The 71,172-nt window shown below is 50.8% G+C and overlaps 2 protein-coding genes across 2 annotated transcripts; one reads left to right on the top strand and one right to left on the bottom strand.

The window, feature by feature from the left end:
* Window positions 1-18,463: 18,463 nt before the first annotated feature.
* On the bottom strand, window positions 18,464-29,983 carry LOC147119258 (uncharacterized). The gene is given in 4 exon segments (XM_085984058.1): window positions 18,464-18,929; window positions 18,932-19,214; window positions 24,715-25,884; window positions 29,825-29,983. Coding segments are annotated over 4 exon segments (2,025 nt in total). The 3' UTR covers window positions 18,464-18,516.
* A 1,244-nt stretch (window positions 29,984-31,227) lies between these two features.
* Window positions 31,228-55,547, top strand: LOC147119257 (uncharacterized). Its single transcript, XM_085984925.1, has 5 exons — window positions 31,228-32,312; window positions 32,397-32,672; window positions 33,767-33,772; window positions 54,616-55,089; window positions 55,424-55,547. The coding sequence occupies exons 1-5, from the start codon at window positions 31,315-31,317 to the stop codon at window positions 55,545-55,547; spliced, it is 1,878 nt and encodes a 625-aa protein (XP_085841051.1). The 5' UTR covers window positions 31,228-31,314.
* Window positions 55,548-71,172: the final 15,625 nt, after the last annotated feature.

Here is a 71,172-nt window from a genome sequence, read left to right as displayed (position 1 = left end):
TTCGGTCATCAGTGCGTACAACCCAACACTGACACCCTAGCCCGGAACCAGTGTGCTTCGGTCATCAGTGCGTACACCCCAACACTGACACCCTAGCCCAGAACCAGTGTGCTTCGGTCATCAGTGCGTACACCCCAACACTGACACCCTAGCCCGGAACCAGTGTGCTTCGGTCATCAGTGCGTACACCCCAACACTGACACCCTAGCCCAGAACCAGTGTGCTACGGTCATCAGTGTGTACACCCCAACACTGACACCCCAGCCCAGGACCAGTGTGCTTCGGTCATCAGTGTGTACACCCCAACACTGACACCCTAGCCCGGAACCAGTGTGCTTCGGTCATCAGTGTGTACACCCCAACACTGACACCCCAGCCCAGAACCAGTGTGCTTCGGTCATCAGTGCGTACAACCCAACACTGACACCCTAGCCCGGAACCAGTGTGCTTCGGTCATCAGTGCGTACACCCCAACACTGACACCCTAGCCCGGAACCAGTGTGCTACGGTCATCAGTGTGTACACCCCAACACTGACACCCTAGCCCGGAACCAGTGTGCTTCGGTCATCAGTGCGTACAACCCAACACTGACACCCTAGCCCGGAACCAGTGTGCTTCGGTCATCAGTGCGTACACCCCAACACTGACACCCTAGCCCAGGACCAGTGTGCTTCGGTCATCAGTGTGTACACCCCAACACTGACACCCTAGCCCGGAACCAGTGTGCTTCGGTCATCAGTGTGTACACCCCAACACTGACACCCCAGCCCAGAACCAGTGTGCTTCGGTCATCAGTGCGTACACCCCAACACTGACACCCTAGCCCAGAACCAGTGTGCTTCGGTCATCAGTGCGTACACCCCAACATTGACACCCTAGCCCGGAACCAGTGTGCTACGGTCATCAGTGCGTACACCCCAACACTGACACCCTAGCCCGGAACCAGTGTGCTTCGGTCATCAGTGCGTACGCCCCAACACTGACACCCTAGCCCGGAACCAGTGTGCTTCGGTCATCGGTGCGTACACACCAACACTGACACCCTAGCCCAGAACCAGTGTGCTACGGTCATCAGTGCGTACGCCCCAACACTGACACCCTAGCCCGGAACCAGTGTGCTTCGGTCATCGGTGCGTACACCCCAACACTGACACCCTAGCCCGGAACCAGTGTGCTACGGTCATCAGTGCGTACGCCCCAACACTGACACCCTAGCCCGGAACCAGTGTGCTACGGTCATCAGTGCGTACACCCCAACACTGACACCCTAGCCCAGAACCAGTGTGCTACGGTCATCAGTGCGTACGCCCCAACACTGACACCCTAGCCCGGAACCAGTGTGCTTCGGTCATCGGTGCGTACGCCCCAACACTGACACCCTAGCCCAGAACCAGTGTGCTACGGTCATCAGTGCGTACACCCCAACACTGACACCCTAGCCCGGAACCAGTGTGCTTCAGTCATCAGTGTGTACACCCCAACACTGACACCCTAGCCCGGAACCAGTGTGCTACGGTCATCAGTGCGTACACCTCAACACTGGCACCCTAGCCCGGAACCAGTGTGCTATGGTCATCAGTGCGTACACCCCAACACTGACACCCTAGCCCGGAACCAGTGTGCTATGGTCATCAGTGCGTACACCCCAACACTGACACCCTAGCCCAGAACCAGTGTGCTATGGTCATCAGTGCGTACGCCCCAACACTGGCACCCTAGCCCGGAACCAGTGTGCTTCGGTCATCAGTGCGTACACCCCAACACTGACACCCTAGCCCGGAACCAGTGTGCTTCGGTCATCAGTGCGTACACCCCAACACTGACACCCTAGCCCGGAACCAGTGTGCTACGGTCATCAGTGCGTACACCCCAACACTGACACCCTAGCCCAGAACCAGTGTGCTACGGTCATCAGTGCGTACACCCCAACACTGACACCCTAGCCCAGAACCAGTGTGCTTCGGTCATCAGTGCGTACACCCCAACACTGACACCCTAGCCCAGAACCAGTGTGCTTCGGTCATCAGTGCGTACACCCCAACACTGACACCCTAGCCCGGAACCAGTGTGCTTCGGTCATCAGTGTGTACACCCCAACACTGACACCCTAGCCCGGAACCAGTGTGCTACGGTCATCAGTGCGTACACCCCAACACTGACACCCTAGCCCAGAACCAGTGTGCTACGGTCATCAGTGCGTACGCCCCAACACTGACACCCTAGCCCAGAACCAGTGTGCTACGGTCATCAGTGCGTACACCCCAACACTGACACCCTAGCCCGGAACCAGTGTGTGCTTCGGTCATCAGTGCGTATGCCCCAACACTGACACCCTAGCCCAGAACCAGTGTGCTACGGTCATCAGTGCGTACACCCCAACACTGACACCCTAGCCCGGAACCAGTGTGCTACGATCATCAGTGCGTACACCCCAACACTGACACCCTAGCCCAGAACCAGTGTGTGCTTCGGTCATCAGTGCGTACGCCCCAACACTGACACCCTAGCCCGGAACCAGTGTGTGCTTCGGTCATCAGTGCGTACACCTCAACACTGACACCCTAGCCCGGAACCAGTGTGCTTCGGTCATCAGTGCGTACACCCCAACACTGACACCCTAGCCCAGAACCAGTGTGCTTCGGTCATCAGTGCGTACACCCCAACACTGACACCCTAGCCCGGAACCAGTGTGCTTCGGTCATCAGTGCGTACACCTCAACACTGACACCCTAGCCCGGAACCAGTGTGCTACGGTCATCAGTGCGTACACCCCAACACTGACACCCTAGCCCGGAACCAGTGTGCTTCGGTCATCAGTGCGTACACCCCAACACTGACACCCTAGCCCGGAACCAGTGTGCTACGGTCATCAGTGCGTACACCCCAACACTGACACCCTAGCCCGGAACCAGTGTGCTACGGTCATCAGTGCGTACGCCCCAACACTGACACCCTAGCCCAGGACCAGTGTGCTACGGTCATCAGTGCGTACACCCCAACACTGACACCCTAGCCCAGAACCAGTGTGCTACGGTCATCAGTGCGTACACCCCAACACTGACACCCTAGCCCAGAACCAGTGTGCTCCGGTCATCAGTGCGTACACCCCAACACTGACACCCTAGCCCGGAACCAGTGTACTACGGTCATCAGTGCGTACACCCCAACACTGACACCCTAGCCCGGAACCAGTGTGCTACGGTCATCAGTGCGTACGCCCCAACACTGACACCCTAGCCCGGAACCAGTGTGCTTCGGTCATCAGTGCGTACACCCCAACACTGGCACCCTAGCCCGGAACCAGTGTGCTACGGTCATCAGTGCGTACACCCCAACACTGACACCCTAGCCCGGAACCAGTGTGCTACGGTCATCAGTGCGTACACCCCAACACTGACACCCTAGCCCGGAACCAGTGTGCTACGGTCATCAGTGCGTACACCCCAACACTGACACCCTAGCCCGGAACCAGTGTACTACGGTCATCAGTGCGTACACCCCAACACTGACACCCTAGCCCGGAACCAGTGTACTACGGTCATCAGTGCGTACACCCCAACACTGACACCCTATACTGGAACCAGTGTGCTTCGGTCATCAGTGCGTACGCCCCAACACTGACACCCTAGCCCGGAACCAGTGTGCTTCGGTCATCGGTGCGTACACCCCAACACTGACACCCTAGCCCGGAACCAGTGTGCTTCGGTCATCAGTGCGTACGCCCCAACACTGACACCCTAGCCCAGAACCAGTGTGCTTCGGTCATCAGTGCGTACACCCCAACACTGACACCCTAGCCCAGAACCAGTGTGCTTCGGTCATCAGTGCGTACGCCCCAACACTGACACCCTAGCCCAGAACCAGTGTGCTTCAGTCATCAGTGCGTACACCCCAACACTGACACCCTAGCCCGGAACCAGTGTGCTTCGGTCATCAGTGCGTACACCCCAACACTGACACCCTAGCCCGGAACCAGTGTGCTATGGTCATCAGTGCGTACACCCCAACACTGACACCCTTGCCCAGAACCAGTGTGCTTCGGTCATCAGTGCGTACGCCCCAACACTGACACCCTAGCCCGGAACCAGTGTACTACGGTCATCAGTGCGTACACCCCAACACTGACACCCTAGCCCGGAACCAGTGTGCTACGGTCATCAGTGCGTACACCCCAACACTGACACCCTAGCCCAGAACCAGTGTGCTACGGTCATCAGTGCGTACGCCCCAACACTGACACCCTAGCCCGGAACCAGTGTGCTACGGTCATCAGTGCGTACACCCCAACACTGACACCCTAGCCCGGAACCAGTGTGCTTCAGTCATCAGTGCGTACACCCCAACACTGACACCCTAGCCCGGAACCAGTGTGCTTCGGTCATCAGTGCGTACGCCCCAACACTGGCACCCTAGCCCGGAACCAGTGTGCTATGGTCATCAGTGTGTACACCCCAACACTGACACCCTAGCCCAGAACCAGTGTGCTATGGTCATCAGTGTGTACACCCCAACACTGACACCCTAGCCCGGAACCAGTGTGCTTCGGTCATCAGTGCGTACACCCCAACACTGACACCCTAGCCCGGAACCAGTGTACTACGGTCATCAGTGTGTACACCCCAACACTGACACCCTAGCCCAGAACCAGTGTGCTACGGTCATCAGTGCGTACACCCCAACACTGACACCCTAGCCCGGAACCAGTGTACTACGGTCATCAGTGCGTACACCACAACACTGACACCCTAGCCCGGAACCAGTGTACTACGGTCATCAGTGCGTACACCCCAACACTGACACCCTAGCCCGGAACCAGTGTACTACGGTCATCAGTGTGTACACCCCAACACTGACAGCCTAGCCCAGAACCAGTGTGCTACGGTCATCAGTGCGTACACCCCAACACTGACACCCTAGCCCAGAACCAGTGTGCTACAGTCATCAGTGTGTACACCCCAACACTGACACCCTAGCCCAGAACCAGTGTGCTTCGGTCATCAGTGTGTACACCCCAACACTGACACCCTAGCCCAGAACCAGTGTGTGCTACGGTCATCAGTGCGTACGCCCCAACACTGACACCCTAGCCCAGAACCAGTGTGCTACGGTCATCAGTGCGTACACCCCAACACTGACACCCTAGCCCGGAACCAGTGTGCTTCGGTCATCAGTGCGTACAACCCAACACTGACACCCTAGCCCGGAACCAGTGTGCTACGGTCATCAGTGCGTACGCCCCAACACTGACACCCTAGCCCGGAACCAGTGTGCTACGGTCATCAGTGCGTACGCCCCAACACTGACACCGTAGCCCAGAACCAGTGTGCTACGGTCATCAGTGCGTACACCCCAACACTGACACCCTAGCCCGGAACCAGTGTGCTACAGTCATCAGTGCGTACTCCCCAACACTGACACCCTAGCCCGGAACCAGTGTGCTTCGGTCATCAGTGTGTACACCCCAACACTGACACCCTAGCCCGGAACCAGTGTGCTACAGTCATCAGTGCGTACTCCCCAACACTGACACCCTAGCCCGGAACCAGTGTGCTTCGGTCATCAGTGTGTACACCCCAACACTGACACCCTAGCCCAGAACCAGTGTGCTACGGTCATCAGTGCGTACACCCCAACACTGACACCCTAGCCCAGAACCAGTGTGCTACGGTCATCAGTGCGTACACCCCAACACTGACACCCTAGCCCGGAACCAGTGTGCTACGGTCATCAGTGCGTACGCCCCAACACTGACACCCTAGCCCAAAACCAGTGTGCTACGGTCATCAGTGCGTACACCCCAACACTGACACCCTAGCCCGGAACCAGTGTGCTACGGTCATCAGTGCGTACTCCCCAACACTGACACCCTAGCCCGGAACCAGTGTGCTTCGGTCATCAGTGCGTACACCCCAACACTGACACCCTAGCCCGGAACCAGTGTGCTACGGTCATCAGTGCGTACACCCCAACACTGACACCCTAGCCCGGAACCAGTGTGCTACGGTCATCAGTGCGTACACCCCAACACTGACACCCTAGCCCGGAACCAGTGTGCTACGGTCATCAGTGCGTACACCCCAACACTGACACCCTAGCCCGGAACCAGTGTGCTTCGGTCATCAGTGCGTACACCCCAACACTGACACCCTAGCCCGGAACCAGTGTGCTACGGTCATCAGTGCGTACACCCCAACACTGACACCCTAGCCCGGAACCAGTGTGCTACGGTCATCAGTGCGTACACCCCAACACTGGAAGCCACAGATGAGACCAAAGAGGAATTCTACTCCAGCCTTGAACAATCCCTGTCCCGAGTCCCAGCGGGCGACAAGGTGATCCTCCTTGGCGACTTTAACATCAGAGTTGGAAAGTACACAGACCTCTTGCGGGGGGGCGGGGGGTGATCGGCAGAGAGGGGGTAGGGAAAGCCAACTCCAACGGTACCTCCTCCTGACGAAATGCTTAGAACATGCCCTTGTCATAACCAGAACCTTGTTCCGGCGGAGAGACAAGTACAAGGTTTCATGGCAGCACCCTTGCTCCAAGCACTGGCATCTGCTGGACTACGTCATCGTCCGAGCGAGGGACCGAGAGGGCATCCGCATCACCCGCGCCATGACAGGAGCTGACGACTGCTGGACAGACCACCGCCTAATCCGCTCTGTCATCTCCATCAATGTTGCCCCAAAACAGCAACGGCAACAGAAACAATGCCGCAGGAAAATCAACGCTGGAGCACTCAAAGACCCGGCTAAGAAAGCCCTATTCAGCCTGTGCCTCACACCCAACCTGACGACTCCCAGTGATGCAGAGACACAGAGTGTCCACAGCTCCTGGTCTGCGCTCAAGGCCTGCATAATGAGCACCTGTGAAGAGATGCTCGGTCACTCGACCAGGAAACACCAAGACTGGTTTGACAAGAACGACCAGGAGATCCAGGAGCTAATAAGTCGCAAGCGCAAGGCATTACTGATCTGGAAACGGCAACAGAACTCGGGAGCAAGAATGCAGCTCTACAGATGCCTGAAGGCCGAGGTCCAACAAAAAACTCGCGACCTAAAGAACAGGTGATGGGTGGAGAAAGCGCAGGAGATCCAGCAGCTAGCCGACAACCATGACATGCGTGGATTCTTTAGCGCAGTCAAGACCGCCTACGGCCCAAGCACACAATGTCCTACCCCACTGCGGGCCAAGAACGGAGAGGTACTCATCAAGGACAGAGAGGCAGTCAATGCCCGCAGGAAGGAGCACTTCGAAGATCTCCTTAACCGAGACTCTGTCTTCGACGCGAGTGTCCTCAACTCCATCCCGCTACCCGGCACCATCTCAGCCCAACCCCAGCCCGGCATGAAGTTGAAAAGGCCATCCGACAACTGAAGAACAACAAGACCTCAGGAGCAAATGTAATCCCTGCCGAGGCACTAAATCATGGTGGAGAAGCACTACTGGTGCGAATTCATGAACTAATTTCTCTTATCTGGAAGGAAGAGAGCATGACGGGATCTCAGAGACGCCGTAATTGTGACCATCTTCAAGAAAGGTGACAAGTCCGATTGCAGTAATTACAGAGGAGTTTCCCTGCTGTCTGCCACAGGGAAAGTCATCCCAAGAATCCTCAATCACCTCCCAGTGGTTGAAGAGCTCCTCCCAGAGTCGCAATGTTGATTCCGCCCACTAGGGGGCACAATGGACATGATCTTCACCGCGCGTCAATTACAAGAGAAATACAGGGAACAGCACCAACCGCTGTACATGGCCTTCTTTGACCTCACAAAGGCCTTTGACACTGTCAACCGTGAGGGATTATGGAGTGTCCTCTTCAAATTCGGCTGCCCTCAAAAGTTTGTCACCATCCTCCGCCTGCTTCACGATGACATGCAAGCCATGATCCTGACCAACGGTTCAGCCACAGACCCAATTCATGTACGGACCGGGATCAAGCAAGGCTGTGCCATCGCACCAACGCTCTTCTCAATCTTCCTTGCTGCAATGCTCCATCTCACACTCAGTAAGCTCCCCGCTGGAGTGGAGCTAATTTACAAAACAAACGGGAAACTGTTCAACCTCCGTCGCCTCCAGTCCCGATCGAAGGTCATTCGTTCCTCTCTCGTTGAATTACAATATGCAGACAATGCTTGCGTCTGTGCACACTCGGAGGTCGAACTCCAAACCATCGTCAACACCTTCACGGAAGCGTATGAAAGTATGGGCCTTACACTAAACATCCGTAAGACAAAGGTCCTCTACCAACCTGCCCCTGCCACACACAGTACTTCCCCCCAATTATCAAAATCCACGACAAGACCTTGGACAATGTGGACCACTTTCCATACCTCGGGAGCCTACTGTCAAAAAGGGCAGACATCGATGACTGTAGTGTCCGTGTGCAGATAAAGACACTGAAGACAGGAGTTGGTTCATAGGTATTTACTAAGCAAGTCTGGGGGGGGGTTCTAAAGGATATACACAATACACAGGCTTATATAGCCCAAGTGGCAATTACCGGCATTACGCACACCTGGGGCTCTTAAAGGCACATACACCACAATTGCTCTTAAAGGCACATACACCACAATTCCTCCCCTTCTAGCTAACTAGTACATCATATTTTAAGTAATTATGAATTACATGTTATATGCAAAATAATATACATTGCTGTATTAATTAATTATAAGTTAGTCTCTCAGGAGGCTTCCTGACTCGGTCCGGATAACGCCTCGGGGGTGTAGTAGTTTCTGGTGGTGTAGTAGGTTCTTCTGGCAAGGCTGATTCGGCTTGAAGGCCAGTGTCGGGTTCATCGGGTTCCAGTATCACCGGATCGGAGGTAGATATGGGTATCTCTACTTCATCGTTAGATGTATAGCGTGGTGGTGTCGGTTGTCCCTTTTCGGATGACTTGATGATTTGGTCAGCATGGCGCCTTATTATGCTTTCTCCGATGTCCACGGTATACATCAGTGGTCCTAGTCGTGTGCACATAGTTCCAGGCTGCCATTTCTCGGTACGGTAGTCCCGGGCCAAAACTGGTTGGCCTATCTGGAAGGCCCTAGTTGGCCTTTCATTCATGCCCTGAAACTGCCGGTTCTCCACGTCCCTTCGGATGTTGGGCTTGACCAAATCCAGCCGGCATCTTAGGTTTCTATTGTAGAACACCATGGCGGGAGTTTGGTTTGTAACCATATGTGTTGCATTCCTATATGCAAATAAGAAGTTATCCACCTTGTGCTGAAGTTTTATGTCTTCATTACCCATGGCCTTTATGGCCTTCTTAAAGGTCTGGACAAACCTTTCAGCCAATCCATTGGTGGCGGGATGGTATGGGGCGGACGTGTAGTGCTTTACCCCATTGTTCTTTAAGAACTTTCTGAATTCTTCGGACACAAATTGCAGTCCATTATCAGAACATATCTGTTCCGGCAGCCCATTCCTGGCAAATATGGTCCTTAATACTGTGATGGTTTTTTCCGTGGTGGTGGAGGACATCTTTATTACCTCCGGCCACTTGGAGTGTGCATCAACTGCGATTAAGAACATTGAGTCCATAAATGGACCAGCAAAGTCGATGTGCACCCTTTGCCAGGGAGATGAGGGCCACTCCCATGGATGTAGAGGGGCCTGTGGCGGAGCATTTTTGACCTTCTGGCATCCTAGGCAGCTCTTGGTCATGTCTTCGATGTCTCCATCGATACCTGGCCACCATACAAACGCCCTAGCTAGGTTCTTCATTTTCACTCCACCCAGATGCCCCTCGTGAAGCTCCTTTAGCACTTTATCCTGGAGTTTGGGTGGAATCACCACTCTGGATCCACACATCAAGGTTCCTCGGCACACTGACAGCTGTTCTCTTCTTTGCGAGAATGCTGGCAACAGTGGTTCGCCATGTGCTGGCCATCCCTTCATTGTTAAATCGTAGACCCGTGAGAGAGTAGGGTCATTTCTGGTCTCCCTTTCAATGGCAGAATTTGTCACCGGTAGACATTCCACTATGGTCGAGTGGAATATCTCTACTGGGTCTACTGTAGGTGCCTCTTCTATCGTTGGCAACGGCAGGCGCGATAACCCGTCAGCATTCCCATGCTGTTTTGACCCTTTGTATTCAATGTTGTATTGGTGTGCCCCTAGAAAAAGGGACCACCTCTGTAGTCTTTGTGCCGTCATAATGGGGACACCTTTCTTAGGGTTGAATATGGAGATGAGGGGTTGATGGTCAGTCAGCAAGTTAAATTTTTGTCTGTGTAGGTAATGGTTGAATTTCTTCACTCCCCATACCAGGCTGAGTGCTTCCCTGTCTATCTGGGAATAGTTACGCTCAGCTGAGTTCAATGAGCGTGACGCAAAAGCTATTGGCCGTTCCGAGCCATCAGGGAATCTATGGGACAATACCGCTCCTATGCCGTAAGGGGATGCATCGCACGCCAGTCTGATTGGCAGTGATGGGTTGTAATGAGCCAAAACTTTCTCGGATGTGATTAAGTCTTTACATTTATGGAAGGCACGTTTACAGTCTTCGTTCCATTTCCAAATCACTCCTGTGTGTAGAAGATCATTAAGAGGGTGTAGAATAGTTGATAAGTTCGGTAAAAATTTATGATAGTAATTTATTAATCCCAGGAATGACCTCAATTGTGAAACATTTTCAGGTGCTGGGGCTTTTATAACTGCTTCAATTTTTTCAGGTGACTTATGCAACCCTTCCTTATTAATTATGTGGCCACAATATGATATCTGATTTTGGAAAAATTCGCACTTGGGGCGATTTGCTCATAGGCCCCGTTCTTTCAACCTAGTGAGCACCTGCTCCAAATTGGCAAGGTGCTCATTGTCGTTTTCTCCTGTTATAAGGATGTCGTCTAGGTAACACTGAGTCCCCGGAATCCCTTGCAGGACTTGCTCCATAGCTCTTTGCCAGATAGCTGGAGCTGATGCTACTCCAAAAACCAGTCGATTGTACTGGTACAGGCCTTTGTGTGTGTTTATTGTGAGATACTTTTTAGAGGTCTCCTCAACCTCCATCTGTAGATATGCCTGTGCCAAGTCAATTTTTGTGAAACGTTTTCCTCCGGATAGTGAGGCGAAAATATCTTCTATCCTTGGAAGAGGATACTGTACCGTGTGAAGGACCGGGTTTACAGTCACCTTAAAGTCCCCACAGATGCGAATTTTTCTCTGTTCCTCAGAGTTATTTTTCAATGCTTTTTTCATGACTGGAACGATGGGTGTTGCCCATTCGCTCCAATCTATTTTGGATAATACGCCTGCCTTTTCCAAATTCTCCAGCTCTGCCTCGACTGCCGGACGTATTGCGTATGGCACCGGTCTTGCCTTAAAAAATTTTGGAATTGCTGCATCTTCCACTTTTATTGAGGCGGTGATGCCTTTCAAGGTTCCTAGTTTCTCTTGAAACACTTCTTTGGCGTTGGCCAAGATGTCTTTTAATCGTTCAGGTATGATGTCATCATTGTTTTTTTCCTTACTGGTCACCGTCAGTGCCTGAATGGAGTGCCAGTCTAAACGTATCTTCCTTATCCATTCACGTCCCAACAACGGTGGACCACCATCTTGTAGAATGTATAAATACAACTTTTGTATTTCGTTGCCGTTGTATACCACAGGCACCTTTATTTTTCCTTTGGGGTATACTTTCTGCCCCGTATATGTTTTTAAGATAATGGATGTGTCTTTTAGAGGTATATGCGAAAATAGCCTCTCGTAATCTCGTCGATTTATTACGGTTAGAGCTGATCCTGTATCTAGCTCCATTTTAACTGGGGACCCTGCTATTATGAGGGTAACCCAAATGGTCTGGTTATCTTCATTGGCAATTACATTATGTAATTTGAGAGAGCTTAGTCTCTTGTTCCTGGAGTCGCTATCGCTCTTCTGGTCTTTGGAGCTACTGTCCGTCATCATTTGTACCTTTCTGTGCTTTTCCTTATTGATTCTTTTCCCGTTAGTGGATTTTTTATTTTCAGATCGGCATACACGTGGAATGTGTCCCATCTTTCCGCATCGCCTGCATGCTTTTTCTTTGAACCAGCAATCTCTCTGGTCATGGTTGGATCTGCCGCAGCGATAACATCTCTTGAAACCCTGTGTCATTTCATGGGTGCCGAAGTCCTGTGGCCTCTGCTGTATCTTTGCCGCTCCTATTGCACTGAAAACCTTGTCCAGTGTTAAATCTTTTCCAGAAGATACCTTTTTTTGTGTTTCTACACTTAGGGGATCGCAGATGAATTTGTCTTGCAGAGAATCTGCCAGTCCTGCCTTGAATTGGCAGTGTAGGGTATCAACAATCTCCTCAAAATTCTTGTCCATCGGTTCGGCTGGAGTGATTAAGTTGCGTAATAGCTTGTATGTTTCTGCGCCCATTAGATCCAGAAGCACTGAAGCTTTTTTTTCATCTTCTATTCCATTTGCGGTGCAAAACACCTCCACTCTTTCTACATATGTGGTCCAATCCTCTATCTTGTTATCAAAAACATCAATATTGCCAAAGTTAGGCTCTGTTTCGTTATCAAAAGCATCAATATTGCCAGACTTAGGCATTTCAAAAAAGATATGGCGCTTCCCGCGCTTTTTTTTCCTCTGTAGCAACGATATGGCGCTTCCTGCGCTTTCCCGCCGCTGCTACCGATAACAATGCTGTTTTACTGTGGTTTCCGTTTATTCACTGTTGGAGACTCGTTCCCGACGGAGGTCTAAATGCTGACCTGCTTGCCGCGCCGGCCGTCTCCCGAGTGCACCCTCCCAGTCCGTTATTGCTTGCCTCCGATTTCGCTGCCTGTCTCAGCTGTAGAGCCCGACGCTGGAGCCCCAGCCTGACGCCCAGGAAGGATTAGCGCAGTACCTGCCACCAGCTTGGCCAGCTGGTGAAACCACAGTTTCTATTACTTCCTTGAGTCTTCTGGACGCTGGAGGAATCGATGTCCTTGAGGTGCTGCCGAATTGCAGGTGAGTCCGTTTCCACCTCGTCGCCACTGTAGTGTCCGTGTGTAGATAAAGACACTGAAGACAGGAGTTGGTTCATAGGTATTTACTAAGCAAGTCTGGGGGGGTGGTTCTAAAGGATATACACAATACACAGGCTTATATAGCCCAAGTGGCAATTACCGGCATTACGCACAGCTGGGGCTCTTAAAGGCACATACACCACAATTGCTCTTAAAGGCACATACACCACAATGACGAAGTCCAACACCGCCTTCAATGTGCCAGTGCAGCCGTCGGTTACCTGAGGAAGAGAGTGTTTGAAGACCAGGACCTCAAACCTGGCACTAAGCTCATGGTCTACAGAGCAGCAGTGATACCCACCCTCCTGTATGCCTCAGAGACATGGACCATGTACAGCAGGCACCTCAAAGCACTGGAGAGGTACCACCAACGCTGCCTGTGCAAGATTCTGCAAATCCATTGGCAGGATAGGCGCACCAACGTCAGTGTTCTCGCTCAGGCCAACATCCCCAGCATCGAAGCTTTGACCACGCTCAATCAGCTCCGATAGACGGGTCACATCGTCCGCATACCCGATACGAGACTTCCAAAACAAGCGCTCTACTCGGAGCTCCGACACGGCAAGAGAGCCCCAGGTGGGCAGAGGAAACGCTTCAAGGACACCCTCAAAGCCTCCTTGAAAAAGTGCAACATCCTCACCGACACCTGGGAATCCCTGGCCCAAGGCCGCACAAAGTGGAGGAGAAGCATCCGGGAAGGTGCCGAATACCTCGAGTCTCTTCGCCGGGAGCAAGTGGAAGCCAAGCGCAAGGAGTGCACGTCACCACAAGCACCCCACCCACCCGCCCCTTCAACCACCATCTGCCCCACCTGTGACAGAGACTGTAGGTCCCGCATTGGACTCATCAGTCACCTAAGAACTCATTTTTAATGTGGAAGCAAGTCATCCACGGTTCCAAGGGACTGCCTAAGAAGAAGAGGTGTAAAACTGCGACCTGTTCCTGACTGAAAGTGAAACAGGTTTAAGTTTCCAGTGTAAAAATGACTGGCAATTATTCTATGAAGATTAAAGTGTTTGTGTGACAGTCCTGAGTCTACCATTGTAAGGCAGGTGAAAATATAAATTGTTTAAAGTCTGCATTAAAATAGCAGACGGAGGAGTTCACAGGAGCCAGTTAACTGCTGGTACAATTATACAACAGACATTTGATCTCCAGATAAAGAAGGACCTGCAGCGTGTTTCCAGGAATTCCCTGTTTTATTGATGTGTGTGTGTTAGTCACCAGGATAACTAAAAATACATGACCTGGAACATCCACGGGGTGCGATCCCCACAGTTACTCTGGGATCACTCCTGCTGTGGAACTCCACCACTGACCCTGCTGAAGGTTGTAGGCTCAGGGAGTGGGGCCGCCAGGAGTGGGGCCTCCAGGAGTGGACGGTAAGGAAGCTGGGCTTCAGTATCCTGACAAATATAGGGCGAGGAACCAGAGGAATCCTTACTGAGGAACCGTCTGGGGTTTTACCGGCCAGCGTAGGTCTAGGGGTGAATGATGCCTGACTCCCCGAACTGTCTTACATTGAACCCAGTTCAGATCAAGGTGAGTTCTGTTTACAGGAGAATGGAGACAAATATCACCCACAATTGAGGGAGTCAAAAGCAGCCATTAGAGAGGCTCAGAGATCTTTTGGAAGATGGTGCACAATTGTGGTAATAATAGTAAAAGCTTTTCCAGCTATGTCAGGAGTCAGAAGACATAGTTACACAGAGTTACATAGAATTACAGAGTCTACAGCACAGGAACAGGCCATTCGGCCCAACTGGTCAATGCCGGTGTTTCTGCTCCACACGAGCCTCCTCCCACCACTCTTCATCTAACCCTATTAGCATATCCTTCTATTCCTTTCTCCCTCATGTGCTTATCTACCTTCCCCATGAATGTATCTGTGCTATTCACCTCAACTACTCCTTGTGGTAGCACGTTCCACATTCTGACCTCTTTGGGTAAAGAAGTTTCCCCTGAATTCCCCATTGGATTTATTAGAGACTGTGTTATATTTATGACCTGTAGTTTTGGACTCCCCCACAAGTGGAAACATTTTCTCCAGGTCCACCCGATATAACCTTTTCATAATCTTAAAGACCTCGATCAGGTCACCCATCGGCCTTCTCTTTATTCTAGAGAAAAGAGCCCCAGCCTGTTCAGCCTTTCCTGATAAGTATATCCTCTCAGTTCTAGGATCATCCTTGCAAAGCCTTTTTCCATTTTCTCCAGTGTCTCTATATCCTTTTTATAATATGGAGACCAGAACTGTTCACTGTACGCCAAGTGTGGTCTAACCAATGTCCTATACAAGTTTAACATAACTTTTCTGCTTTTTAATTCTATCCCTCTAGAAATGAGCCCCAGTCCATTGTTTGCTCCTGTTATGGCCTCATTAACCTGCGTCGCTACTTTTAGTGATTTGTGTATCTGGACCCCGAGATCCCTTTGCTCCTCTACCCCATTTAGACTCTTATTTTCTAAGTAGTGTGTGGCCTCCTTATTCTTCCTACCAAAATGCACCACCTTTCTTAAAATTAATTTGCTAATTGCCCTCCCATTCTGGAAGTCTTGCATTTTTTAAATATTCGTTCATGGGATGTGGGCGTCGCTGGCAAGGCCAGCATTTATTGCCCATCCCTAGTTGCCCTTGTGAAGGTGGTGGTGAGGAGCTGCCGCCTTGAACCGCTGCAGTCCGTGTGGTGAAGTTGCTCCCACAGTGCTGTTAGAGAGAGAGTTTAACCCATGATTTTGTCACAGTCTTCCTCAGTATTAACTCTACCTCCCAATTTGGTGTCATTGACAAATTTTGAAATTGGACTTCCAATTCCCGAGTCCAAACCGTTTATGTAAATGGTGAACAACAGTGGTCCCAGCATCGATCCCTGTGGAACACCACTTCCCACCTTTTGCCACTCTTAACCCCTGCTCTCTGTTTTCTGTTCTGTAACCAGCTTGCTATCCATAAACAGTATGTAAGATCTAGAAGATGACCAAGGTCGGGCCGTGTGGAGTGAAGGACCAGGCAGCAGAATGGATGGAAAGATGGCTACAAAACAGAAATCAGAGGGTTGGAGTTAAGGGAAGTTTGTTGCGATCTTTCCATCCATTCTGCTGCCTGACCTTTGACTTCACAGGGCCTGACCATGGTCATCTTGTAGACCGTACATACTGCAGACACAGTGCACCAGTGGTGGAGGGGGTGGATATTGAGTCCTGTGGCAGGGGCGCTGATGAAGTGGATTTCTCTGTCCGTGAGTTTTGAGGCATCGCTAGTGGCGTTTTTCACCTCTTTCCTGCTTTTAAAATAAAAATCTTATTGCCAGTTTATTAAAGCCTCTCGGGTGGGACACACCAATAACTGAGGCCTTGTTTCCCTCACAATGACAGGCCTGAACCTGAGTTAGAAAACATTTAGTAATTAAACCAGACTGGGCGGGGCCTGAGGTGCGAGTTAGTAACGGAAAATTGGTGGCCAGCGTACTTCACACCAGGGCTGAGGACCCGGGGACTCGGGTTTCTGTATCATTTATTGATTCATTTGTTTATTGCCCAATCTCAATCAGACGGGCGGGTCATCTTGCTGTCCGGCGGAGGCGAGGTTCCCCAATGGAGGGCTCTCTATGCGGGGGTCCTTCCCTGCACCATTGGGGATCTGGGGTGGAGACTGTTGCAGGGAGCTGTCGTGTGCAACAGTTTTTAAACTCCTTTCCGGACTCCAAATCCAGATGTGTTTTTTGCAGCCTAGAGGAGTCCATGGGCCGTGTATATATTCAGTGTGAGAGGTTGCAGCCCCTGTATAGTTACCTGAAGGGGCTGCTCCTCAACTCTTGGTTACACTTTAGCCCCATGCCCCTAATCTTTGGCCGCCCGGTGTGGAGGGGGGTGGGTAAGTCGGAGGATCTTCTCCTGGACCTGCTCTTGGGCCTGGCGAAAACAGCAATTTGTAGGCCCAGGATGGCCGGGGCCCATTGGGGGGGTCACTCTGGCTGCCTGCCTCTCTCCCGTGGTCTTGTCCCTGCCCGGGTGGCCCTGGAGAGGGAGCAGGCGGTGTCCACCGGTTCACTTGATACCTTCCTCGACCGGTGGATACCTTCCTCGACCGGTGGACACCTCAGGTTAAAGAGACGATAATCAAGCCTCACAATCACATTGTGATGTAATTATTAATGGTGTGTGTGTCACAAATACATTTCTTCTATTTTGATACAAAAGCTCTACTAGACATGTTAAACTACTAGTTATTTAATCAGGGCTGCAGCTGGTGAAAGGTTGACTGTACTGAGGTTTGTGGCCAGAGCTGGCACACGTGTTGTTCTGAAGTCTGATGTCTCACACCTGAAGAGTCTGTTTATGTCGTGTTGTAATGACCTTTTTCTGTTGCCTGGTGTCAGAAATAGAAATCAAAGGGAGATGATGCCCCACTCTGTTAATCAACACTTTGACACATTTCCATGCATTTCCTTTCTTAATTTACAAAGATCACAACTCCATTAGTGAACAATGGATTGCCAGTCTGCCACTTTTCAGTGAGGCTTGAAAGGATTCGCTGTGAAGCTACACCTGCCCATCTGTCTGTGTGTCACTGTGTTTGGATTGTGTTAGACAACAGTCCTAATATCTCGCCTACATCCATTACAATTTTTGAAATGTTAGATTGTACTTGGAAGAAGTTGAGTTTGAATCGGACAATTCTGAAATTGGGTGCTGTTAATGATTTCTGTTTTTCACCTAACTATATAGTGATGTGATCAGTCAAAGCAAATTAAAAGATGCTGCTATTTACTGAACACAACTGAATAATTCTACAAGGATGCTATCGCAGTCTTCCTCAGTATTAATTACACCCCCCAATTTAGTGCCATCTGCAAATTTTGAAATTGTACTTCTGATTCCCGAGTCCAAATCATTCATGTAAATGGTGAACAACAGTGGTCCCAGCACCGATCCCCGTGGAACACCACTTCCCACCTTACGCCCGTCTGAGTAAATACCTTTAACTCATCCCGTCACTGTAACTGGACTTGTCTCCATTCCCGTGCCGAGGGGATTGCTGTACCAGACAGGAGGGGCAACATTTGGAGACTCTCGATTCTCCACCAATTCCCATTCCCCTTCTTTCTGGTGGATAATGGAGGTGCCACAGTGTGTAATGTGCAAGTCAGTAAGAATTGTCAGTGAGAATTAATCAGCACTTTCTAATTGGAGATGTTAATCAGTGGAACCTTTCAGGCACTGAATTGTAGATTTTGTACCAAAGATCAATTTAGGATTGAAGTAAAAGTTCATAATTTTATTGTAAAATAATTCAGGGACTCTCATCAGAAGTTAAGGGGAAAGATGAGACAGCGGTTCTTAAATAAACACTGCAGCCCCGACAACTCAATCAGCTATATATCCAGAATATTAAACTCCAGCCCAGCTATAGGGTTATTAACATCAGCAGAAACAAACCCCAACTGTCAGAATGAATATGGTTCAGTCCTGGATGTGATTAAGAGCAGAATCCAAACACTGCAGTCACATGTGAACTTGCTGGTGTGTCAGCAGGTTGGATGATTGATTAAATCCCTTCTCACACACGGAGCAGGTGAACGGCCTCTCCCCAGTGTGAATTTGTTGGTGTGTCAGCAGGTTGGATGATTGATTAAATCCCTTCCCACACACGGAGCAGGTGAACGGCCTCTCCCCAGTGTGAACTCGCTGGTGTGTCAGCAGGTTAGATGATCGATTAAATCCCTTCCCACACATGGAGCAGGTGAACAGCCTCTCCCCAGTGTGAACTCGCTGGTGTGTCAGCAGTTTGGATGACTGATTAAATCCCTTCCCACACATTGAGCAGGTGAATGGCCTCTCCACGGTGTGAACTTGCTGGTGTGTTAGCAGGTGGGATGACCAAGTGAACCCCTTCCCACACATGGAGCAGGTGAACAGCTCTCCCCAGTGTGAACTCGCTGGTGCAGAATGAGGTTGGATGACTGCTTGAACCTCTTCCCACAGTGAGTGCAGCTGAATGGTCTCTCGTCAGTGTGAACTCGCTGATGTGTCTGCAGAATGCACAAGCGAGTGAATCCCTTCTCACACACGGAGCAAGTGAATGGTCTCTCCCCAGTGTGACTGCGTTGATGAGTTTTCAGCTTGGACGGGTAATGGAATCCCTTCCCACAGTCCCCACATTTCCATGGTTTCTCCATGGTGCGGGTGTCCTTGTGTCTGTCCAGGTTGGATGATCAGTTGAAGCCTCATCCACACACAGAACACACATACGGTTTCTCCCTGCTGTGAACGGTGTGATGTTTTTTCAGGCTGTATAACTGGTTAGAGCTCTTTCCACAGTCAGTGCACTGGAACACTCTCACTCGGGTGTGTGTGTCTCGGTGCTTTTCCAGTCACACTGATGTTTGAAATCTTTTCCCACAGACAGAACAGACAAACATTTCTCCTTCCACATTCAAAGGCCGATGATAATCGGGTCCTGATGAATGGAGTGACTGTCAGATCTCGATGTGATGTTTGGTCTGAGTTTGCGGTGTGTAAATGCTGCCCTTCTCACAGCCTGTAAAAGGGGTTTACAAAAGGCATCACTGTGAGTCCAGGATAGAAATTGACAAGATTCTCTCCTCCTGGTTCCTGGCCAAGGGGGCCGCGCATGCGCCCTGCTGCCCCCTGAGCCTCTCAAGATGGCGGGTGTTACCCCGGGCCTGTCACCGGGAAAAAGCCCCGCAGCTGCCGCCCTGCTCGGGGCAAACGCCCGGCCCGGAGGCTCTTGTTCGGGGCCTCAGGTCCACCCCGGGTTTGTGTGAAGCGGATAATGTTGAGTGTTTTAATAATGGGGCTGGACTCGGGGTGTGTGCAGACCACGTCCCCCTGGGGTTTATTTTTTTTATGTATAACAAACTTTATTTACAGCCAAGTTAAAACATACTGATCTTTTAATCATTTTTCCTTTCTGTAATATAGTGCATCTAAAGCAACATGAATCCAACAATCAGCCAAGAAGCTTCTTGGGCTGAAATATAAATTATTCAAAAGCCCAGAAAGAGTCCAAAAGAACACAAAACATAAGCATTCTATTTTTGTAAAAGTATCAATACTTTGTAGTACAGCACTTTCAAAAAGACTGACATGTCACAGTAACATAGAAGATAGGAGCAGGAGTAGGCCATTCGGCCCCTCGAGCCTGCTCCGCCCAATGAGATCATGGCTGATCATCCAAATTCAGTACCCTGTCCCTGCCTTCTCTCCATATCCCTTGATCCCTTTAGCCTTCAGAAATATATCCAACTCTTTCTTGAATATATTTAATGAATTGGCCTCAACTGCCTTCTTTGACAGAGAATTCCACAGGTTCACCACTCTCTGGGTGAAGAAATTCCTCCTCATCTCTGTCCTAAATGGCTTACCCCCTATCCTTAGATTGTGACCCCTGATTCTGGACTCCCCCACCATCGGCAACATCCTTCCAGCATCTAGTCTGTCTAGTCCAGTTAGAATTTTATAAGCTTCAATGAGATCCCCCCTCATTCTTCTAAACTCCAGCGAGTACAAGCCCAATCGACCCAATCTCTCCTCATACTTCATTCCTGCCATCCCAGGTATCAGCCTGGTGAATCTTCGCTGCACTCCTTCCATGGCAAGAACATCCTTCCTCAGATAAGGCGACCAAAACTGCACACAATACTCAAGGTGTGGCCTCACCAAGGCCCTGTACAACTGCAGCAAGACATCCTGTACTCAAACCCTCTCGCTACGAAGGCCAACATACCATTTGCCTTCTTAACCGCCTGCTGCACCTGCATGCTTACTTTCAGCGACTGGTGCACAAGGACGCCCAGGTCTCGTTGCACTTCCCCTTCTCCCAATCTATTGCCATTTAGATAATAACCTGCCTTCCTGTTTTTGACACCAAAGTGGATAACCTCGTATTTATCCACGTTATATTGCATCTGCCATGCTTCTGCCCAATCACCCAACCTGTCCAAATCATACTGGAGTTTCTCGGCATCCTCCTCACAGCACACACGCCCACCCAGCTTTGTGTCGTCTGTAAATTTGGAGATATTACATCTAGTTCCCTCGTCCAGATCATTAATATATATTGTGAATAGCTGGGGTCCAAGGACCAATCCCTGCGGTACCCCACTAGTCACTGCCTGCCACTCGGAAAAAGAGCCATTTATTCCAACTCTTTGCTTTCTGTCTGCCAACCAGTTCTCTATCCAAGTCAATACCTTGCCCCCAATCCCATGTGCCTTAATTTTACACGCTAATCTCTTATGCGGAACCTTATCGAAAGCCTTTTGAAAATCCAAATACACCACATCCACTGGTTCTCCCTTATCTATTTTACCAGTTACATGCTCAAAAAATTTCAGTAGATTAGTCAAGCACAATTTACCTTTTGAAAAGCCATGTTGACTTTGTCCGATCCGGTCACTTTTTTCCAAGTGCTCTGCTATTACATCCTTTATAATGGACTCTTGCATTTTCCCCACTACCGATGTCAGGCTTACCGGTCTATAATTCCCCATTTTCTCTCTACCACCTTTTTTGAATAATGGGGTAACATTAGCTACCCTCCAATCCATGGGTACTGTTCCATATTCCATCAAATGTTAGAAGATGACCAGCAATGCATCTACTGTTTCTAGGGCCACTTCCTTAAGTACCCTAGGATGTAGACTATCAGGCCCTGGGGATTTATCGGCCCTCAATCCCATCAATTTCCCCAACACCATTTCCCTACAAATACTGATTTCTATCAGTTCCCCCCTTTCATCAGACCCGATGTTCCCCTAAAGCACCTTTAATGTAGTAAAACATCCCAAGGCTCTTCACAGGAGTGTTAGAAAAGGTCAAAGAGGTCGGTTTGAAGGAGGGTCTTAAAGGAGAGAGAGGTAGAGAGATGGGGAGGTTTAGGGAGGGAATTCCAGAGCTTAGGGCCCAGGCAGCTGAAGGCACGGCCGCCAATGGTGGAGCGATTAAAATCGGGGATGCTCAAGAGGCCAGAATTCGAGGAGCGCAAACATCTCGGGTGGGGGGGTTGTGGGACTGAAGGAGATTACAGAGATAGGGAGGGGCGAGGCCATGGTGGGATTTGAAAAGAAGGCTGAGAATTTTAAGGATGAGACACTTGAGGAAAAGCAGGGAGTGGGGAGGGTCAAGCCCCTATGGGACAGGGTCACTAATTCTGTTCTGCGACAGTTACTGGGACCGACTGTATCTCCCCTCTCCTCCACACAGGGATTTGTGGTAGTTAAAGGGACAGTGATTCTCCTTGTTCTGTGAGATTGTAATTAAAGGGACACTACTCTGAGATGGCTGTGAACTTTTAGTGCCGCCAGCCTTTCTAAAACATCTTCCTTTGAGGATCTGTGTGAACTTGCTGGTGACTCAGCAGGTTGGATGACCTCTGAAACCTCTTTACACAGTCAGAACATTTAAAGGGTCTCTCATCGGTTCTGGGGCAGGAGGGATCTGGTTAACAGTGATCACAGTATCATTAGGTTTAAAGTAGTTATGGAAAGGAAAACAGTGAATGACCAATGGCAGGCCTTCAAGGCTGAGATAGTTCGGGTACAAACCAAACATATTCCCAGAAGGAGGAAAGATGGGCATCCAAAGCTGGAGCTCCCTGGATGAGAAAGGATCCAGGGAGGTTAAAATAAAACAGAAAAAGGTTTACGACAAATGTCAGGTACAGAATACCATCAAAAACCAGGAGAATACAGAGAGTGCGGGGGAAATTGAAACAGGATATAAGAAGGGCAAAGAGACAATATGAGAAAAGATTAGCAGGTAACATAAAAGAGAACCCAAAAATCTTCTATAAACATATGAAAAGTAAAAGGATAGTTAAAGGAATGGTGGGGCCGATTAGGGACCAAATAGGAGCTCATCATACGGAGGCAGAGGGCGTGGCTGAGGTACTGAATGAGTACTTAGCATCTGTCTTCACAAAAGAAAAGGATGAAGTTAATGTCGCAGTAGAGGAGGGGGGAGTAGAGAAATTGGATAAAAATAGATAGAAAGGAGGTGCTAAATAGGTTGTCATCACTCAAAGTTAACAAGTCACCCGGTCCAGATGCAATGCATCCTAGATTGCTGAGGGAAGCTAGGGTGGAGATAGCAGAAGCTCCGACCACAATCTTTCAATCTCCCTCAGATATATGGGAGTGGTGCCAGAAGACTGGGGGATTGCAAATGTTACACCCTGTTTAAAACAGGGGAGAGGGATAAACCTGGTAACTACAGGCCAATCAGTCTAATGTCAGTGGTGGGTGAACGACTAGAGACCATTGTCAAGGACAAAATTAATTCTCACTTGGAGAAACATGGGTTAATAAGGGGCAGCCAGTATGGATTTGTTAAAAGTAAATCGTGTCTGACTAACCTGATTGAGTTCTTTGATGAAGTAACAGAAGGTTGATGAAGGTAGTGCAGCAGATGTTGTATATATGGACTTTCTAAAGGCATTTGATAAAATACCACACAAGAGACTTACTCGGAGAATAGAAGCACAGGGAATTAATGGGCTGATGGTAATTTGGGTATAATTGGCTAAGGGAGAGGAGGCAGTGAGCAGTGCTGAGGGATGTTTTTCTGACTGGAGGGAAGTATGGAGTGGGTTCCCCCAGGGGTCGGGATTAGGACCATTGTTTTTCTTGTTATATATAACTGACCTGGACTTGGGTATAGGTGTACAATTTCAAAGTTTACGGATGATACAAAACTTGGCAACGTAGTAAATAGTGAGCAGAGTAGTAGCAGACTTCAGAAGGACAGAGACAGACTGTGAAATGAGCAGACACAAGGCAGATGAAATTAAATGAGGATAAGTGTGAAGTGATGCACTTTGGGAGAAACAACAGGGAGAGGCCGTATAATCTAAATGGAACTATTTTGAGGGGGTGCAAGAGCAGAGGGACCTGGGGGTCCATAATCACAAATCTTTGAAAGTGCCACGGCAAGTTGGTGAGGTGGTTCAGAAAGCGTATGGGATACTTGGCTTTGTAAATAGGGCCATTGAATACAAAAACAAGGAAGTTACACTAAACCTTTACAAATCACTAGTTAGGATCATAGGACAGGAGGAGGCCATTCAGCCCCTCGAGCCTGTTCCGCCATTCAATGAGATCATGGCTGATCTGCGATCTAACTCCATACACCCGCCTTTGGCCCATATCCCTTAATACCTTTGGGTAACAAAAACCTATCAATCTCAGATTTAAAATTAACAATTGATCTCACATCAATTACCATTTGCGGAAGAGAGTTCCAAACTTCTACCACCCTTTGTGTGTAGAAGTGTTTCCTAATTTCACTCCTGAAAGGTCTGGCTCTAATTTTTAGACTATGCCCCCTAGTCCTAGAATCCCCAACCAGCGGAAATAGTTTCTCTCTATCTACCCTATCTGTTCCCCTTAATATCCTGAAAACTTCGATCAGATCACACCTTAACCTTCTAAATTCCAGGGAATACAACCCTAATTTGTGTAATCTCTCCTCGTAACTTAACCCTTGAAGTCCGGGTATCATTCTGGTAAACCTACGCTGCACTCCCTCCAAGGCCAATATATCCTTCCTAAGGTGTGGTGCCCAGAACTGCTCACAGTACTCCAGGTGTGGTCTAACCAGGGTTTTGTACAGCTGCAGGGTTTTGGCCTCAGCTGGAGTCTTGTGTACAGTTCTGGGCACCACACTTTAGGAAGGATGTCAAGTGTGTGGGTGTTGGTGTCTCTTCAGATTCCCGGAGCTTTTAAAACTCTTCCCACAGTCAGAACAGTTAAAGGGTCTCTCGTTAGTGTGAACAAGCTGGTGTTGCTTCAGCTCCCGGGGGATTTTAAAACTCTTCCCACAGTTAGGACACTGAAATGGTCTCTCATCAGTGTGAAGACGCTGGTGTCGCTTCAGATCCTTGGCGCTTTTAAAGCTCTTCCCACAGTGAGAACAGTTAAACGGCCTCTCATCAGTGTGAACTCGCTGGTGGCCCTTCAGTTCCCCGGGGCTTTTAAAGCTCTTCCCACAGTCAGAACATTTAAAGGGTCTCTCGTCAGTGTGAACTCGCTGGTGTGTCTGCAGGGTGGATGACACAGTGAATCCCTTCCCACACACGGAGCAGGTGAATGGCCTCTCCCCAGTGTGAACTCGCTGGTGTCTCAGCAGGTCGGAGGGCTGAGTGTATCCCTTCCCACACATGGAGCACGTGAACGGTCTCTCCCCAGTGTGAACTCGCTGGTGTGACAGGAGGTGGGAGGACCGAGCGAATCCCTTCCCACATTCGGAGCAGGTGAATGGCCTCTCTCCAGTGTGTGGGTGTTGGTGTCTCTTCAGATTCCCGGAGCTTTTAAAACTCTTCCCACAGTCAGAACAGTTAAAGGGTCTCTCGTTAGTGTGAACTCGCTGGTGTTGCTTGAGCTCCCGGGGGATTTTAAAACTCTTCCCACAGTTAGGACACTGAAACGGTCTCTCATCAGTGTGAACAAGCTGGTGTGCCTTCAGATCCTGGGCGCTTTTAAAGCTCTTCCCACAGTCAGAACAGTTAAATGGTCTCTCATCAGTATGAACTCGCTGGTGTCCCTTCAGTTCCCCGGGGCTTTTAAAGCTCTTCCCACAGTCAGAACATTGAAATGCTCTCTCATCAGTGTGAACAAGCTGGTGTTTCTTCAGATCCTGAGGGCTTTTAAAGCTCTTCCCACAGTCAGAACACTGAAATGGTCTCTCGTCAGTGTGAACTCGCTGGTGTGTTTGCAGGTGGGATGAATAAACAAATCCCTTCCCACACACGGAGCAGGTGAATGGACTGTCCCTGGTGCGACTGCGCCGTTGAACTTCCAATGCAGACGGGGAACTGAATCCCTTTCCGCCGTCCCCACCTTTACCCGGTTTCTCCCCGGTGTGACGGTGCACGTGTCTCGCCAGGTCAGGTGATCGGCTGAATCCGCGTCCACACACCGAACACGTGTGCGGTTTGTCATCGCTGCGATCGCTGCTTTCTCCTTCCATGTGCAAAGGCCGATGATATTCAGGTCCTGATGAATCCAGTGACTCTGTCAGATCTTGACGTGATGTTTGGTCTGAGCTTCCCGCCTGTAACTGCTTCACTTCTATAACCCTGTAAATTGAGTTCAGAAAAGGATCAGAGGCAAACTTGTTTAATTTTCCCCTTTCCGAACCTAGGGGCAGTGAAGCTGATTTTCAGGCTCCAGCTGCTGCACAGGTTGGTTGAAAGGATCAGCAGTAATGGCGGCTGTAATACCCACAAGACCCAGTGCTCCAGAAAGCGCTCTGTTGACTCTGAGTCCCGCGCATGTGCTCATGGCCCCAGCGTTCTCCCTCCTGCTCCACAATCGCCCGTCCCGATCGGTCCACAACGCGCATGCTCAGCGCACAAAACCCCGCGGTTGGAATACCGGGCGCGCATGCGGAGCCGCAACATCTGGTACTGGTGCGTGGCTCAGGTGGGGGCGAGTCGGTGTTTCGCCTCAGCCGCCAGGGAGGTGCGCATGCGCAGGACGACCCAACATTCTTCCTGTCAGCAATCACTCCCTCGTTTCTTTAATAAAAACAGAAAATGTTGGAAATACTCGCAGGTCAGGCAGCATCAGTGGAGAGAGAAACAGAGATAATGTTTCAGGTCAATGACCTTTTGTCAGAACTGCTTGTTCTTTAGTGTCAACCAGTGGCTCAGTTGGTCGCACTCTCGCCTCTGAGTCAGAAAATTGTGGTTTCAAATCCCACTCCAGAGACTTGAACACAAAAATCTAGGCTGACACTCCAGGGGAGTGCGGCACTGTCAGAGGTGCTGTCTTTTGGAGGAGACGTTAAATCGAGGCCCCGTCTGCTCTCTCAGGTGGACGTCAACGATCCTATGGCACTATTTTGAATAAGACCAGGGGAGTTCTCCCCAGTCTCTGAGCCAATGTGTTTATCCCTCAATCAACATAACAAAAAACATTGATTATCTGGTCATTATCAGATTGCTGTTTGTGGGAGCTTGCTGTGCGCTAATTGGCTGCTGCATTTCCCACATTACAACAGTGACTACACTTTATAAAGCATTTTGGGACATCCGGTGGTGGTGAAAGGCGCTCTATAAATGCAAGTCTTTCTTTCTTCACTGGTCTCACCAGCGACCTCTTCTGGCTGATGGTTGATTGACAGCCGAGAGTCCGCGCATGGCGGCGTGCAACTCGGGCCTATCACTGAGAAAAAGCCTCACCGCTGCCGTCCGGCGGAACACAGACCGGGCCGCGGAATCTCATCCGGGCCTGAGGCCGTTCTCCAACTTTATAAACCCTGCGGCGCGGCCTACCCGCAGTTTATTAATCTCCCGACCCCGCTGACCTGCAGCTCCGCCCGGCGACCGCACGAAGCTTTCTTTGTAAAGTCGTCGAGGGACACGTGACCCGGGCCCACGGCCTGATTGACGGGAGCTTCCGGCCAATAGGGAGCAAGCAGGGCGGGGCTGGAGGAGCGCGCCGGTGGCGGGTCCTCCAACCAATCGGGGAGCCCGAGGGGCGGGACTAGCGCTGGCTGATTGTCTGATCCGCAGGGCAGCGAGCTTCTCCAGTCCCTTGTTCAGGGCCCGGGGCCAGGGGAGGCTGTGGGCCTTTATTCCCCTTATTAGACACAAGGCTCTTTGTCTCACAACACACTGGCTCAGGTTTTAATAGAGGCTTTTTTAATTCATCAATAAAAGCAGATAAACCTCGTGCTTCTGTGGCACAAACTTTCTAATATTTTATAGAATCATAGAATGGTTACAGCACAGAAGGAGGCCATTCAGCCCGTGCCGGCTCTCTGCAAGACCACTTCAGCGAGTCCCACTCCCCGCCCTTTCCCCGTAACCCTACACATTTCTTTACTTCAGGTACTTATCCAATTCCCTTTTTGAAAGCTGTGATTGAATCTGCCTCCACCACCCTTTCAGGCAGTGCATTCCAGATCCTAACCACTCGCTGCATAAAAAAGTTTTCCCTCACGTCACTAATCTAGTCTCATACTCTCTCTTTGCCCCGCTTATTCCCTTTTAAATCCCCTCTGTACTTTCTATATTCAACTTGGTTCTCTACTGTATTCTGTCATAAGCTTCATTTTCGGTCTCATTTTAACCTCTCTATATCTTTTGTCATCGAGGGAGCTCTAGCTTTGGATGCCCCTCCTTTCCCCCTTGTGGGAATGTGTCTACTCTGTACTCGAACTACGTCCTTGTTGAAGGCCTCCCATTGTTCAATTATTGTTTTACCTACCAATTTTTGATTCCAATCCACCTGGGCCAAATCCCTTTTTAACTCATTTAAGTTAGCCCTCCTCTGGTTAAGTATTTTTATGCTTGATTGTTCCTTGTTCTTTTCTGTAACTCTTCTAAACCTGATGACATTATGATCGTTCCTCAAATGCTCACCCACTGAAACATGCTCCACTTGCCCCATTGCATTCCCCAGAACTAGATCCAGCACGAGCTTCTTTCCTCATTGGGCTGGAAACAGTGTTTGAGAAAGTTCTCTTGTACACATTTCAGGAATTTCTCTCCCTCTGTGCCCTTTACACTGTTACTATCCCAGTCTATATTAGGATAACTGAAGTCCTCCATTATTACTGCACCATTGTTCCTGTATCTTTCTGTAATTTGCCTGCAAACTTGCTTCACTATCTCCTTCCCACTGTTTGGTGGCCTATAGTATACACCCAGTAGCATAATAACTCCTCTATTGTTCCTTAAATCTAACCAAATAGATTCCGTTTTTGACCTCTCACATAGAATCATAGAATGGTTACAGCACAGAAGGAGACCATTTGGCCCATCGAGCCCATGCCGGCTCTCTGCAAGAGCACTTCAGTTAATCACACTCCCCCGCCCTTTCCCCGTAGCCCTGGAAAAAAAATTCCTTCAGGTACTTATCCAATTCCCTTTTGAAAGCCGTGATTGAATCTGCCTCCACCACCCTTTCAGGCAGTGCATTCCAGATCCTAACCACTCGCTGTGTAAAAAAGTTTTCCCTCATGTCGCCTTGGGTTCTTCTGCCAATCACCTTAAATCTGTGTCCTCTGGTTCTCCACCTTTCCACCAATGGGAACAGTTTCTCTCTATCTACTCTGTCTAGACTCCTCATGATTTTGAACACCTCGATCAAATCTCCTCTCAACCTTCTCTACTCTAAGGAGAACAACCCCAGCTTCTCCAGTCTATCCACGTAACTGAAGTCCCTCATCCCTGGAACCATTCTTGTAAATCTTTTCTGCACCATCTCTAAGTCCTTCACATCCTTCCTAAAGTGCGGTGCCCAGAATTGGACACAATACTCCAGTTGAGGCCGAACCGATGTTTTATAAAGGTTCATCATAACTTCCTTGCTTTTGGACTCTATGCCTCTATTTATGAAGCCCAGGATCCTGTTTGCTTTTTAACTGCTTTCCCAACCTGCCCTGCCACCTTTAATGATTTGTGCACACATACCCCCAGGTCTCTCTGTTCATGCACCCACTTTAGAATTGTACCCTTCAGTTTATATTGCCTCTCCTCATTCTTTCTACCAAAATGTATCAATTCGCATCTTTCTGCATTAAATTTCATCTCCCACGTGTCTGCCTATTCCACCAGCCTGTCTATGTCCTCTTGAAGTCTATCACTATCCTCCTCACTGTTCACTATACCTCCAAGTTTTGTGTCATCTGCAAGTTTTGAAATTGTGCCCTGTACAGCCAAGTCCAAGTCATTAATATACATCAAGTAAAGCAGTGGTCCTCGCCCCTCTCCACTGCTATAATAGTTTATTTGATCAATACTGCACCCCTCCTTTTTTCCTTTCCTATCTTTCCTGAATACCTTGTAGCCCGGAATATCGAGTTCCCAATCCTTCCCTTGTTTGAGCCAGCTCTCTGCTATTGCCACGATATCATAGTCCCATGTGGCTACTTGGGCCTGCAGTTCACCAATGTTATTTACCACGCTCTGTGCATTTACACATATGCACTCCAACTCCATCTTAGACTGCTTCAAATCTGGCCCCTGTCTGATCCCCCTATGCTGGAATTTCAATAATTCTTTATATATTAATTTTGTTCATTGCTCCTCCGGCCCCAATTTCAATGGGATGACAATAAATGTGTCCACCAATTGGGGCTTTAAATGGTGGCAAATTAACCCAGAATTCCCCGCGCGGTGGAAAGTGCCCTATCAATGACGACAGGAGCCCAGTGCGCCGGCGCAGTAACTGGTGTGCTCTGAGCATGCGCAGTGTGGTGGTGATGGATTGAGCGGAATAGGCGGGTCAGCGGCCGGGAAGCGGGAGTAGATTGTGAGCGCAGCGGATGGATTGGACCCGCGGGTGAGTTTGAAAGCTTTATAAACACCTGTTGTAGGCCTGAGGCCCCGAATAATAGCCACAGGCCCCGTGTTTCCCCGGTTACAGGCCCGGTCAGTGACCGCCCGGGTGATCCGGGTCACCGGCCGCCATCTTGGACTAGGCGGGTCTCACGGCGCATGCGCGGCCATCTTGTGCAGGAACAGAGAATGGGCGGGGCTTCAGGGTCCCAGTGACCAGGAGAGACAATCATTGACTCATTGATTTTATTCTCACTCTGCACACAGCGGGTGGAGAACTGAACCCAACCAGAGTAGAGGGAGGGAGAAAACTGGGAGTGGAGGAAAGAAATGTTGGAGATGGTGCGATGGGTTTGGATTTCAGCACAGGGAGGAGGGAGAGTGTGTGGGACGGGGATTTACAGTTTTGGGGGAACAAGAGAGGAAAGAATGTTCCATAGAAACTAGAATTGTCTGTTCTGAATTTCTATCCTGTACTTACAGTGATGACTTTTGTAAACTCCTTTTACAGGGTATTAGGAGGGGAGGATTTACAGACGGGAAACTCAAACCAAACATCATGTGAAGATCTGACAGAGTCACTCGATTCACCAGGACCTGAATATCATCGTGCTTTGAACGTGGAAGGAGAAATGTTTGCTCTGTCTGTGGGAAAAGATTTCAAACATCAGTGTGACTGGAAAAGCACCGAGACACACACACCCGAGTGAGAGTGTTCCAGTGCACTGACTGTGGAAAGAGCTTTAACCAGTTACACAGCCTGAAAAAACATCGCACCGTTCACAGCGGGGAGAAACCGTACACGTGTTCTGTGTGTGGACGAGGCTTCAACTGATCATCCAACCTGGAGAGACACAAGGACACCCTCACCATGGAGAAACTATGGAAATGTGGGGACTGTGGGAAGGGATTCAATTAACTGGCCCTGCTGGAGATTGGGGATAGGCTGTTCACCTGCTCTCTCTCGGAAGGGATTTACTCAATTGTCTAGCATGCTGACACGCCAGCGAGCTCGCAATAGGGAGAGGCCATTCACCTGCTCCGTGTGTGGGAAGGGATTCACTTGTTCATCCCACCTCACTGCACACCAACTTGATCACACTGATGAGAGACCTTTTAAATGCTCTGACTGTGGGAACAGCTTTAAAACCTCTGAGGAGCTGATTGAACACCAGCGAGTTCACACTGACGAGAGACCGTTCTGTTGCTCTCACTGCGGGAAGAGGTTCCAGCCGTCATTCCGTCTGGCTGAACATCAGCTCCTTCACACTCATGAGAGTCCATTCAGTTGCTCTCACTGTGGGCAGAGGTTCAGCCAGTCATTGCAACTCGCTGAACACCAGCAAGTTCACACCAAGGAGAGACCGTTCAACTGCTCCGTGTGTGGGAAGGGATTCACTCGTTTAGCCCACCTTTTGACACACGAGGACATTCACACTAGGGAATGGCCATTCTACTGCTCCGTGTGTGGGAAGGGATTCACTCGCTCAGTCCAACTTTTGACACACAAGCGAGTTCACACAGGGGAGAGGCCATTCCCATGTTTAGTGTGTGGGAAGGGATTCACTAGGTCAAGCCACCTTTTGGCACACAAGCGAGTTCACACTGGGGATAGACCGTTCACCTGCTCCGTGTGTGGGAAGGGATTCACTTGTTCATCAAACCTCACTACGCACCAGCGAGTTCACACTGGGGAGAGGCCGTTCACCTGCTCTGTGTGTGGGAAGAGTTTCCCTCGTTCATCCCACCTGTTGATACACCAGCGAGTTCACACCGGTGAGAGGCCGTTTACCTGCTCCGTGTGTGGGAAGAGATTCACTTGTTTACCCCACCTTTTGAAACACCGGCCTGTTCACACCTGGAAGAGGCCATTCACCTGTTCCGTGTGTGGGAAGAGATTCACTCAGATATCCAGCCTCCAGAGACACCAACTCACCCACACCGGGGAGAGGCCGTTCACCTGCTCCGTGTGTGGGAAGAGATTCACTCAGTCATCCACCCTGCTGACACACCAGCGAGTTCACACTGACGAGAGACCTTTTAAATGTTCTGACTGTGAGAAGACCTTTAAAAGAAGTAACGATCTGCTGACACACCAACGCACTCACACTGGGGAGAAACCGTTCACCTGCTCCGTGTGTGAGAAAGGATTTGTTACATCATCCCAGCTGCTGAGACACCAGCGAGTTCACACTGGGGAGAGGCCGTTCTCCTGCTCTGTGTGTGGGAAGAGATTCACTGATTCATCACACCGACTGAGCCACCAGCGAGTTCACACTGGGGAGAGACCGTTCACCTGCTCCGTGTGTGGGAAGGGATACACTCAGTCATCCCACCTGCTGAAACACCAGTGAGTTCACACGTTACTGCCGAAGTAGGATTCTGCTGTTAATCACATCCAGGACTGAACCATGTTCACTCTGACAGTTGGGGTTTGTTTCTGCTGATGTCAATAACCCCTATAACTGGGCTGGAATTTAATATTCTGGATCAATGCAAAATAAATCAGCTTTGTTTTAAACACATGGGGGGGAGAAATTCCCCTCCTTTGCGCCTCCCGTGGCCAAATTCCCCGGGAGGTTAGCGGCGGTGCTACCGGGTTGTGCACCGATCTCGTGACATCATCTCTGGACGCATCGCCCCGGCACAAAAATTGCCCTTCGCCTCCTGCAGCAGCGCCGGGCGATGGCAGCGACTGCTGCAGGGGACGCAAGCAGGGCAGCCGGCCGCTTGGGGGGGGCGGGGGGAGCGAGTTAAAGGTGAGGTGGCCGGCCGCTACGGGGGGCGCGAGTTAAAGGTGAGGTTGCCAGCCGCTAGGGGGCGCGAGTTAAAGGTGAGGTGGCTGGCTGGTAGGGGGCGTGAGTTAAAGGTGAGGTGGCCGGCCGCTGCAGGGGCGTGAGTTAAAGGTGAGGTGGCCGGCCGCTGCAGGGGCGTGAGTTAAAGGTGAGGTGGCCGGCCGCTGCAGGGGCGCGAGTTAAAGGTGAGGTGGCCGGCCGCTGCAGGGGCGCGAGTTAAAGGTGAGGTGGCCGGCCGCTAGAGGGGGCGCGAGTTAAAGGTGAGGTGGCCGGCCGCTAGAGGGGGCGGGGGCGCAAGTTAAAGGTGAGGTGGCCAGCCGCTAGGGGGGGGCGCGAGTTAAAGGTGAGGTGGCCGACCGCCCTGAAAAAAAGTCGCATTTTTAAAAACTTTTTTTTTGCGCCTCCGGATGCGGGGTCCGTGCCATGATCGGTCAGCCCGGCTCTCTGCTCGAGTGCCAGGCTGATCGCTCGGCACCCCTCCTCGGTGGTCCAGGTAAGTTTAAGAAAATCTGCAGAGTTCGCAGCATGGGGCCCTTCCCTTTAATTCAGGGAAGAGCCCCTGCAAGGCGGCAGCGCCACGCTTGGCCACTGGTGGGGCTGCTGAGCACATCGCCCCGGGTCATGAACTTCCCTCCTCCTGCGCCCCAAGGAGGATGTGCAGAGCTTGGTTTACCGCTCCACTTCCCTCTTGGAGCAAAAAATGGGAATTTCAGAGAGGCTGGAAGAGGTTAGCGCCTGGCACTAACTTTTCCAGCTTTTCTGATTTAGCGCCCCAAACAGGGCTCGAGGGGAATTTCTCCCCCGCAGTGTAAGAACATAAGATAGCATAATAATTAGAGCAGGAGTGGGCCATTTGGCCCCTCGAGCCTGCTCCGCCATTCAATAACATCATAGAGTCATAGAGTCATAGAGTTTTACAGCACAGAAAGAGGCCCTTCGGCCCATCATGTCTGCGCCGTCCATCCATCCCTGTCCAGTCTAATCCCATTTTCCAGCATTTGGTCCATAGCCTTGTATGCAATGGCATTTCAAGTGCTCATCCAAATGCTTCTTGAATGTTGTGAGGGTTCCTGCCTCCACCACCCTTTCAGGCATTGAGTTCCACATTCCAACCATCCTCTGGGTGAAAAAGTTCCTCCTCAAATCCCCTCTAAATCTCCTGCCCCTTACCCTGAATCTATGCCCCCTTGTTATTGACCCCCCCACTAAGGAGAAAAGTTCCTCTTTATCTACCCTATCTATGCCCCTCATTATTTTGTACACCTCAATCAGGTCCCCCCTCAGCCTTCTCTGCTCCAAGGAAAACAACTCCAGCCTGTCCAGCCTCTCTTCATAGCTGAGGCGCTCCATCCCAGGTAACATCCTGGTGAATCTTCTCTGCACCCTCTCCAAAGCAATCACATCCTTCCTATAGTGAGGCGACCAGAACTGCACACAGTACTCCAGCTGTGGCCTCACCAGCGTTTTGTACAGCTCCATCATAACCTCCCTGCTCTTATATTCTATGCCTCGGCTAATGAAGGCAAGTATCCCATATGCCTTTTTAACCACCTTATCTACCTGCTCCGCTGCCTTCAGGGATCTATGTACATGTACACCAAGGTCCCTCTGACCCTCTGTACTTCCTAGGGTCCTACCACTCATTGTGTATTCCCTTGCCTTATTTGTCCGTCCAAAATGCATCACCTCGCACTTTTCAGGGTTAAATTCCATTTGCCACTTTTCCGCCCATCTGACCAACCCGTTTATATCGTCCTGTAGCCGGAGGCTTTCCTCCTCGCAATTTACCACCCCACCAATTTTCGTGTCATCTGCGAACTTACTGATCATACCTTTTACATTTTCATCCAAATCATTTATGTAGATCACAAACAGTAAGGGACCCAGCACCGATCCCTGAGGTACCCCACTGGACACAGGCTTCCAGTCACAAAAGCAACCTTCGACCATCACCCTCTGCCTCCTGCCACTCAGCCAGTTTAGGATCCAACGCGCCAAGGCACCCTGGATCCCATGGGCTCTTACCTTCTTGACCAGTCTCCTATGCGGGACTTTGTCAAAAGCTTTACTGAAGTCCATGTACACCACATCCACAGCATTTCCCTCATCCACCCCACTAGTCACCCCCTCGAAAAATTCGATCAGATTTGTTAGACATGATTTACCCTTGACAAAGCCATGCTGACTATCCCCGATTAATCCTTGCCTCTCCAAGTGGAGATTAATTTTGTCCCTCAGAATTTTTTCCAATAATTTCCCCACCACAGATGTTAGACTCACTGGCCTGTAATTCCCTGGTTTATCCCTGCTACCTTTCTTGAATAATGGTACTACGTTAGCTGTTCTCCAGTCCTCTGGTACATCCCCTGTGGCCAGAGAGGTTCTGAAAATTAGTGTCAGAGCCCCTGCAATCTCCTCCCTTGCCTCCCACAGCAGCCTGGGATACATCTCGTCCGGGCCTGGGGATTTATCCACTTTTTGGCCCGCTAAAACCGCTAGCACCTCCTCCCTCTCGATGCTAATATGTTCAAGTATGTCACAGTCCCCTTGCCCGATTTCTATGTCTGCATCGTCTTTCTCCATAGTGAACACAGATGCAAAAAATTCATTTAAAACCCCGCCTACATCCTCTGGCTCTACACACAGATTGCCACTTTGGTCCCTAATGGGCCCTACCCTTTCCCTGGTTATCCTCTTGCCCTTAATATACTTATAAAACATCTTAGGATTTTCCTTTATTTTGCTCGCCAGTGTTATTTCATGGCCCCTCCTCGCCCTCCTAATTTCTTTTTTAAGTATGCCCCTGCACTTTTTATACTCCTCTAGGGCTTCTTCTGTCTTTAGTCTTTTGTAACTGCCAAAAGCCCCCCTCTTATTTCTAATGCATTTCTGTATATCCCTTGTCATCCAAGGTTCCCTTTGCTTGTTGGTCCCACCCTTGACCTTTACAGGAACATGTTGGCGTTGTACTCTCTCTATTTCCCTTCTGAAAGTCTCCCACTGTTTTGATGTGGATTTTCCTATAAGCAGCTGCTCCCAGTCCACTTTGGCCAGATCCTGCCTTATCATATTAAAATCGGCCTTCCCCCAATTTAGAACCCTTATTTCCGGGCCGTCTTTGTCTTTTTCCATGACCACCTTAAATCTCACCGAATTATGGTCACTGTCGCCAAAATGCTCTCCTACTGACACTTCCACCACTTGCCCGGCTACATTCCCCAGAATTAGGTCCAGTACCGCCCCCTCTCTTGTAGGACTTTCTACATGTTGGCTCAAAAAGCTCTCCTGGATGCACTTTAAGAATTCTGCACCCTCTAAGCCTTTCACACTCTGACTGTCCCAATTTATATTGGGGAAGTTGAAATCCCCCACTATTATTACCCTATTATTTTCGCACTTCTCGGAGATTTGCCTACATATCTGTTCCTCTATCTCCCCCTGACTGTTTGGGGGCCTATAGTACACTCCCAGCAAAGTGCTTGCCCCCTTTTTGTTTTTAAGTTCTACCCATATGGCCTCATTAGAGGAACCCGCTAATATATCATCCCTCCTTACAGCAGTAATTGACTCCTTAATTAATATTGCAACACCCCCTCCCCTTTTACACCCCCCTCTGTCTCGCCTGAAGATTCTATACCCCGGAATATTGAGCTGCCAGTCCTGACCCTCCCTCAACCATGTCTCCGTGATAGCAACAATATCGTACTCCCATGTGTTCAACAACAACTTCAGTTCATCCACCTTACTTGCAAGACTCCTTGCATTAAAATAAATGCCTTCCAGCCCTGCCATATTCTCTTTTGCCTTCACATATTTGCTCTGCCTTCCCAGCTGACTTGTCTTTCCCTCTGTATTTGGCCGTAAATCACCCCCTACTATAGCTCCACTCTGTACCCCAACCCCCTGCCAAGTTAGTTTAAACCCTCCCCAGCAGTGCTAGCAAACCTCCCCACAAGGATATTGGTTCCCCCCTGGTTCAGGTGTAAACCGTCCGACTTGTACAAGTCCCACCTTTCCCAGAAGCAGACCCAGTGATCCAGGAAACTAAAGCCCTCCCCCTTGCACCATCCCTTTAGCCACGCATTCATCTGTTCTATCTTCCTATTCCTATACTTACTAGCACGTGGCACCGGGAGTAATCCAGAGATTACAACCTTTGAGGTCCTGCTCCTTAATCCTTCACCTAGCTCCCTAAATTCTTGCTGCAGGACCTCATCCCTCTTTTTACCTATGTCGTTGGTACCAATGTGGACCACGACCACTGGCTGTTCTCCCTCCCCCTCCAGAATGCCCTGCAGCCGCTCAGTGACATCCTTGACCCTGGCACCAGGGAGGCAGCAAACCATCCTGGATTCACGTCTACGGCCACAGAAACGCCTATCTGTTCCCCTTACTATAGAATCCCCTACCACTATTGCTCTCCCACTCTTTTTCCCCCCTTCCTGGGCAGCAGGAGCACCCCCAGTGCCAGGAAGTTGGCCGCTGCTGCCTTCCCCTGGTGAGTCATCCCCCTCAACAGTATCCAAAGCGGTATACTTGTTTGAAAGGGGGATGTCCGCAGGGGTTCCCTGTACTACCTGCCTGCCTTTGTTGCTCCGCCTGATGGTCACCCCCTGTGCTGCCCTACCCTGAGGCGTGCACAACTCGCTAAACGTGTTATCCACGAGCCTTTCAGCATCGCGCATGCTCCAAAATTCATCCACCCGCAGCTCGAGCGCCGCAATGCGGTCTACAAGTAGCTGCAGCTGGATGCATTTCCTGCACACATGGTCATCAGGGACACTGGCAGCATCCCTGACTTCCCACATAGAGCAGGAGGAGCAGAGCACGGGTCTGAGCTCTCCTGCCATGACTTACCCCTTTAATTTCTTTAAAAATTTATTCAATACCCCAGTTACAGGTATGCTCTAGGGCGCTTTATTTACCAACTATCCCCACTACACCACAGAAATTTAACACCACAGAATTCAAGCTTGTATTGAAAAAAGAGAAATACTCACCAACCAATCACCTACCTGCTCCCTGGTGACGTCACACACTGATTACTTTTTACCTCTCTCCCCGCTGCTGAGTTGGTGTGCCTCGCCTCTCTCCGGTTTTTATACCGGTCTCACCACACTGCTCCCGACTGGTCTCGGGCCTCGCCTCTCTCCGGTTTTTATACCGGTCTCACCACACTGCTCCCGACTGGTCTCGGGCCTCGCCTCTCTCCGGTTTTTATACCGGTCTCACCACACTGCTCCCGACTGGTCTCGGGCCTCGCCTCTCTCCGGTTTTTATACCGGTCTCACCACACTGCTCCCGACTGGTCTCGGGCCTCGCCTCTCTCCGGTTTTTATACCGGTCTCACCACACTGCTCCCGACTGGTCTCGGGCCTCGCTGGTCGCCGGGTTTTCTCCCGAGCTCCTCCTCGCTGCTCCCGCTGGTCCCGACTGGCTGATCATCAACCTCAACTCCACTTTCCTGCCCAATCTCCATATCCCTCGATTCCCCTGGAGTCCAAAAATCTATCGATCTCAGCCTTGAATATACTCAACGACTCAGCTTCCACAGCCCTCTGGGGCAGAGAATTCCAAAGATTCACAATCCTTTGAGTGAAGAAATTCCTCCTCATCTCAGTCTTAAATGGCCGACCCCTTATCCTGAGACTATGCCCCCGTGTTCTGGACACTCCAGCCAGGGGAAACAATCTCTCAGCATCTACCCTGTCAATCCCCCTCAGAATCTTGTATGTTTCAATGAGATCACCTCTCATTCTTCTAAACTCCAGAGAGTATCGGCCCATTCTACACAATCTCTCATCATAGGACAGCCCTGTCATCCCAGGAATCAATCTAGTGAACCTTCGTTGCACCACCTCCAAGGCAAGTATATCCTTCCTTAGATAAGGAGACCAGAACTGTGCACAGTACTCCAGGTGTGGTCTCACCAAGGCCCTGTACAATTGGAGCAAGACTTCCTTACTCTTATACACCAACCCCCTTGCAATAAAGGCCAACATGCCATTTGCCTTCCTTATTGCTTGCTGTACCTGCATGCTAGCTTTCTGTGTTTCTTGCACGAGGACACCCAAATCTCTCTGAATACCAACATTTGAAAGTTTCTCACCAGTTAAAAAATATTCTGTTTTTCTATTCTTCCTACCAAAGTGAATAACCTCACATTTCCCCACATTATACTCCATCTGCCACCTTACTGCCCACTCACTCAGTCTATCTAAATCCCTTTGCAGACTCTGTGTTCTCCTCACAGCTTACTGTCCCACCTAGCTTTGTATCAGCAGCAAAATGGGATACATTACACCCGGTCCCTTCATTTAAGTCATTAATATAGGTTGTAAATAGCTGAGGCCCAAGCAGTGATCCTTGCGGCACCCCACTAATTACAGCCTGCCAACCTGAAAATGACCCATTTATCCCTACTCTCTGTTTTCTGTCTGTTAACCAATTCTCTATGCATGCCAATACATTACCCCAACCACATGAGCCCTTACTTTGCATAACAACCTATTATGTGGCACCTTATCGAATGCCTTTTGAAAATCCAAATATACTACATCCACTGGTTCCCCTTTATTGACCCTGCCAGATACTCCTCAAAAAACCCTAATAAATTTATTAAACACAATTTTCCATGTTGACTCTGCCTAATCATGTTATGATTTTCTAAGTGCCCTGATACCACTTCCTTAATAATGCATTTCAGCATTTTCCCAACAACTGATGTCAGGGTAACTGGTCTGTAGTTCCCGGTTTTGCTCTCCCTCCTTTCTGGAATAGCGGGTTACATTTGCTACCTTCCAATCCGCTGTGACTGTTCTAGAACCTCGGGAATTTTGGAAGATCACAACCAATGCATCCACTATCTCTGCAGCCACCTCTTTTAGAATCCTAGGATGTAGGCCGTCAGGTCCAGGAGATTTATCGCCTTTTAGTCCCATTAGTTGTTCAAGTACTTTTTCCTCTACTGATTACTCTTCGGTTACTCTCATGGACAAGTCCCAGCTCCCCATACATTCCAGAGTGCCTCTCCTAGCCTTGGCATCCAGGGAAGGTATCGGTAAAACGCCCGGGATCACTAAACACAAAACCCAGTCTGTTAATCACTTTCAGCTACTGGACTTAGCGTGTGACCCACAGCATCTCTCTCACCTTCGATGTGTGAATAGAGCATCACGCCTCAGAACCTGGTTTAAATTTAAAGTCACTCAGCAAATGTATTTAACAGAAGCCTGTAGGCTAATGAGACTCTGTTAAGGTGCCATGTGCTGCAGGACCGCTCTGCATTTTGCCTGTAATGGAAAATAACTGAAGATTTGTCCCAGTGTAACCTTTGCTGTCATGAAATGAGTGTGTCTTTTAATGAGCCTCACGTCCTTGCTCATGTCGGCTGCAATTGTGTAGAAAGGGGATGTGTAAAGAGATGGTCTGTGTATGGAGATGTGAAAGAAGGAAACGGTGTGTGTGTGTGATAGTGACACAGCCTTGTGGTCACAGTCAGAACAATGACAGATATCCTTGTGGTTATGGTTTGGGCAGGGCCAGGTCAATAATGTAGTAAACAAGTTAAATATAAATATCGCCAGTGTAGTCACAGCTTGTTAGAACAGACCTGGGGAGAAGAGAGCTCTGAATCCACTGTATTATCTCTGTTCTCCGGATCAGGTAACTATACTCTGTCTGTATCTTTGCAGTGCTGTTAATAAAGTCAGTGAAAGACAATCTGTTGTTGTGAGCTTGATTATCTGGTGTCTGAAACCACAAGACTCAATATTTAGAGTCAACAAGATGAACAAGTAAACACATCATGGCCCAATACTCCAGCTCTATATTCACAGGGGAAAGTCTGTTATCACACTCCCCGAGCGGACAGAAAAAAGAAAGTTACCAACTGGAAGAACCTCCAGAATCATTTATAAATCTCTTTCAAAACCTGACAGGATCCAAATATCAGTTTGTTTTCCATTGAAGTCAGTAAAAGTAGCACTGAAAGAGGAGTTGGGGTGAGGGGGGTTGGAGAGTAGGGTGAAAGAGGAGTTGGGGTGAGGGGGTTGGAGAGTAGGGGTGAAAGAGGAGTTGGGGTGAGGGGGGTTGGAGAGTAGGGGTGAAAGAGGAGTTGGGGTGAGGGGGGGTTGGAGAGTAGGGGTGAAAGAGGAGTTGGGGTGAGGGGGGTTGGAGAGTAGGGGTGAAAGAGGAGTTGGGGTGAGGGGGTTTGGAGAGTAGGGGTGAAAGAGGAGTTGGGGTGAGGGGGGTTGGAGAGTAGGGGTGAAAGAGGAGTTGGGGTGAGGGGGGTTGGAGAGTAGGGGTGAAAGAGGAGTTGGGGTGAGGGGGGTTGGAGAGTAGGGGTGAAAGAGGAGTTGGGGTGAGGGGGGTTGGAGAGTAGGGGTGAAAGAGGAGTTGGGGTGAGGGGGGTTGGAGAGTAGGGGTGAAAGAGGAGTTGGGGTGAGGGGGGTTGGAGAGTAGGGGTGAAAGAGGAGTTGGGGTGAGGGGGGTTGGAGATTAGGGGTGAAAGGAGTTGGGGTGACGGGGGTTGGAGAGTAGGGGTGAAAGAGGAGTTGGGGTGAAGTGGTTGGAGAGTAGGGGTGAAAGGGGAGTTGGGGTGAGGGGGTTTGGAGGGTGGGGTGTAAGAGGAGTTGGGGTGAGGGGGGTTGGAGAGTAGGGGTGAAAGAGGAGTTGGGGTGAAGTGGTTGGAGAGTAGGGGTGAAAGGGGAGTTGGGGTGAGGGGGTTTGGAGGGTGGGGTGTAAGAGGAGTTGGGGTGAGGGGGGTTGGAGAGTAGGGGTGAAAGAGGAGTTGGGGTGAGGGGGTTGGAGAGTAGGGGTGAAAGAGGAGTTGGGGTGAGGGGGTTGGAGAGTAGGGGTGAATGAGGAGTTGGGGTGAGAGGGGTTGGAGGGTAGGGGTGTAAGAGGAGTTGGGGTGCGGGGGGTTGGAGAGTAGGGGTGAAAGAGGAGTTGGGGTGAGGTGGGTTGGAGGGTAGGGGTGAAAGAGGAGTTGGGGTGAGGGGGGTTGGAGAGTAGGGGTGAAAGGAGTTGGGGTGAGGGGGGTTGGAGAGTTGGGGTGAAAGAGGAGTTGGGGTGAGGGGGGTTGGAGAGTAGGGGTGAAAGTGGAGTTGGGGTGAGGGTGATTGGAGAGTAGGGGTGAAAGAGGAGTTGGGGTGAGGTGGGTTGGAGGGTAGGGGTGAAAGAGGAGTTGGGGTGAGGGGGTTGGAGAGTAGGTGTGAAAGAGGAGTTGGGGTGAGGGGGGTTGGAGAGTAGGGGTGAAAGAGGAGTTGGGGTGAGGGGGTTGGAGAGTAGGGGTGAAAGAGGAGTTGGGGTGAGGGGGTTTGGAGATTAGGGGTGAAAGAGGAGTTGGGGTGAGAGGGTCGGAGAGTAGGGTTGAAAGAGGAGTTGGGGTGAGGGGGGTTGGAGAGTGGGGGTGAAAGAGGAGTTGGGGTGAGAAGTGTTGGAGAGTAGGGGTGAAAGAGGAGTTGGGGTGAGAGGGTCGGAGAGTAGGGGTGAAAGAGGAGTTGCGGTGAGGGGGTTTGGAGAGTAGGGGTGAAAGAGGAGTTGGGGTGAGGTGGTTGGAGAGTAGGGGTGAAAGAGGAGTTGGGGTGAGAGGGTCGGAGAGTAGGGGTGAAAGAGGAGTTGGGGTGAGGGGGTTTGGAGAGTAGGGGTGAAAGAGGAGTTGGGGTGAGAAGTGTTGGAGAGTTGGGGTGAAAGAGGAGTTGGAGTGAGGGGGATTGGAGTGTAGGGGTGAAAGAGGAGTTGGGGTGAGGGGGGTTGGAGAGTAGGGGTGAAGGAGGAGTTGGGGTGAGGGGGTTGGAGAGTAGGGGTGAAAGAGGAGTTGGGGTGAGGGGGGTTGGAGAGTAGGGGTGAAAGAGGAGTTGGGGTGAGGGGGGTTGGAGAGTAGGGGTGAAGGAGGAGTTGGTGTGAGGGGGGTTGGAGAGTAGGGGTGAAAGAGGAGTTGGGGTGAGGGGGGGTCGGAGAGTAGGGGTGAAAGAGGAGTTGGGGTGAGGGGGCTTGGAGAGTAGGGGTGAAAGAGGAGTTGGGGTGAGGGGGTTGGAGAGTAGGGGTGAAAGAGGAGTTGGGGTGAGGGGTTTGGAGAGTAGGGGTGAAAGAGGAGTTGGGGTGAGGGAGGTTGGAGAGTAGGGGTGAAAGAGGAGTTGGGGTGAGGGGGGCTGGAGAGTAGGAGTGAAAGAGGAGTTGGGTTGAGGGGTGTTGGAGAGTAGGGGTGAAAGAGGAGTTGGGGTGAGAGGGTCGGAGAGTAGGGGTGAAAGAGGAGTTGGGGTGAGGGAGGTTGGAGAGTAGGGGTTAAAGAGGAGTTGGGGTGAGGTGGGTTGGAGGGTAGGGGTGAAAGAGGAGTTGGGGTGAAAGAGGTGTTGGGGTGAGGGGGTTGGAGAGTAGGGGTGAAAGAGGAGTTGGGGTGAGGTGGGTTGGAGGGTAGGGGTGAAAGAGGAGTTGGGGTGAGTGGTGTTGGAGAGTAGGGGTGAAAGAGGAGTTGGGGTGAGGGGGGTTGGAGGGTAGGGGTGAAAGAGGAGTTGGGGTGAGGGGGTTGGAGAGTAGGTGTGAAAGAGGAGTTGGGGTGAGGGGGGTTGGAGAGTAGGGGTGAAAGAGGAGTTGGGGTGAGGCGGTTGGAGAGTAGGGGTGAAAGAGGAGTTGGGGTGAGGGGGTTTGGAGATTAGGGGTGAAAGAGGAGTTGGGGTGAGAGGGTCAGAGAGTAGGGTTGAAAGAGGAGTTGGGGTGAGGGGGGTTGGAGAGTGGGGGTGAAAGAGGAGTTGGGGTGAGAAGTGTTGGAGAGTTGGGGTGAAAGAGGAGTTGGGGTGAAGTGGTTGGAGAGTAGGGGTGAAAGAGGAGTTGGGGTGAGAGGGTCGGAGAGTAGGGGTGAAAGAGGAGTTGGGGTGAGGGGGTTTGGAGAGTAGGGGTGAAAGAGGAGTTGGGGTGAGAAGTGTTGGAGAGTTGGGGTGAAAGAGGAGTTGGAGTGAGGGGGATTGGAGTGTAGGGGTGAAAGAGGAGTTGGGGTGAGGGGGGTTGGAGAGTAGGGGTGAAGGAGGAGTTGGGGTGAGGGGGTTGGAGAGTAGGGGTGAAAGAGGAGTTGGGGTGAGGGGGGTTGGAGAGTAGGGGTGAAAGAGGAGCTGCGGTGAGGGGGGTTGGAGAGTAGGGGTGAAGGAGGAGTTGGTGTGAGGGGGGTTGGAGAGTAGGGGTGAAAGAGGAGTTGGGGTGAGAGGGTTGGAGAGTAGGGGTGAAAGAGGAGTTGGGGTGAGGGGGGGTTGGAGAGTAGGGGTGAAAGAGGAGTTGGGGTGAGGGGGCTTGGAGAGTAGGGGTGAAAGAGGAGTTGGGGTGAGGGGGTTGGAGAGTAGGGGTGAAAGAGGAGTTGGGGTGAGGGGTTTGGAGAGTAGGGGTGAAAGAGGAGTTGGGGTGAGGGAGGTTGGAGAGCAGGGGTGAAAGAGGAGTTGGGGTGAGGGGGCTGGAGAGTAGGAGTGAAAGAGGAGTTGGGTTGAGGGGTGTTGGAGAGTAGGGGTGAAAGAGGAGTTGGGGTGAGAGGGTCGGAGAGTAGGGGTGAAAGAGGAATTGGGGTGAGGGAGGTTGGAGAGTAGGGGTTAAAGAGGAGTTGGGGTGAGGTGGGTTGGAGGGTAGGGGTGAAAGAGGAGTTGGGGTGAAAGAGGTGTTGGGGTGAGGGGGTTGGAGAGTAGGGGTGAAAGAGGAGTTGGGGTGAGGTGGGTTGGAGGGTAGGGGTGAAAGAGGAGTTGGGGTGAGTGGTGTTGGAGAGTAGGGGTGAAAGAGGAGTTGGGGTGAGGGGGGTTGGAGAGTAGGGGAGAAAGAGGAGTTGGGGTGAGGGGGGGTTGGAGAGTGGGGGTGAAAGAGGTGTTGGGGTGAGGGGGTTGGAGAGTAGGGGTGAAAGAGGTGTTGGGGTGAAGGGGGTTGGAGAGTAGGGGTGAAAGAGGAGTTGGGGTGAGGGGGGTTGGAGAGTAGGGGTGAAAGAGGAGTTGGAGTGAGGGGGGTTGGAGAGTAGGGGTGAAAGAGGAGTTGGGGTGAGGGGATTTGGAGAGTAGGGGTGAAAGAGGAGTTGGGGTGAGGGGGTTGGAGAGTAGGGGTGAAAGAGGAGTTGGGGTGAGGGGGGTTGGAGAGTAGGGGTGAAAGAGGAGTTGGGGTGAGGGGGTTGGAGAGTAGGGGTGAAAGAGGAGTTGGGGTGAGGGGATTGGAGAGTAGGGGTGAAAGAGGAGTTGGGGTGAGGGGGGTTGGAGAGTAGGGGTGAAGAGGAGTTGGGGTGAGGGGGTTGGAGAGTAGGGGTGAAAGAGGAGTTGGGGTGAGGGGGGGTTGGAGAGTAGCGGTGAAAGAGGAGTTGGGGTGAGGGGGGTTGGAGAGTAGGGGTGAAAGAGGAGTTGGGGTGAGGGGGGTTGGAGAGTAGGGGTGAAAGAGGAGTTGGGGTGAGGGGGATTGGAGAGTAGGGGTGAAAGAGGTGTTGGGGTGAGGGGGTTGGAGAGTAGGGGTGAAAGAGGAGTTGGAGTGAGGGGGGTTGGAGAGTAGGGGTGAAAGAGGAGTTGGGGTGAGGGGGGTTGCAGAGTAGGGGTGAAAGAGGAGTTGGGGTGAGGGGGGTTGCAGAGTAGGGGTGAAAGAGGAGTTGGGGTGAGGGGGTTGGAGAGTAGGGGTGAAAGAGGATTTGGGGTGAGGGGGGTTGGAGAGTAGGGGTGAAAGAGGAGTTGGGGTGAGGGGGGTTGGAGGGTAGGGGTGAAAGAGGAGTTGGGGTGAGGGGGGTTGGAGAGTAGGGGTGAAAGAGGAGTTGGGGTGAGGGGGGTTGGAGAGTAGGGGTGAATGAGGATTTGGGGTGAGGTGGGTTGGAGGGTAGGGGTGAAAGAGGAGTTGGGGTGAGGTGGGTTGGAAAGTAGGGGTGAAAGAGGAGTTGGGGTGAGGGGGGTTGGAGAGTAGGGGTGAAAGAGGAGTTGGGGTGAGGGGGGTTGGAGAGTCGGGGTGAAAGAGGAGTTGGGGTGAGGGGGTTGGAGAGTAGGGGTGAAAGAGGAGTTGGAGTGAGGGGGATTGGAGAGTAGGGGTGAAAGAGGTGTTGGGGTGAGGGGGTTGGAGAGTAGGGGTGAAAGAGGAGTTGGAGTGAGGGGGATTGGAGAGTAGGGGTGAAAGAGGAGTTGGGGTGAGGGGGGTTGGAGAGTAGGGGTGAAAAGGAGTTGGGGTGAGGGGGGTTGGAGAGTAGGGGTGAAAGAGGAGTTGGGGTGAGGTGGGTTGGAGGGTAGGGGTGAAAGAGGAGTTGGAGTGAGGGAGATTGGAGAGTAGGGGTGAGGGGGTTGGAGAGTTGGGGTGAGGGGGGTTGGGGAGTAGGGGTGAAAGGGGAGTTGGGGTGAGGGGGGTTGGAGAGTTGGGGTGAAGAGGAGTTGGGGTGAGGGGGGTTGGAGAGTAGGGGTGAAAGGGGAGTTGGGGTGAGGGGGTTGGAGAGTAGGGGTGAAAGAGAAGTTGGGGTGAGGGGTTGGAGAGTAGGGGTGAAAGAGGAGTTGGGGTGAGGGGGGTTGGAGAGTAGGGGCGAAAGAGGAGTTGGGGTGAGGGGGTTGGAGAGTAGGGGTGAAAGAGGAGTTGGGGTGAGGGGGTTGGAGAGTTGGGGTGAAAGAGGTGTTGGGGTGAGGGGGGTTGGAGAGTAGGGGTGAAAGAGGAGTTGGGGTGAGGGGGGTTGGGGAGTAGGGGTGAAAGAGGAGTTGGGGTGAGCACTAAGCCCTGATAGCCTTTCTATGTCCTGTTGCAGTCGATTGATGTCATCATCAATGTTTGCCACACCCCCATGTTTGGTGTCATCGGCAAATTTAGAAATTCTACTCTGTATTCCAATATCCAGGTCACTTACACATATCAAAAACAGCAGCGGCCCCAGCACTGACCATTGGGGAACACCACTGTCTACCATCCTCCAGTCTGAAAAACAGCCATTTACCACAACTCACTGTTTTCTGTCCTTAAGCCAATTCCTTATCCAAGCTGTCACTGACCCACCTATTCCTTGAGCCTCAATTTTGTTAACCAGCCTTCTATGTGGTACTTTGTCAAATGCCTTCCGAAAATCCATGTCGACAACATGCATTGCATTCCCTTCATCAATCCTCCGTTACTTCATCAAAAAATTCAATTAGATTAGTCAAACACGATCTGCCTTTTACAAATTTGTGTTGACTCTCCTTAATTAGCTTAAATCTCTCCAAGTGCCCGTTAATTTTTTCCTTGATTATTGTTTCTAAAACTTTACCCACCACTGATGTTAAACTGACCAGCCTATAGTTACTGGGATTGTCCTTACACCCTTTCTGGAGTCCGTGTTCCACGTTTACATGGAGTGTGAGAGGTTGCAGCCCCTGTTCCATTATTTGAAGGGGCTGCTCCTTGATTTTTGGCTGCACTTCAGTCCCACGCTCCTGATCTTTGGTCACCCGGTGCGGAGGGGAGCAGGTAGGTCAGAGGACCTCCCCATAGGACTGCTCCTGGGCCTGGCCAAAGTGGCTATTAACAGGTCCAGGCAGCGGGCAATCGAGGGGGTCATTCGGCCCGATTGCCTGCCTCTGTTCCGCTGCCACGTTCACGCCCGGGTGGCCCTGGAGATGGAGCACGCGGTGTCCGCCGGCACACTTGAGGCCTTCCGTGACCGGTGGGCGCGCGGGGGCTGGAGTGCATCATCACCCCAGCCAACAAAATTTTAATTTAAGTTGTTAAGTTTCATTTGATGTTTAATTAGTTAAAGGTTATAAGGTTTAGGATGCATCCAAAAGAGTACACCCTTTCTTGAACAATGGTGTCACATTTGCCACTGTTCAATCCTCAGGCACCTCCCCCACATCTAGGGAAGATTGGAAAATTATGGCAAGCCCTTCTGCTGTCTCCTTCCCCAATTCCCTTAGCAACCTGGGAAGCAAGCCATCTGGACCAGGCGACCTATCCAATCTAAGCATACCCAGCCTTTCTAGTACATTCTGTCTATTAATTTTCACCCTTCCATTGCTTCTACCTTTTCTGCTTCTAACTTTTCCACTTCTACCGATATTTTGTCAGTATCCACCTCCTTAGTAAACATCGATATAAAGTACTCATTGAGTATTCTCGCCTTGCCCTGCGCCTCTAAGCATATATCACCTTCGTTGTCCCTAATAGGCCCCAACCATTAACCCCAATCCTAACCAATAACCACTAGCCCCAACCACTAATCCCTAAACCTTACCCCAGTCCCTAACCAAGGATTATTGACAGAGATCAATGGAGGAGCTAAAGACCTGATAAAGGAAGTATTTGAAACAATTATCTCAATTAAATAAATAGTGCAAGGTATGTTAGTAATAAGAGATTAAATCAACGAGACCATCAAAATCAGTAATGACAATTACAAAGATCAGAACAATTCAAAGGCTGTCATATGCAATACGTGTGCAGGATTTTTGCTAAATCGGTTCCAAAAAAGTGATAAATGATACAGTTCCATAAAGGGGCGGTTCAAAGGAACTTCAAATGAGTGTACAGTGAGACATTACAGTTCAGTCTATGATGCCCACAAGCCATGTACACAAATGGAGCAAGCTTGGGGTTTGATCTGGAAGAAGGCGAACGAGGTGAGAACTGAAATAATCCACAGTAAGAAAAGGCCGAAAAATGGAAAAGTCGGTAACAGAACATCAATTAGTCTCATTTTATCATGGAAAAAATCAAATATTCGACACACTGCGTTTAAAACAAGTATTTATTTTAAATATTTATAAAGAATATTAATCTCCAGCCAATTATAGGGGTTAATAAGATCATCAGAAACAAACCATAACTGCGAGAATGAACATGGTTCAGTCCTCAATGCAATCACAGTAAATCATGTTCTATTCACTAATATGGTCTTTCAATGGGGCTTTTACCCAGCATTCCGGGCGGTGGGGAATGTGCCGCACCCAGACTACAGGAGCCCAGTACGCAGGCGCAATACCGGGCTGTGTTTGGAGCATGCACAGTGTGGTGTACGGGAGACGGGCAGAGGCTGCAGGCGGGCTGATGTCGGGAGCGCGATTTTGCAGCAGGTACGAAGCGGCGAGGCGCGGGGCAGTAATATAGCTGGCGGGTGGAGGGGAAAGGCTTCATCAATAGCTGACGTAGGTCGCAAACCCCGAATAATAACCTACAGATCCCGCGTTTGCAGCTACCGGGCTTTTTCCTGAAAACAGGCCCAGGTTAACGGCCGCCATCTTTGTAAGGGAAAGCGGGTGGGTTTGAGCGCCGCCATAATGAATCAGCAAGTAACACCGCGCATGTGCGGCCATCGTGGGCAAAAACAGAGAGTGGGCGGGACTTCAGGGTCCCAGTGACCAGGACAATCATTGACTCATTGATTTTATTCTCACTCTGCACACAGCGGGTTTCTCACTGTCTCTCCTGAAGGCGCTGGTAAGTGCCGGGGTTACGGTTTACATCCCACAGAATTGTAACAGAAGTGCCCCAGATTTAGGCCCCATGTACTCAGAACTCTTCAAGTCCCACTCCAGAGACTTGAACACAAAAATCCAGGCTGACACTCCAGTGCAGTGCTGAGGGGGTGCTGCACTGTTGGAGGTGCCATCTTTTGGATGAGACGTTAAACCGAGGCCCCGTCTATCCTTTCAGGTGGATGTAAAAGATCCCACGGCACTATTTTGAAGAAGAGCAGGGGTGTTATCCCCGGTGTCCTGGCCAATATATATCCCCCAATCAACATCACTAAAATAGATTATCTGGTCATTATCACATTGCTGTTTGTGGGAGCTTGCTGTGCGCTAACTGGCTGCCGCATTTCCCACAATACAACAGGAGAGGCAACACCTGCCCTTTCACCTCCTCCCTTCTCACTGTCCAGGGCCCCAAACATTCCTTCCAGGTGAAACAGCGATTTACTTGTACTCCTTTCAATTCAGTATCCTGTATTCACTGCTCACAAAAGGGTTTCCTCTACATTGGGAAGACCAAATGCAGATTGGGTGATCGCTTTGCGGAACACCTCAGTTCAGTTGTCAGAGTGACCCTGAGTTTCCAGTCTCGTCATTTTAATTCTCCGCTCCACTCCCGCTCTGTCCTCGGCCTCCTCCACTGTTCTAATGAAGCTCAATGGAAGCTTGAGGAACAGCACCTCATCTTTCGATGAGGCACTTTACACCCTTCCGGACTCGACATTAAGTTCAACAATTTCAGATCATAACCACTGCTCCCATTGTTTAGTACGGCAGCTGTTGGTGATTCTGCTATTCCATTTACACTACCTTTAGACCAATCTTTTGTTTCTTTACTTGCCCCGTTACCATCTCCTTTTGCTTTGCAGCATCATCCCTTTGTCATTTCATCACTCCTGCCATCCATCCTATCACAGGCCTTCCGCTTTGTTCTTTCCTCCCCCCACCCTTTCCCTGCCTCCGCATTTGCTTAGAACCTGTTACATCTCTATATGTTTCCAATTCTGATGAAACGTCATTGAACTGAAATGTTAACTCTGTTTCTCGCTCCGCGGATGCTGCCTGAGTATTTCCAGCATTTTCCGGTTTTATTTCAGATTTCCAGCAGCTGCAGTATTTTACTTTTGTACGAGTGTAGAACTGAACCCAGCCAGAGTCAGCACCTTTAGGGGAGGAGAGGGAGGGGAACCAGTGAGTGTAGAACTGAACCCAGCCAGAGTCAGCACCTTCAGGGGAGGAGAGGGAGGGAAACTAGTGAGTGTAGAACTGAACCCAGCCAGAGTCAGCACCTTCAGGGGAGGAGAGGGAGGGGAACCAGTGAGTGTAGAACTGAACCCAGCCAGAGTCAGCACCTTCAGGGGAGGAGAGGGAGGGGAACCAGTGAGTGTAGAACTGAACCCAGCCAGAGTCAGCACCTTCAGGGGAGGAGAGGGAGGGGAACCAGTGAGTGTAGAACTGAACCCAGCCAGAGTCAGTACCTTCAGTGGAGGAGAGGGAGGGGAACCAGTGAGTGTAGAACTGAACCCAGGCAGAGTCAGCACCTTCAGGGGAGGAGAGGGAGGGGAACCAGTGAGTGTAGAACTGAACCCAGCCAGGGTCAGCACCTTCAGGGAGGAGAGGGAGGGGAACCAGTGAGTGTAGAACCAAACCCAGCCAGAGTCAGCACCTTCAGGGAGGAGAGGGAGGGGAACCAGTGAGTGTAGAACTGAACCCAGCCAGAGTCTGCACCTTCATGGGAGGAGCAGGGGAACCAGTGAGTGTAGAACTGAACCCAGCCAGAGTCAGCACCTTCAGGGGAGGAGTGGGAGAGGAACCAGTGAGTGCAGAACTGAACCCAGCCAGAGTCAGCACCTTCAGGGGAGGAGAGGGAGGGGAACCAGTGAGTGTAGAACCAAACCCAGCCAGAGTCAGCACCTTCAGGGGAGGAGAGGGAGGGGAACCAGTGAGTGTAGAACCAAACCCAGCCAGAGTCAGCACCTTCAGGGGAGGAGAGGGAGGGGAACCAGTGAGTGTAGAACCAAACCCAGCCAGAGTCAGCACCTTCAGGGGAGGAGAGGGAGGGGAACCAGTGAGTGTAGAACCAAACCCAGCCAGAGTCAGCACCTTCAGGAGAGAGGGAGGGGAACCAGTGAGTGTAGAACTGAACCCAGCCAGAGTCAGTACCTTCTGGGGAGGAGAGGGAGGGGAACCAGCGAGTGTAGATGGGAGGGAAAGTAGTGAGTGAGGAGGACATAAAAAACCTGCAAGGGGACATAGACAGGCTAAGTAAATGGGCAGAGATTTGGCAGATGGAATACAATACTGGAAAGTGTGAGGTTATGCACTTTGGCAGGAAAAATCGTATAGCAAATTATTATCTTAATGGCAAGAAACTGGAAAGTACTGAAGTACAAAGGGATCTGGGGGTCCTGGTGCACGAAACCCAAAAGGTTAGTATGCAGGTGCAGCAAGTGATTAAGAAGGCCAATGGAATGTTGGCTTTCATTGCTAGGGGGATAGAATATAAAAATAGGGAGGTATTGCTTCAGTTGTACAAGGTATTGGTGAGACCGCACCTGGAATACTGCATACAGTTTTGGTGTCCATACTTAAGAAAAGACATACTTGCTCTCGAGTCAGTACAAAGAAGGTTCACTCGGTTAATCCCAGGGATGAGGGGATGGACATATGAGGAGAGGTTGAGTAGATTGGGACTCTACTCGTTGGAGTTCAGAAGAATGAGAGGCGATCTTATTGAAACATATAAGATTGTGAAGGGGTTGGATCGGGTGGATGCGGGGATGATGTTCCCGATGATGGGTGAAACTAGAACTAGGGGGCATAGTCTTAGAATAAGGGGCTGCTCTTTCAAAACTGAGATGAGGAGGAACTACTTCACTCAGAGGGTGGTAGGTCCATGGAATATGCTGCCCCAAAAAGCTGTAGAAGCTACATCATTACATAAATTTAAAACAGAAATAGACAGTTTCCTAGAAGTAAAGGGAATTAAGGGTTACGGGGAGCGGGCAGGAATTTGGACATGAGTCTAGGTTCGGATCGGTCATGGCACTGTGGGTAGCGGAGCGGGCCCAGGGGCCGTGGAGCCTGATCCTGCTCCTATTTCATGTGTCTAATTCTGTTACATTCAGGAGATAGTTCTGTGATAGTAGATTGGCGGTTAGGATCAGATCAGCCATGATCTTATTGAATGGCGGAGCAGGCTCGAGGGGCCGATTGGCCTACTCCTGCTCCTATTTCTTATGTTCTTATGTTCTTATGAACCCAGTCAGAATCAGCATCTTCAGGGGAGGAGAGGGAGGGGAACCAGTGAGTGTGGAACTGAACCCAGCCAGAGTCAGCACCTTCAGGGGTGGAGAGAGAGGGGAACCAGTGAGTGTAGAACTGAACCCAGCCAGAGTCAGCACCTTCAGGGGAGGAGAGGGAGGGGAACCAGTGAGTGTAGAACTGAACCCAGCCAGAGTCAGCATGTTCAGGGGAGGAGAGGGAGAGGAACCAGTGAGTGTAGATCTGAACCCAGCCAGAGTCAGCACCTTCAGGGGAGGAGAGGGAGGGGAACCAGTGAGTGTAGAACTGAACCCAGCCAGAGTCAGCACCTTCAGGGGAGGAGAGGGAGGGGAACCAGTGAGTGTTGAACTGAACCCAGCCAGAGTCGGCACCTTCAGAGGAGGAGAGGGAGGGGAACCGGTGAGTGTAGAACTGAACCCAGCGAGAGTCAGCACCTTCAGGGGAGGAGAGAGAGGGGAACCAGTGAGTGTAGATCTGAACCCAGCCAGAGTCAGCACCTTCAGGGGAGGAGAGGGAGGGGAACCAGTGAGTGTAGAACTGAACCCAGCCAGAGTCAGCACCTTCAGGGGAGGAGAGGGAGGGGAACCAGTGAGTGTTGAACTGAACCCAGCCAGCGTCGGCACCTTCAGAGGAGGAGAGGGAGGGGAACCGGTGAGTGTAGAACTGAACCCAGCCAGAGTCAGCACCTTCAGGGGAGGAGAGAGAGGGGAACCAGTGAGTGTAGAACTAAACCCAGTCAGAGTCAGCACCTTCAGGGGAGGAGAGGGAGGGGAACCAGTGAGTGTAGAACTGAACCCAGCCAGAGTCAGCACCTTCAGGGGAGGAGAGGGAGGGGAACCAGTGAGTGTAGAACTGAACCCAGCCAGAGTCAGCACCTTCAGGGGAGGAGAGGGAGGGGAACCAGTGAATGTAGAACTGAACCCAGCCAGAGTCAGCACCTTCAGGGGAGGAGAGGGAGGGGAACCAGTGAGTGTAGAACTGAACCCAGCCAGAGTCAGCACCTTCAGGAGAGGAGAGGGAGGGGAACCAGTGATTGTAGAACCAAACCCAGCCAGAGTCAGTACCTTCAGGAGAGGAGAGGGAGGAGAACCAGTGAGTGTAGAACTGAACCCAGCCAGAGTCAGCACCTTCAGGGGAGGAGAGGGAGGGGAACCAGTGAGTGTAGAACCAAACCCAGCCAGAGTCAGTACCTTCAGGAGAGGAGAGGGAGGAGAACCAGTGAGTGTAGAACTGAACCCAGCCAGAGTCAGCACCTTCAGGGGAGGAGAAACGTCGACTGAAAAGTGTTGGAGATGGTGCGATGGGTTTGGATTTCAGCACAGGGAGGAGGGAGAGTGTGTGGGACGGGGATTTACAGCTTATGGGGAATGAGAGAGAAAAGAATGTTCCATACAAACTAAAATTGTCTGTTCTGAATTTCTATCCTGCACTTAAAGTGATGACTTCTGTAAACTCCTTTCACAGGGTGTTAGACGGGGAGAATTTGCAGATGGGAAACTCAAACCAAACATCACATCAAGGTCTGACAGAGATCTGACACTCGATACATCAGGATCTGAATATCATCGGCCTTTGAATGTGGATGAGAAATGTTTTAACCAGTTACACAGCCTGACAAAACATCACACCATTCACAGTGGAGAGAAACCGTACACGTGTTGTGTGTGTGTGGACGAGGCTTCAACCGATCGTCCAACCTGGATAGACACAAGGACCCATGCCCCACGGAGAAACTGTGGAAATGTGGGGACTGTGGGAAGGGATTCAACTACCCATCGCTGCTAGAAACTCATCGACGCAGTCACACCGGGGAGAGGCCGTTCACCTGCTCCTTATGTGGGAAGGGATTCACTCATTCATCCAACCTTCTGACACACCAGCGAGCTCATACTGGGGAGAGGCCATTCACCTGCATTGAATGTGGGAAGGGATTTAACACTTTATCAAACCTCCTGACACACCAGCGAGTTCACACTGATAAGAGACCGTTTAAATGTTCTGACTGTGAGAAGAGCTATAAAAGCAGCAATGATCTGCTTACACACCAACGTACTCACACTGGGGAGAGGCCGTTCACCTGCTCCGTGTGTGGGAAGGGATTCACTTGTTCATCCCACCTTCTAACACACCAACTTATTCACTCTAATAAGACACCGTTTAAATGTTCTGACTGTGAGGAGAGCTTTAAAAGCAACCAGCAGCTGCTGAAACACCAACATACTCACACTGGGGAGCGGCCATTCACCTGCTCTGTGTGCGGGAAGGGATTCACTCAGTCATCTAGCCTACTGTCCCACCAACGAGTTCGTACTAGAGGGAGGCAATTCACCTGCATTGAATGTGGGGAGGGATTTAATACTTTATCAAACCTCCTGACGCACCAGCGAGTTCACACTGAGGAGAGACCTTTTAAATGTTCTTGCTGTGAGAAGAGCTACAAAAGCACAAAGGATCTGCTGACACACCAACGCAATCACACTGGGGAGAGACCGTTCACCTGCTCTGTCTGTGGGAAGGGATTCACTTGTTCATCCCACCTTCTAACACACCAACTTGTTCACACTGACAAGAAACCTTTTAAATGTTCTGACTGAGAAGAGTTTTGAAAGCAAACAGCACCTGCTGAGACACCAGCGAGTTCACACCGGGGAGAGGCCGTTCACCTGCTCTGTGTGTGGGAAGGGATTCATTCAGTCATCCCACCTATTGACGCATCAGCGAGTTCACAGGTGAATGCAGGGGTTGGATTCTGCTGTTATTGCTGCTGTTAATCACATCCAGGACTGAACCATGTTCACTCTGACAGTTGGGGTTTGTTTCTGCTGATCTTATTAACTCCTACAACTGGGCTAGAGTTTATTATTCTGGATATTGGCCAAATCAATCAGTTTTGTGTTAAACACATTGTTGTAGATTTTCATCTTTCCCACCTGAGTGTTTAGCATCACCTGGCTGGAGCTCAGAAAGGACAATCTGGGGGAGGATCGTACGGTGGGAACAGAACTCCAGCCTGGACACAGTCCTTCAGGGCCACACTGAGAGGGGCAAACGGCACTTTGGTCTTTCTCATGTCTCTTCACTGACAGCAAAGGCTCCGTGTGGGTTAATCGCGAGGCGTGTGAGAAATGTGTCCCAGCTGCTCTCTGCCATGGTTCAGAGCTCTTAGGCATGGAACAGGAGGCTCCTTTACAACTGTGTTTAGAGTCAGGAAGAACAACGGTGAATGCTGGAAATGTGCTGTCAAATCAGAGGTTGGGGTCAAACTGCGATCTGTTCCTGACTGAAAGTGAAACGGCAGGTTTGAGTTTCCAGTCTAAAAATGACTATTAATTATTCTACGAAGATTTAACGTGTTTGTGTGACAGTTCTGAGTCTACCATCTTAAGGCAGACTAAACTTGATTAAAGTAAGTTGGTTAAAGTCTGCATTAAAATAGCAGAGGGAGGAGTTCACAGGAGCCTGTTAACTGCTGGTACAACAGACATTTGATCTCCAGATAAAGAAGGACCTGCAGCGTGTTTCCAGGAATAGAAACATAGAAGATAGGAGCAGGAGTACGCCATTCGGCCCCTCGAGCCTGCTCCGCCATTTAATGAGATCATGGCTGATCATCCAAACTCAGTACCCGGTCCCTGCCTCTTCCCATATCCCTTGATCCCTTTATTTTAAGAAATATATCCCACTCCTTCTTGAATATATTTAATGAATTGGCCTCCACTGCCTTCTGTGGTAGAGAATTCCACAGGTTCACCACTCTCTGGGTGAAGAAATTCCTCCTCATCTCTGTCCTAAATAGCTTACCCCTTATCCTTAGACTGTGACCCCTGGTTCTGGACTCCCCAACCATCGTAAACAGCCTTCCTGCATCTAGTCTGTCTAGTCCTGTTAGAATTTTATAAGTTTCAATGAGATCCCCTCTCATTCTTCTAAACTCCAGTGAATATAAGCCCAATCGACCCAATCTCTCCTCATACGTCATTCCTGCCATCCCAGGTATCAGTCTGGTGAATCTTCGCTGCACTCCTTCCATGGCAAGAACATCCTTCCTCAGATAAGACCCTGTATTATTGATGTGTGTGTGTTAGACACTGGGATAACTAAAAATACACGACCAGGAACATCCACGGGGGTGCGATCCCGACAGTTACTCTGGGATCACTTCCGCTACGGAACTCCACCACTGACCCTGCTGAAGGTTGTTTATAGAGATGTGACACTGCTCTGTGAGCCCCTTGCCCGTATCATCAATAGAGTCAGGGATTGTTCCCCTGGGATTGGAAGGAGTTCCCATTTTCTAAATCGGAGACAGATCAGAGCCGGGGAACTACAGGCCCATCAGTGTGACCTCGATCACAGGGAAGATGCTTGAAGGGATCCTGAGAGATGCTGTTTATGATCACTGGGGAAAGGGAAGAGGCGTTAGAGAGACTCAACACGGGTTCAGAAAACAAGGTCACGTCTAAACTAGCTGGAGTTTGTGAAAAAAAAAGGCTGAGGGGTGACCTAATACAGATCTTTAAAATTATGAAACATTTTGGTAGAGTGGATACAGAGAGAATGTTTCCACTTGTGGGGAAGAGCATAACTAGAGGCCTCAATATAAGATAGTCACCAAGAAATCCAATAGGGAATTCAGAAGAAACTTCTTTACCCAGAGAGTGATGAGAATGTGGAACTCGCTACCACAGGGAGTGGTTGAAGCGAACAGTATCAATGCATTTAAGGGGAGGCTGGACAAGCAGATGAGGGAGAAGGGAAGAGGGTTATGGTGATAGATTTAGATGAGGAAAGGCAGGAGGAGGCTCGTGTGGAGCATAAACACCAGCATGGACTGGTTGGGCCAAATGGCCTGTTTCTGGTGAATCTGCACCCCCTCCAAGGCCAGTCTCTCCTTCCTGAGGATCAGTGCCCAGTACTGAACACAGTTCTCCAGATGGGCTCTGACCCAGGCTCTGTACAACTGAAGCATCATTTCCCCCCTTTGTACTCCAGCCCCTCGAGATAAAGGCCAACATTCCATTACCATTGTCATTACTTTCTGTATCTGTGCCCTGGCTTTTAGTGATTTGTGTACATCGACTCCCAAATCCCTCTGCTCCTCCACAGCTCCCAGTCTCTCACACTCGGATTTATCTTTCTTGCATCCCAAGTGGACGACTTCACATTTCCCCACATTGAGCTCCATCTGCCACAGTGTTGCCCACTCACTTAATCTGTCTCTGTCCCTTTGTAACTTCCTGCTCCCATCTACACATCTTACTGTGCCTCCTAATTTAACATCACCTGGAAACTTGAATATAAAACTCTCTCTTCCTCCATCCCAGTCAATGGTGTATATGGTGAAAAGCTGAGGCTCCAGTCCAGATCCCCAGGGATCACCACTTGTCACATCCTGTCAATCAGAGTACGTTCCCTTTATCCCCACTCTCTGTCTCCTATCTCCCAACCAATTCCCAACACATGTCACAAGGTGATTTTCAATTTTTTATGCTTTTATTTTTGCTAATCACCTCTTGTGCTGAACCTTATTAAATGATGTCTGGAAACATCCATAGACACTCCCATGTCTACCTTATTAGACATCTCAAAAATTCATCCAGGTTAGTCAGACATGACCTACCCATCACAAATCCACGTTGACTTCCTTTGATCAGCTCGTACTTGTTCAAGTGCTCAATCATTTTGTCTCTGATAGATTCCAGTAATTTCCCCACAACTGACAGATAGTACCAGAGGCGGTAGTAGTACTATATTAGATAGGAGCAGACTAAGAAAGGCTAGGAAAATTCAAAACTGGGTTTAGAATGCACATATGTAAACGCACAAAGTGTGGTGATTAAGGTTGGTGAGCTACAAGCACAATTAGCCGTGTGGCAATATGATGTTGTGGCAATAACAGAAACGTGGCTTAAAAACGGTGAGGACTGGGCACTTAATATTCAAGGGTACAAGGTGTTCAGAAAAGATAGGGAAGGAAGAAAGGGAGGTGGGAGGCAGTGCTGATTCAGGAAGACGTTGTAATGTTGGAAAGGGAGGCTGTTCTTAAGGGGACAAGGACAGAATCCATTTGGTTAGAGTTGAGGAGCAAAAAGGGTATGATCATGCTATTGGGGGTATTCTATAGGCTTCCAAATAGTGAGAGGGAGGTAGAGGAGCAAATCTGCAGGGAAATCGCAGAGATATGCAAGAGCTATAGAGTGGTGATATTGGGGGACTTTAATTACCCAAATATCGATTGGGATAATGCTAGGGTAAAGGGAAAGGAGGGGGAGGAATTTCTGAAATGTGATCAGGAGAATTTCCTTGACCAGTATGTTCTTGGCCCAACTAGGATAGGTGGCATTGCTGGATCTGGTGCTGGGGAATGAGGTGGGCCAGGTCGACCAAGTGTCTGTGGGAGAACACTTGGGTACAAGTGATCATCATATCATAAGATTTAGATTAGCATTGGAGAGGAGCAAGGAACAATCTAGAGTGGAACTTCTAAACTGGAATAGGGCTAACTTCAATGGGATGCGAAAGGATCTAGCCAGGGTAAAATGGAACCAAAGACTGACAGGAAAAACTGTAACGGAACAATGGGTGATCTTTAAGGAGGAGATGTTCCCAGTACAGGCTAGGTACATTCCAACAAGAGGGAAGGGTAAGGGAACCAAAGCAAGGGCTCCTTGGATGATGAGGGAGATAGAGAAGATGATGAAACAAAAAAAGAGGGTGTATGATGCATGTCAGGTGAATTCTTCAAGGGAGAACCAGACCAAATACAATAAGTTGAGAGGGGATGTGAAGATGAAAATAAGATTGGCAAAGAGAGAATATGAGAGTAGAATGGCGGTTAACATAAAAGGGAACCCAAAAATCTTCTACCGGCATGTAAACAGTAAGCGGGTAGTAAGAGACGGGGTGGGGCCTATTAGAGACAAAGAAGGTGATATATGCTTAGAGGCACAGGGCAAGGCTAGAATACTTAATGACACCAAACTTGGGGGTGTGGCAAACAGTGATGATGATATCAATCGACTGCAACAGGACATAGAAAGGCTAGCAGAATGGGCAGACAAGTGGCAGATGGAATTTAATACAGAGAAGTGTGAGGTGATGCATTTTGGCAGAAGGAACAGGGAGAGGCAATATACACTTAATGGCACAGTTTTAAAGAGTGTGCAGGGACAGAGGGACCTGGGAGTTAATGTGCATAGGTCCCTGAAGGTGGCAGGACATATTGAGAGAGTGGTTAACAAAGCATATGGGATCTTGGGCTTCATAAATAGAGGTACTGAGTACAAAAGTAGAGAAGTTATGCTGAACCTTTATAAAGCGCTGGTTAGGCCACAACTGGAGTAGTGCGTCCAGTTCTGGTCACCACACTTTAGGAAGGATGTGAAGGCCCTTGAGAGGGTGCAGAGGAGATTTACCAGAATGGTTCCGGGGATGGGGGATCTTAGCTACAAGGACAGGTTGGAGAAGCTGGATTTGTTTACATTAGAGCAAAGGAGGTTGAGGTGTGATTTGCTAGAGGTGTACAAGATTATGACGGGTTTGGATAGGCTAGCCGGGGAAAGGCTGTTCCCACTAGTTGATGGCACAAGGACTAGGGAACACAGATTTAAGCTTTTGGGCAAGAGATAGAGGGGCGATGTGAGGAAAAACTTTTTTGCGCAGAGTGGTGAGGACCTGGAACTCGCTGCCGATGGAAGTGTTGGAAGCGGAGACACTCAATGTTTTCAAGGGGAGACTGGATAGGCACTTCAGGGAAATAAACTTGCAGGGCTATGGGGATAGAGCGGAGGAATGTGACTGACTGGATTGCTCTACAGAGAGCCGACATGGACTCGAGCTGAATGGCCTCCTTCTGTGCCGTTATGACTCTGACTCCTATAACGACTATTTCTAGTCTTTGCTGTTCCCCCCGTGCCGTCCCTTGCCCATTGGTGCCATGGTCTGGACTGCACTCCTTCAAGGTGTCGTCACTCCCAGCAGTCCCCAATGCTGCGTACCGGTTTGAGAGTGACCCCCCTGAAGACTCCTGCACTTCCTGCCTCTTCCTACTCTTCTGGATGGTCACCTATTTACTATCCTGAACTCTGCCTGTGGGGTGGCCACCTCCTGGAACGTACAGTCCAGGAAACTCTCAGCCTCCCTGATGCTCCACAGTAACTCCAGCTGCCCCTCAAGCTCGGAAACCCTGAGCTCGAGCTCAAGCAGCCGGAAACACTTCCGACACACATGGTCCTCCAAGACACGTGAAGTGTCCAGAAGTTCCCACACGGCGCAGGAATCACAAGCAACAATTAGAGTTGAAAAGCACAACAGTTATGTTAAACGTGTACAGAACCCCTGTTAGACCACACTTGGACTACTGTGAACAGTTCTGCTCTCTATATTATTAATGGATATAAAGGCGCTGGCAAAAGTGCAAAAAAGATTTAGTAGAATGATACCAGATTAAATGACAAAGGGATGATTCAGCAGTTTGAGCTGAGCATGCGCGGGAGAGGTTGATTGTTGGGCAGTGTGAGCTGAGCATGCGTGGGAGAGGCTGATTGTGGAGCAGTGTGAGCTGAGCATGCGCAGGAGAGGCTGATTGTTGGGCAGTGTGAGCTGAGCATGCGCGGGAGAGGCTGATTGTTGCGCTGTGTGAGCTGAGCATGCGCAGGAGAGGCTGATTGTTGGGCAGTGTGAGCTGAGCATGCGCAGGAGAGGCTGATTGTTGGGCAGTGTGAGCTGAGCATGCGCGGGAGAGGCTGATTGTTGCGCTGTGTGAGCTGAGCATGCGCGGGAGAGGCTGATTGTGGAGCAGTGTAAGCTGAGCATGCGCAGGAGAGGCTGATTGTGGAGCAGTGTGAGCTGAGCATGCGCGGGAGAGGCTGATTGTTGGGCAGTGTGAGCTGAGCATGCGCGGGAGAGGCTGATTGTTGGGCAGTGTGAGCTGAGCATGCGCGGGAGAGGTTGATTGTGGAGCAGTGTGAGCTGAGCATGCGCGGGAGAGGCTGATTGTTGCGCTGTGTGAGCTGAGCATGCGCGGGAGAGGCTGATTGTTGGGCAGTGTGAGCTGAGCATGCGCGGGAGAGGCTGATTGTTGGGCAGTGTGAGCTGAGCATGCGCGGGAGAGGCTGATTGTTGGGCAGTGTGAGCTGAGCATGCGCGAGAGAGGCTGATTGTTGGGCAGTGTGAGCTGAGCATGCGCGAGAGAGGCTGATTGTTGGGCAGTGTGAGCTGAGCATGCGCGGGAGAGGCTGATTGTGGAGCAGTGTGAGCTGAGCATGCGCGGGAGAGGCTGATTGTGGAGCAGTGTGAGCTGAGCATGCGCGGGAGAGGCTGATTGTGGAGCAGTGCGAGCTGAGCATGCGTGGGAGAGGCTGATTGTGGAGCAGTGTGAGCGGAGCATGCGCGGGAGAGGCTGATTGTGGAGCAGTGTGAGCTGAGCATGCGCGGGAGAGGCTGATTGTTGGGCAGTGTGAGCTGAGCATGCGCGGGAGAGTCTGATTGTCGGGCAGTGTGAGCTAAGCATGCGCGGGAGAGTTTGATTGTTGGGCAGTGTGAGCTGAGCATGCGCGGGAGAGGCTGATTGTGGAGCAGTGTGAGCTGAGCATGCGCGGGAGAGGCTGATTGTTGGGCAGAGTGAGCTGAGCATGCGCGGGAGAGGCTGATTGTTGGGCAGTGTGAGCTGAGCATGGGGGGAGAGGCTGATTGTTGGGCAGAGTGAGCTAAGCATGCGCGGGAGAGGCTGATTGTTGCGCTGTGTGAGCTGAGCATGCGCGGGAGAGGCTGATTGTTGGGCAGTGTGAGCTGAGCATGCGCGGGAGAGGCTGATTGTGGAGCAGTGTGAGCTGAGCATGCGTGGGAGAGGCTGATTGTTGGGCAGTGTGAGCTGAGCATGTGCGGGAGAGGCTGATTGTGGAGCAGTGTGAGGGAAGCATGCGCGTGAGAGGCTGATTGTTGGGCAGTGTGAGCTGAGCATGTGCGGGAGAGGCTGATTGTGGAGCAGTGTGAGCTGAGCATGCGCGGGAGAGGCTGATTGTGGAGCAGTGTGAGCTGAGCATGCGCGGGAGAGGCTGATTGTGGAGCAGTGTGAGCTGAGCATGTGCGGGAGAGGCTGATTGTGGAGCAGTGCGAGCTGAGCATGCGCGGGAGAGGCTGAATGTTGGGCAGTGTGAGCTGAGCATGCGCGGGAGAGTCTGATTGTTGGGCAGTGTGAGCTGAGCATGCGCGGGAGAGGCTGATTGTGGAGCAGTGTGAGCTGAGCATGTGCGGGAGAGGCTGATTGTGGAGCAGTGTGAGCTGAGCATGCGCGGGAGAGGCTGATTGTTGGGCAGTGGGATGCAGACGACCTGGTTCTGCTGTCACCTACTAAAGAGGGGCTACAGCAAATCCTGGACCTGCTGGAGTCGTACTGCCAGACTTGGGCCCTGACAATAAATCCCCAAAAAACCAAAGTCCTTGTGTTCCAGCAAAGATCCAAACATCAGGGACCCAAAATAAATTTCACAGTAGGAACAACCAAAATTGAACAAACCACTAACTACACATACTTGGGCTTAAAAATCAGTTCTACGGGAAACTTCAAACTGGCTGTGAATGAACTGAAAGAGAAAGCAAGAAGGGCTTTCTATGCCATCAAAAAATCAATCCAAATAGAAATCCCAATTAGCATTTGGCTCAAAATTTTCAAATCAGTAATTGAACCAATTGCACTCTATGGCAGTGAGGTATGGGGACCGCTAACTCAACAAGAATTTGCAAAATGGGACAAACACCCAATTGAGATCCTACATGCAGAATTCTGTAAAAGTATCCTCCGGACTCAAAGGAAAACAGTAAACAATGCATGCAGGGCGGAACTAGGCCAATATCCATTAATAATCACTATCCAAAAAAGAGCCACCAAATTTTGGAATCACCTACAAATGAGCAACCCCCAATGCTATCACTACGACGCCCTGAAATGCCAAGAGCTGACCATAAAGAAGAATACCCTCAGTCAATTAGTCCTGGGACTCAGTGAAGTAACTACTAACAATACTAACAATAACCAGCCCCAGGACAGTGACAGGGTAACACAAAGAATTCGACCCAACACAATCGTCGCTAAGCAAAAGGAAAAATATCTGACATATTGGGCAGAAACAACAAAAACCCAAAGCAAACTCAATTGCTACTTGGCCCTAAACAGACAATACAACATAGCTGATTACCTGACCATGGTAAAGGATAACAAACTGAGAAGAACCTTGACAAGGTACAGACTTAGCGAACATAGCCTAGCGATCGAAAAAGGCAGACACAGGCAGACCAGGCTGCCAAGAGAGGACAGGATATGCTCTCACTGCAGTCAGGGAGTGGTGGAGACAGAGATGCACTTCCTCACAGCTTGTGGAAAATATCAGGGCATCAGGGAGAATTTCTACCAAAAATTCTCACAAATATGCCCTGATTTCAGAAATCTGAATGACAACCAAAAACTCCCATTCCTACTGGGAGAGGAGAGAAGCTGTATAACACTGGCGGCGCACTATGTTACAGCTTGCCATGAACAGAGGGACAACCAGTAAACTAAGAAAAAAATATATATAAACAATGCGAATGTATATTTATACACTCAGGGATATACCTGTTTATACACTGTATGAATAGAACTGCGTTTATGTGCTAAACCATAAATGTATTTTGATGCTTTGGCAACATAAGATGTAACTTATCATGCCAATAAAGCGATTTAAATTGTAAAAAAAAATTGTAAAAAAAAATTGTGAGCTGAGCATGCGCGGGAGAGGCTGAATGTTGGGCAGTGTGAGCTGAGCATGCGCGGGAGAGGCTGACTGTGGAGCAGTGTGAGCGGAGCATGCGCGGGAGAGGCTGATTGTTGGGCAGTGTGAGCAGAGCATGCGCGGGAGAGTCTGATTGTTGGGCAGTGTGAGCTGAGCATGCACGGGAGAGGCTGATTATAGAAACATAGAAACATAGAGATAGGAACAGGAGTAGGCCATTCGGCCCTTCGAGCCTGCTCCGCCATTCAATGAGATCATGGCTGATCTTCGTCTGAGATCATAGCTGATCTTACCAGTTCAGTACCCCGTCCCCGCCTTTTCTCCGTAACCCTTAATCCCCTTAGCCTTCAGAAATATATCCAATTCTCTCTTGAAAATATTTATTGAATTAGCCTTCACAGCCCTCTGTGGCAGGGAATTCCACAGGCTCACCACTCTTTGAGTGAAGAAATTCTTCCTCATCTCTGTTTTAAATGATTTGCCCGCTATTTTTAGACTGTGGCCCCTGGTTCTGTGCTCCCCGGCCATTGGAAACATTCTCTCTGAATTCAGCCTGTCCAGGCCTGCCATAATTTTATATGTTTCGATGAGATCCCCTCTCAATCTTCTAAACTCCAGTGAGTACAAGCCCAAACTATTTAATCTCTCTTCGTAGGTCATTCCCGCCATTCCAGGTATCAGCCTGGTGAATCGCCGTTGCACTCTTTCCCTGGCAAGAACATCCTTCCGCAGATGGGGCGACCAAAACTGTACACAATACTCCAGATGCGGTCTCACCAGCACCTTGTACAGCTGTAGTAAGGTATCCCTATTCCTATACTCGAACCCCCTTGATATGAAGGCCAACATACCATTTGCCTTCTTAATCGCCTGTTGCACCTGCATGCTCTCCTTCAGTGACTGGTGCACAAGAACACCCAGGTCCCTCTGCACTTCCCCATCTCCCAATCTATTGCCATTTAGATAATAATCTACCCTCCTGTTTTTACCCCCAAAGTGGATAACCTCGCATTTATCCACATTATAGTGCATCTGCCACGTATCCGCCCATTCCCCCAACCTGTCCAAATCGCACTGTAGCCTCCTGACATCCTCATCAGAGCCCACCCCTCCTCCTAGTTTAGTGTCGTCAGCGAATTTGGAAATATTGCATCCAATTCCCTGATCCAGATCATTTATATATATTGTGAACAGCTGGGGTCCCAGGACAGATCCTTGCGGCACCCCGCTGGTCACTGCCTGCCACTCCGAAAACGAGCCGTTTATTCCAACTCTCTGTTTTCTATCCGCCAGCCAGTTTTCTATCCACGTTAATACTTTGCCCCCAATCCCATGAGCCTTAATTTTGCATGATAATCTTTTGTGTGGAACCTTATCGAAGGCTTTCTGGAAGTCAAGGTACACCACATCCACTGGCTCTCCCCCATCTATTTTACCAGTTACTTCCTCAAAAAATTCCAGCAGATTAGTCAAACACGATTTACCCTTTGTAAATCCATGTTGACTCTGTCCGATCCTTTCCCCATTTGTCAAGTGCTCCGCTATTTTATCCTTAATAATGGACTCTAGCATTTTGCCCACAACCGATGTAAGGCTTACTGGTCTATAATTCCCTGCTTTCTCTCTACCCCCCTTTTTAAATATTGGGGTAACATTAGCTACCCTCCAATCCACGGGTACTGTTCCCGAGTCAATGGAGTTCCGGAAGATGATCCTTAGAGCATCTGCTATCTCCAGGGCCACCTCCTTAAGTACCCTAGGATGTAGTTTATCAGGCCCCGGGGATTTGTCGGCCTTCAGTCCCCTCAACTTACCCAACACCATATCCCTAGAGATACTAATTTCTGTCAGCTCCTCCCTCTCATTAGTCCCTATGTTTGCCGATATTCCTGGGAGGTTATTTGTGTCCTCCTTTGTGAATACAGAACCAAAGTATGAGTTTAATTGGTCTGCCATTTCCTTATTCTCCATTATATATTTTCCCGAATCGGACTGCAAGGGACCGACTTGGGATTTTACCAGTCTTTTCCTCCTGATATAACGATAAAAGCTTTTGCAGTCTGTCTTTATGTTTGCTGCAAGTTTACTTTCGTATTCTATTTTCCCCTTCCTGATTAATCCCTTTGTCCTCTTTTGCTGTATCCTGTACTGCCCCCAATCTTCCGGTCTGGTGCTTTTTTTTGCCAGTTGATATGCCCTTTTTTTAAATTTTATGCTGTCCCTAATTTCCCTCGTTATCCACGGTTATGGAGCAGTGTGAGCTGAGCATGCGCGGGAGAGGCTCATTGTTTGGCAGTGTGAGCTGAGCATGCACGGGAGAGGCTGATTGTTGGGCAGTGTGAGCTGAGCATGCGCGGGAGAGGCTGATTGTTGGGCAGTGTGAGCTGAGCATGTGCGGGAGAGTTTGATTGTTGGACAGCGTGAGCTGAGCATGCGCCGGAGAGGCTGATTGTGGAGCAGTTTGAGCTGAGCATGCGCGGGAGAGGCTGATTGTTGGGCAGTGAGGGCTGAGCATGCGCGGGAGAGGCTGATTGTTGGGCAGTGTGAGCTGAGCATGCGCGGGAGAGGCTGATTGTTGGGCAATGTGAGCTGAGCATGCGCGGGAGAGGCTGATTGTTGGGCAGAGTGAGGTGAGCATGCGCGGGAGAGGCTGATTGTTGGGCAGAGTGAGCTGAGAATGCGCGGGAGAGGCTGATTGTTGGGCAATGTGAGCTGAGCATGCGCGGGAGAGGCTGATTGTGGAGCAGTGTGAGCTGTGCATGCGCGGGAGAGGCTGATTGTTGGGCAGTGTGAGCTGAGCATGCGCGGGAGAGGCTCATTGTGGGACAGTGTGAGCTGAGCATGCGCGGGAGAGGCTGATTGTTGGGCAGAGTGAGCTGAGCATGCGCAGGAGAGGCTGATTGTGGAGCAGTGTGAGCTGAGCATGCGCGGGAGAGGCTGATTGTGGAGCAGTGTGAGCTAAGCATGCGCGGGAGAGGCTGATTGTTGGGCAGTGTGAGCTGAGCATGCGCGGGAGAGGCTGATTGTGGGGCAGTGTGAGCTGAGCATGCGCGGGAGAGGCTGATTGTGGAGCAGTGAGCTGAGCATGGGCGGGAGAGGCTGATTGTGGAGCAGTGAGCTGAGCATGCGCGGGAGAGGCTGATTGTGGAGCAGTGTGAGCTGAGCATGCGCGGGAGAGGTTGATTGTGGAGCAGTGTGAGCTGAGCATGCGCGGGAGAGGCTGATTGTTGGGCAGTGTGAGCTGAGCATGCGCGCGAGAGGCTGATTGTTGGGCAGTGTGAGCTGAGCATGCGCGGGAGAGGCTGATTGTTGGAGAGTGTGAGCTGAGCATGCGCGGGAGAGGCTGATTGTTGGAGAGTGTGAGCTGAGCATGCGCGGGAGAGGCTGATTGTTGGGCAGTGTGAGCTGAGCATGCGCGCGAGAGGCTGATTGTTGGGCAGTGTGAGCTGAGCATGCGCGGGAGAGGCTGATTGTTGGAGAGTGTGAGCTGTGCATGCGCGGGAGAGGCTGATTGTTGGGCAGTGTGAGCTGAGCATGCGCGGGAGAGGCTCATTGTGGGACAGTGTGAGCTGAGCATGCGCGGGAGAGGCTGATTGTTGGGCAGAGTGAGCTGAGCATGCGCAGGAGAGGCTGATTGTGGAGCAGTGTGAGCTGAGCATGCGCGGGAGAGGCTGATTGTGGAGCAGTGTGAGCTGAGCATGCGCGGGAGAGGCTGATTGTTGGGCAGTGTGAGCTGAGCATGCGCGGGAGAGGCTGATTGTGGGGCAGTGTGAGCTGAGCATGCGCGGGAGAGGCTGATTGTGGAGCAGTGAGCTGAGCATGGGCGGGAGAGGCTGATTGTGGAGCAGTGAGCTGAGCATGCGCGGGAGAGGCTGATTGTGGAGCAGTGTGAGCTGAGCATGCGCGGGAGAGGTTGATTGTGGAGCAGTGTGAGCTGAGCATGCGCGGGAGAGGCTGATTGTTGGGCAGTGTGAGCTGAGCATGCGCGGAAGAGGCTGATTGTTGGGCTGTGTGAGCTGAGCATGCGCGCGAGAGGCTGATTGTTGGGCAGTGTGAGCTGAGCATGCGCGGGAGAGGCTGATTGTTGGAGAGTGTGAGCTGAGCATGCGCGGGAGAGGCTGATTGTTGGAGAGTGTGAGCTGAGCATGCGCGGGAGAGGCTGATTGTTGGGCAGTGTGAGCTGAGCATGCGCGCGAGAGGCTGATTGTTGGGCAGTGTGAGCTGAGCATGCGCGGGAGAGGCTGATTGTTGGAGAGTGTGAGCTGAGCATGCGCGGGAGAGGCTGATTGTTGGGCAGTGTGAGCTGAGCATGCGCGGAAGAGGCTGATTGTTGGGCAGTGTGAGCTGAGCATGCGCGGGAGAGGCTGATTGTTGGAGAGTGTGAGCTGAGCATGCGCGGGAGAGGCTGATTGTTGGGCAGTGTGAGCTGAGCATGCGCGGAAGAGGCTGATTGTTGGGCAGTGTGAGCTGAGCATGCGCGGGAGAGGCTGATTGTTGGAGAGTGTGAGCTGAGCATGCGCGGGACAGGCTGATTGTGGAGCAGTGTGAGCTGAGCATGCGCGAGAGAGGCTGATTGTTGGGCAGTGTGAGCTGAGCATGCGCGGGAGAGGCTGATTGTTGGAGAGTGTGAGCTGAGCATGCGCGGGAGAGGCTGATTGTGGAGCAGTGTGAGCTGAGCATGCGCGGAAGAGGCTGATTGTTGGGCAGTGTGAGCTGAGCATGCACGGGAGAGGCCGGTTGTTGGGCAGTGTGAGCTGAGCATGCGCGGGAGAGGCTGATTGTTGGGCAGTGTGAGCTGAGCATGCGCGGGAGAGGCTGAGTGTTGGGCAGTGTGAGCTGAGCATGCGCAGGAGAGGCTGATTGTGGAGCAGTGTGAGCTGAGCATGCACAAGAGAGGCTGAGTGTGGAGCAGTGTGAGCTGAGCATGCGCGGGAGAGGCTGATTGTGGAGCAGTGTGAGCTGAGCATGCACAAGAGAGGCTGATTGTGGAGCAGTGTGAGCGGAGCATGCGCGGGAGAGGCTGATTGTGGAGCAGTGTGAGCTGAGCTGTGCGGGAGAGGCTGATTGTTGGGCAGTGTGAGCTGAGCATGTGCGGGAGAGGCTGATTGTTGGGCAGTGTCAGCTGAGCATGCGCGGGAGAGGCTGATTGTTGGGCAGTGTGAGCTGAGCATGCGCGGGAGAGGCTGATTGTTGGGCAGTGTGAGCTGAGCATGTGCGGGAGAGGCTGATTGTTGGGCAGTGTGAGCGGAGCATGCGCAGGAGAGGCTGATTGTGGAGCAGTGTGAGCTGAGCATGTGCGGGAGAGGCTGATTGTTGGGCAGTGTCAGCTGAGCATGTGCGGGAGAGGCTGATTGTGGAGCAGTGTTAGCTGAGCATGCGCAGGAGAGGCTGATTGTGGAGCAGTGTTAGCTGAGCATGCGCGGGAGAGGCTGATTGTTGGGCAGTGTGAGCGGAGCATGCGCGGGAGAGGCTGATTGTGGAGCAGAGTGAGCTGAGCATGCGCGGGAGAGGCTGATTGTGGAGCAGTGTGAGCTGAGCATGTGCGGGAGAGGCTGATTGTTGGGCAGTGTGAGCTGAGCATGTGCGGGAGAGGCTGATTGTTGGGCAGTGTGAGCTGAGCATGCGCGGGAGAGGCTGATTGTGGAGCAGTGTGAGCGGAGCATGCGCGGGAGAGGCTGATTGTGGAGCAGTGTGAGCTGAGCATGTGCGGGAGAGGCTGATTGTTGGGCAGTGTGAGCTGAGCATGTGCGGGAGAGGCTGATTGTGGAGCAGTGTGAGCTGAGCATGTGCGGGAGAGGCTGATTGTTGGGCAGTGTCAGCTGAGCATGCGCGGGAGAGGCTGATTGTTGGGCAGTGTGAGCTGAGCATGTGCGGGAGAGGCTGATTGTTGGGCAGTGTCAGCTGAGCATGCGCGGGAGAGGCTGATTGTTGGGCAGTGTGAGCTGAGCATGTGCGGGAGAGGCTGATTGTGGAGCAGTGTGAGCTGAGCATGCGCGGGAGAGGCTGATTGTGGAGCAGTGTGAGCTGAGCATGCGCGGGAGAGGCTGATTGTGGAGCAGTGTGAGCTGAGCATGCGCGGGAGAGGCTGATTGTGGAGCAGTGTGAGCTGAGCATGCGCGGGAGAGGCTGATTGTTGGGCAGTGTGAGCTGAGCATGATGTGACATCGGCCATCTCAGTTTCTGTGCTCCTACATGCAGGCAGCGACCTGAGGAATCAATGGACGATTTCTTACAGGGCCTAAAGGACTTGGTCCGGGACTGTAACTGCAAGGCCGTGACGGCCAACGTGTACTCTGACGAATTGGTCCGCGATTCCTTCATCACGGGCCTCAAATCGAATTATATCCGGCACAGACTGCTGGAGAAGGAGGTCCTGGACTTAAAAAAGGCAGTGGCCACTGCGCGATCGCTGGATGTGGCCCAGAAAAACTCTGACTCTTATTCTTCCGGCCATGCGGCCCTCACCGCCTCGTGCGCGCCGAGCGGGCCGCCATCTTGGAATCAGCCATCTTCCCCATCCAGGTCTCAGACCAGCTCTACACCGCCGGAGTCCCCACACAGTTCACCCAGGAGTCCTACTACAGCGGCAA

Source organism: Somniosus microcephalus, chromosome 4 (assembly GCF_052327205.1).
Source record: "Somniosus microcephalus isolate GS21.2 chromosome 4, FLI_Smic_1.0, whole genome shotgun sequence".
Taxonomy (NCBI): domain Eukaryota; kingdom Metazoa; phylum Chordata; class Chondrichthyes; order Squaliformes; family Somniosidae; genus Somniosus; species Somniosus microcephalus.
This window is presented reverse-complemented; position numbering and strand designations above follow the sequence as displayed.

Coding starts and splice junctions, on each gene's coding strand:
- LOC147119257 (XM_085984925.1), top strand. CDS start 31,315: ATGCTGACACGCCAGCGAGCTCGCAATAGGGAGAGGCCATTCACCTGC. Junction 32,313..32,396: donor TGTGGGAAGAGATTCACTCA/GTCATCCACCCT, acceptor GACCTTTAAAAG/AAGTAACGATCTGCTGACAC. Junction 55,090..55,423: donor TGCGGGAAGGGATTCACTCA/GTCATCTAGCCT, acceptor GAGTTTTGAAAG/CAAACAGCACCTGCTGAGAC.